General features: G+C 43.5%; 4 protein-coding genes and 1 long non-coding RNA gene across 10 annotated transcripts; 4 read left to right on the top strand and 1 right to left on the bottom strand.

The window, feature by feature from the left end:
* The first annotated feature begins 26072 nt into the window (after positions 1-26072).
* On the top strand, positions 26073-29596 carry LOC119290698. Of its 3 annotated transcripts, XR_005141975.1 has the most exons (3): positions 26073-26601; positions 26786-28413; positions 29040-29596. XR_005141975.1 is itself a non-coding variant. In XM_037569333.1 (2 exons), exons 1-2 carry the CDS (start codon positions 26593-26595, stop codon positions 29565-29567), a joined length of 537 nt encoding a protein of 178 aa, XP_037425230.1. In that variant the 5' UTR covers positions 26089-26592; the 3' UTR covers positions 29568-29596. The 3 variants fall into 3 exon arrangements, 1 of the variants encoding a protein (XP_037425230.1); XR_005141974.1 differs by having other exon boundaries at positions 26075-28413; XM_037569333.1 differs by lacking the exon at positions 26786-28413 and having other exon boundaries at positions 26089-26601.
* Positions 29597-39065: 9469 nt separating this feature from the next.
* LOC119290699 lies at positions 39066-46000 on the top strand. 4 transcript variants are annotated; one of them, XR_005141978.1, is made up of 11 exons: positions 39066-40230; positions 40326-40604; positions 40714-40767; positions 40980-41033; positions 41978-42040; positions 42523-42645; positions 42727-42905; positions 42992-43611; positions 43705-43939; positions 44435-45147; positions 45250-46000. It is a non-coding gene; the product is annotated as an uncharacterized LOC119290699 (long non-coding RNA). The 4 variants fall into 4 exon arrangements; XR_005141979.1 differs by lacking the exon at positions 44435-45147 and having other exon boundaries at positions 39069-39999; positions 40117-40230; positions 40329-40604; XR_005141977.1 differs by lacking the exon at positions 44435-45147 and having other exon boundaries at positions 39070-39999; positions 40117-40230.
* A 1157-nt stretch (positions 46001-47157) lies between these two features.
* LOC119290697 (eukaryotic translation initiation factor 2 subunit 3-like) lies at positions 47158-56257 on the bottom strand. Its single transcript, XM_037569332.1, has 11 exons — positions 56139-56257; positions 54461-54505; positions 54242-54298; positions 54100-54161; positions 53925-53998; positions 53743-53845; positions 53437-53661; positions 50733-50939; positions 49068-49340; positions 48666-48960; positions 47158-47481 (listed from the first exon to the last, which is right to left on the bottom strand). The coding sequence occupies exons 3-11, from the start codon at positions 54264-54266 to the stop codon at positions 47477-47479; spliced, it is 1269 nt and encodes a 422-aa protein (XP_037425229.1). The 5' UTR covers positions 54267-54298; positions 54461-54505; positions 56139-56257; the 3' UTR covers positions 47158-47476.
* Positions 56258-56489: 232 nt separating this feature from the next.
* LOC119290695 (phosphoinositide phospholipase C 2-like) lies at positions 56490-60012 on the top strand. Its single transcript, XM_037569330.1, has 9 exons — positions 56490-56999; positions 57647-57843; positions 57971-58106; positions 58181-58432; positions 58517-58740; positions 58881-58998; positions 59213-59365; positions 59442-59528; positions 59689-60012. Exons 1-9 carry the CDS (start codon positions 56556-56558, stop codon positions 59977-59979), a joined length of 1902 nt encoding a protein of 633 aa, XP_037425227.1. The 5' UTR covers positions 56490-56555; the 3' UTR covers positions 59980-60012.
* Positions 60013-60316: 304 nt separating this feature from the next.
* LOC119290696 (rhodanese-like domain-containing protein 10) lies at positions 60317-61339 on the top strand. The gene is made up of 2 exons (XM_037569331.1): positions 60317-60793; positions 60915-61339. The coding sequence occupies exons 1-2, from the start codon at positions 60354-60356 to the stop codon at positions 61105-61107; spliced, it is 633 nt and encodes a 210-aa protein (XP_037425228.1). The 5' UTR covers positions 60317-60353; the 3' UTR covers positions 61108-61339.
* The last annotated feature ends 10283 nt before the right edge of the window (positions 61340-71622 follow it).

Below are 71622 nucleotides of genomic sequence, written 5' to 3'. Positions count from 1 at the left end.
GGGTGCAAAACAGTTGCACACGCGGAATACTCAGGTTAAACTTGACGAGCCTAGCATATACAGATATGGCCTCGGAACACGGAGACCGAAAGGTCGAACATGAATAATATAGTAGATATGATCAACATACTGATGTTCACCATTGAAAACTACTCCATCTCACATGATGATCGGACATGGTTTAGTTGATTTGGATCACGTGATCACTTAGATGACTAGAGAGATGTCTATCTAAGTGGGAGTTCTTTAGTAATATGATTAATTGAACTTAAATTTATCATGAACTTAGTACCTGATAGTATTTTGCTTGTCTACTGTTTGTTGTAGATAGATGGCTCGTGATGTTGTTCCGTTGAATTTTAATGCATTCCTTGAGAAAGCTAAGTTGAAAGATGATGGTAGCAATTACATGGACTGGGTCCTTAACTTGAGGATTATCCTCATTGCTGCACGAAAGAATTGCGTCCTGGAAGCACCGCTGGGTGCTAGGCCTACTGCAGATGCAACTGACGATGTTAAGAACGTCTGGCAGAGCAAAGCTGATGACTACTCGATAGTTCAGTGTGCCATGCTTTACGACTTAGAACCGGGACTTCAACGATGTTTTGAACATCATGGAGCATATGAGATGTTCCAGGAGTTGAAGTTAATATTTCAAGCAAATGCCCGGATTGAGAGATATGAAGTCTCCAATAAGTTCTATAGCTGTAGGATGGAGGAGAATAGTTCTGTCAGTGAACATATACTCAAAATGTCTGGGTATAATAATCACTTGATTCAACTGGGAGTTAATCTTCCTGATGATAGTGTCATTGACAGAATTCTTCAATCACTGCCACTAAGCTACAAGAGCTTCGTGATGAACTATAATATGCAAGGGATGGACAAGACTATTCCCGAGCTCTTCGCAATGCTAAAGCCTGTGGAGGTAGAAATCAAGAAGGAGCATCAAGTGTTGATGGTCAATAAGACCACCAGTTTCAAGAAAAAGGGTAAACGAAAGAAGAAGGGGAACTTCAAGAAGAACAACAAGCAAGTTGCTGCTCAAGAGAAGAAACCCAAATCTGGACCTAAGCCTGAGACTTAGTGCTTCTACTGCAAGCAAACTGGACACTGGAAGCGGAACTGCCCCAAGTATTTGGCGGATAAGAAGGATGGCAAGGTGAACAAAGGTATATGTGATATACATGTTATTGATGTGTACCTTACTAATGCTCGCAGTAGCACCTGGGTATTTGATACTGGTTCTGTTGCTAATATTTGCAACTCGAAACAGGGACTACGGATTAAGCAAAGATTGGCTAAGGACGAGGTGACGATGCGCGTGGGAAATGGTTCCAAAGTCGATGTGATCGCGGTCGGCACGCTACCTCTACATCTACCATATAGACCTGAATAATTGTTATTTGGTGCTAGCATTGAGCATGAACATTATATATGGATCTTGTTTGATGCGAGACGGTTATTCATTTAAATCAGAGAATAATGGCTGTTCTATTTATATGAGTAATATCTTTTATGGTCATGCACCCTTGAAGAGTGGTCTATTTTTCTTAAATCTCGATAGTAGTGATACACATATTCATAATGTTGAAGCCAAAAGATGCAGAGTTGATAATGATAGTGCAACTTATTTGTGGCACTGCCGTTTGGGTCATATTGGTGTAAAGCGCATGAAGAAACTCCATACTGATGGACTTCTGGAATCACTTGATTATGAATCACTTGGTACTTGCGAACCGTGCTTCATGGGCAAGATGACTAAAACGCCGTTCTCCGGAACTATGAAGCGAGCAACTGATTTGTTGGAAATCATACATACTGATGTATGTGGTCCAATGAATATTGAGGCTCGCGACGGGTATCATTATTTTCTCACCTTCACAGATGATTCAAGAAGATATGGGTATATCTACTTGATGAAACACAAGTCTGAAACATTTTAAAAGTTCAAAGATTTTCAGAGTGAAGTGGAAAATCATCATAACAAGAAAATAAAATTCTACGATCTGATCATGGAGGAGAATATTTGAGTTACGAGTTTGGTTTACATTTGAAGCAATGCAGAATTGTTTCGCAACTCACGCCACCCGGAACACCACAACGAAATGGTGTGTCCAAACGTCGTAATCGTACTTTACTAGATATGGTGTGATCTATGATGTCTCTTACTGATTTACCGCTATTGTTTTGGGGTTATGCTTTAGAGACGGTCGCATTCACGTTAAATAGGGCACCATCAAAATCCGTTGAGACGACGCCTTATGAACTGTGGTTTGGCAAGAAACCAAAGTTGTTGTTTCTTAAAGTTTGGGGCTGCGATGCTTATGTGAAGAAACTTCAACCAGATAAGCTCGAACCCAAATTAGAGAAATGTGTCTTCATAGGATACCCAAAAGAGATAATTGGGTACACCTTCTATCACAGATCTGAGGGCAAGATTTTTGTTGCGAAATTCGGATCCTTTCTAGAGAAGGAGTTTCTCTCGAAAGAAGTGAGTGGGAGGAAAGTAGAACTTGATGAGGTAACTGTACCTGCTCCCTTATTGGAAAGTAGTTCATCACAAGAACCGGTTCCTGTGACAACTATACCAATCAGTCAGGAAGCTAACGATATTGATCATGAAACTTCAGATCAAGTTACTACCGAACCTCGTAGGTCAACCAGAGTAAGATCCGCACCAGAGTGGTACGGTAATCCTATTCTGGAAGTCATGTTACTTGACCATGGCGAACCTACGAACTATGAGGAAGCGATGATGAGCCCATATTCCGCAAAATGGCTTGAGGCCATCAAATCTGAGATGGGATCCAAGTATGAGAACAAAGTATGGACTTTGGTTGACTTGCCCGATGATCGGCAAGCCATCGAGAATAAATGGATCTTCAAGAAGAAGACTGACGCTGATGGTAATGTAACTATCTACAAAGCTTGACTTGTTGCGAAAGGTTTTCGACAAGTTGAAGGGGTTGACTATGATGAGACTTTCTCACCTGTAGCGATGCTTAAGTCTGTCCGAATCATGTTAGCAATTGCCGCATTTTATGATTATGAAATTTGGCAAATGGATGTCAAAACTGCATTCCTGAATTGATTTCTGGAAGAAGAGTTGTATATGATGCAGCCGGAAGGTTTTGTCGATCCAAAAGGTGCTAACAAAGTGTGCAAGCTCCAGCGATCCATTTATGGACTGGTGCAAGCCTCTCGGAGTTGGAATAAACGCTTTGATAGTGTGATCAAAGCATATGGTTTTATACAGACTTTTGGAGAAGCCTGTATTTACAAGAAAGTGAGTGGGAGCTCTGTAGCATTTCTAATATTATATGTAGATGACATATTGTTGATTGGGAATGATATAGAACTTCTGGATAGCATAAAGGGATACTTGAATAAAAGTTTTTCGATGAAAGACCTCGGTGAAGCTGCTTACATATTGGGCATCAAGATCTATAGAGATAGATTAAGACGCTTAATTGGACTTTCACAAAGCACATACTTTGATAAAGTTTTGAAAAGGTTCAAAATGGATCAGGCAAAGAAAGGGTTCTTGCCTGTATTACAAGGTGTGAAGTTGAGTCAGACTCAACGTCCGACCACAGCAGAAGATTGAGAGAAAATGAAAGATGTTCCCTATGCTTCAGCCGTAGGCTCTATCATGTATGCAATGTTGTGTACCAGACCTGATGTATGCTTAGCAATAAGTTTGGCAGGGAGGTACCAAAGTAATCCATGAGTGGATCACTGGACAGCGGTCAAGAACATCCTGAAATACCTGAAAAGGACTAAGGATATGTTTCTCGTTTATGGAGGTGACAAAGAGCTAGTCGTAAATAGTTACGTCGATGCCAGCTTTGACACTGATCCGGACGATTCTAAATCACATACCGAATACGTGTCTATATTGAACGGTGGAGCTATCAGTTGGTGCAGTTATAAACAAAGTGTCGTGGCGGGATCTACATGCGAAGCGGAGTACATAGTTGCTTCGGAAGCAGCAAATGAATGAGTCTGGATGAAAGAGTTCATTTCCGATCTAGGTGTCATACCTAGTGCATCGGGACCAATGAAGATCTTCTGTGACAATACTAGTGCAATTGCCTTGGCAAAGGAATCCAGATTTCACAAGAGGACCAAGCACATCAAGAGACGCTTCAATTCCATCCGGGACCAAGTCTAGGTGGGAGACATAGAGATTTTCAAGATACATATGGATCTGAATGTTGCAGACCTGTTGACTAAGCCTCTTCCACGAGCAAAACATGATCAGCACCAAGACTCCATGGTTGTTAGAACCATTACTGTGTAATCTAGATTATTGACTCTAGTGCAAGTGGGAGACTGAAGGAAATATGCCCTAGAGCCAATAATATAGTTATTATTTATTTCCTCATATCATGATAAATATTTATTATTCATGCTAGAATTGTATTAACCGGAAACATGATACATGTGTGAATACATAGACGAACTTAATGTCACTAGTATGCCTCTACTTGACTAGCTCATTAATCAAAGATGGTTATGTTTCCTAACCATAGACATGTGTTGTCATTTGATTAACAGGATCACATCATTAGGAGAATGATGTGATTGACTTGACCCATTCCGTTAGCTTAGCACTTGATCGTTTAGTATGTTGCTATTGCTTTCTTCATGACTTATACAAGTTCCTACAACTATGAGATTATGCAACTCCCGTTTACCGGAGAAACACTTTGTGTGCTACCAAACGTCACAACATAACTGGGTGATTATAAAGGAGCTCTGCAGGTGTCTCCAAAGGTACATGTTGAGTTGGCGTATTTCGGGATTAGGTTTTGTCACTCTGATTGTCGGAGAGGTATCTCTGGGCCCTCTCGGTAATGCACATCACTATAAGCCTTGCAAGCAATGTAGCTAATGAGTTAGTTACAAAATGATGCATTATGTAACGAGTAAAGAGACTTGCCAGTAACGAGATTGAACTAGGTATTAAGATACTGACGATCGAATCTCGGGCAAGTAACATACCGATGACAAAGGGAACAATGTATGTTGTTGTGCGGTTTGACCGATAAAGATCCTCGTAGAATATGTAGGAGCCAATATGAGCATCCAGGTTCCGCTATTGGTTATTGACCGGAAATGGTTCTCGGTCATGTCTACATAGTTCTCGAACACGTAGGGTCCGCACGCTTAAGGTTTCGATGACAGTTATATTATGAGTTTATGAGTTTTGATATACCGAAGTTTGTTCGTAGTCCCGGATGTGATTACGGACATGACGAGGAGTCTCGAAATGGTTGAGACATGAAGATTGATATATTGGAAGCCTATATTTGGATGTCGGAAGTGTTCCGGGTGAAATCGGGATTTTACCGGAGTACCAGGAGGTTACCGGAACCCCCCGGGGGCTTAATGGGCCTACATGGGCCTTAGTGGAGAAGAGGAGAGGAGGCAAGGTCTGGGCCGCGCGCCCCTCCCCCTAGTCCGAATAGGACAAGGAGAGGGGGGGCGGCGCCCCCCCTTTCCTTCCTCTCTCTCCCTCCTCTTCCCCCCTTCTCCTAGTCCAACAAGGAAGGAGGGAGTCCTACTCCCGGTGGGAGTAGGACTCCCCTTGGCGCGCCCCCTCCTAGGCCGGCCGCCCCTCCCCCTTTCTCCATTATATACGGGGGCAGGGGGGCACCTCTAGACACAACAATTGATCTCTTGATCTCTTAGCCGTGTGCGGTGCCCCCCTCCACCATAGTCCTCCTCGATAATATTGTAGTGGTGCTTAGGCGAAGCCCTGCGACGGTAGAACATCAAGATCGTCACCACGCCGTCGTGCTGACGGAACTCTTCCCCGACATTCTGCTGGATCGGAGTACGGGGAACGTCATCGAGCTGAACGTGTGCTAGAACTCGGAGGTGCCATAGTTTCGGTGCTTGATCGGTCGGGCCGTGAAGACGTACGACTACATCAACCGCGTTGTTCTAACGCTTCTGCTTTCGATCTACGAGGGTACGTGGACAACACTCTCCCCTCTCGTTGCTATGCATCACCATGATCTTGCGTGTGCGTAGGAAATTTTTGAAATTACTACGTTCCCCAACACCTGGTTCATGAGATTCATCAGATCAAGGTCTTCGATCAACTACAAGGCTGACATTCTCAATCATCACAGCTACTTGCCCCCAATCGAGGTCCTCAAATGGCATGTTTCCCAGCTGATGAGAAGGGCAAGGTTGCTGTTATTGATGAAGGCACTCATCCATTGGATGGATAGTTTCGCAAAGTTGCATCCCACTCCACCAATGATGACTCTGCCACTCATGACACCGCCGCAAATGCTTCAAAGCAAAATCCTCAAACCACTGCTCCAAGGGTGATGAGTGATCGTGAGCTTCTCCTAAGTCTTCATCAGTAGGTCGATCGCAACGACAAATAGGTCAAGCGATAGTTTGGTTCAATTCTTGAGAATATGACAATCACACAAAACACTGTGAAGAAGAACCATTACTATCTGCATGAATTTTTTGATCGCGCCTGGGCTGTATTGTCTCACCTCTATGCTGATGAAGATCTCAAGCAAATGGGTTTCAAGCGGGACTTTGACTGGTCTCAGCCACCTTCGAAGTAATTCAAGAAGGTCAAAGTTCCTCACTTAGTGGCCAGCTCATATTCTTCATCGCACGAGACTGATGAACATGAAGATTTGAACGACACTGCGGCAGACCCTACATCAACGGATGACCCCAACAATGCTGGCCCTCCTCCATCGACATCTTGATGATATTCTTCAGGGGCGTTAGTCCTCATTTTTCGTCCCTTTTGGTCATTCGATGACAAAGGGGGAGAAATTTGAGTTAGTCGTCAAGTGGGTCTATATATGGGCATTTTTTGTTAAGTTACAACTCCCGTTCTTCTGAAGTGTTTGTTGGATCGAGTTGTAAACTTAAGTCCTATGGTGGTCTGATACTTTTGCTCTGTTTTCCTGCATGCTATTTCCTCATATATGTTAATGCACGCATGCTGAATTACATCAGACACCATATTTCATCATGCATTTCGAATTCTTCATATCATAAGTTAAATGTGTATATGAATTACAAGATATAGGGGGAGATCTCCATGATTCTACTCTACAATGTGCATTGCTATTCAAAGAAAATTCTTCACATATGCACATCTTCAGGAGGAGTTCTTCTATATCTTGCAATCAAATTCCTCAATATCAGTATTTACACTTCATATGTTTATCACCTTTGAAAACTTAACCTATATTGTCATCAATCACCAAAAAGGGGGAGATTGTAAGTGCTTCTAGTGCCCCTTAGTGATTTTGGTGTATTGAAGACTTATAGGTTAAGGGACTAATGCATTTGTGAGTGTACACAGGTCTATAAGTCTATGAGGAGTTTGATATTTATAGAGAAAGTCGACCCCTAAAAATGAATGTCTTCAACTGAAGACTTTGGCTTTCTAAAGACTTTGAAAGTGAAGAATTTGGTGTGACCGTGAAGACTTAATATTCATGCGAGGAATATGAAGCATGAAGACTTTTGTTTTCGTAGTTTCGTTTTTCCTTTCTTGAGTCATAGGAAACACCGTACTGTTAAAGGGGGTCGAGGTAAAACTAAGGAAAAGTTTCCAAGTGATGCTCATCTCAAAATCCTACACCTACCCAATCCTTTCGAGTGAAGCCATTGGAAATCTCATACAGTTCAGTCAATTTCTTCAGTGACAGAGACGAAGATCTTCTGGTCTCTGAGAAATTTGTTCTAACTGAGGAGTTAGGAATTCACCAGTGCGGATTGCCTGCAAGTGAGGAACATGATAGCCCTGAGGAATTTGATACTCAAATATCCAACCGTTGTTGTGCTACGCACCAGCTGTCCCAAAATATCTACCCACCTAACGGTCATATCATTGAAGGGCATTTATGTCTTATCATGTTGGGCTGCTCCCTAGGCTATAAATAGCCACCCCCTACAACCACTAGCTGGTTGGCTGCACCGAGAGAAACTGACACTTGTCATTGAGAGCATTCCACCCTCTAAGGACTTTAAGAAGAAATCATCAAGTGAGGAAAAACCCAAACCCAAACACCTACAAACCCAAAGTGATTGAGAATCACTAAAGAGATTGTTCCTGTGTGGAAACGATGCTTGTTACCTTTGAGGACTGTGCATCCTCCAGACGGTTAGGCGTCATGGTCTAGAGCATTCAAGAAGAAATTGTGGATCGCTGAGTGACCGAGTCTGTGAAGGTTTGGAAGTCACCTGAAGACTTACCACGAGTGATTGGGCAAGGTATGTGTGACCTTAGCTCAAGGAGAATACGGTGAGGACTGTGTGTCCTTGGGTTTAAATATCGAGCCGCTCCAACCAGACGTACGACTGTCACAAAAGTTGGAACTAGTCTACCAAATCACTGTCTTTACCGAGCTATTGGTTCTATTTCCTAAACCCTTCCATTTCCTCATTCATATACTATTGTACTTGATCGTTACTGTTTGAAGACATTGACTGAAGACTTTCTCAATCTCCTCAATCCTATTTCTTCAGTTAGTTTGTCTTCTGCCTGCCTATCATGTGTTTACGCTACTTGTACTTTGTGCTTGTTTTCATTTCATCATGATGACTGTGCTACTGCTCTGTTATGCTTGCATCTGAGTACTTATTCCACTGCTAGTCATTCGTGACTTAGGAATTTCCTCACCATGAAATTCCTCAGTGACGAATTTGTAAAAATCGCCTATTCACCCTCCCCTCCCTCTAGTCAATATAACACACTTTCACCCTTTAAGGCGGCTAGCCAGCTCAGTCATGCTCTCTGGCGGTATGTCCAGCGGCCATAATGTCTTAACCATGTCTTTCATGGCCGTCCGGGCTCTCTCGTGTGTTTTGGTCAGTTCCTTCAAAAGGTTCCCACTAAAGGAACTGGCCTCCTCTTTCGGTCGTCCTATCAGGAGACCTACCAAACTGGGGCAGCATGTTTTTTCTAAATATTGTGATCATCCACATACATGTAATATTGAGTTTGCGACTTATAAAATATGTCACCTTTTAGCTTCTGGTTCTCCTCCAAGGCTTGCGCGAACTGAGATTTTAAGTTCTTGATTTCTTTGGCTTTCCTTTGATTTTCTGCCTTTAGCTCATTCTTCTCCTCATGACTTCATGTCAGCACTCGTTTGCCAGACTCCAGGTCCTTCCGCAATTGATTCATGGATTCGGTGGCTACAGGGACAGCATGGTATCAACATGGAGGAAACATCATACAGTTTTTAAGTACTCTATAGCTTTTCCACTTACTAGGAATTTCACTGGTAGCTTTCTTGGCCGCTTCCAGTCTGACTTTAGTATCGGCCAACTGTGTTCAGCTCAGCTCGAGGTCTTCGGATAACTTGTTATTTTGTTCCCTCGCGGCCTGCAAAATCAAGATAATACAGATCCTTAACTCAGTCGTCCCACCCAAATTAAGGCTTGGGGGCTACTAGGTTAGGGATTATGATCTGCTCTTAAGCTATTTAAATCTCGCACCTGCATTTTGGCAAAAAAAGACTGATGATCCCTTCAAGCCCTGTTCGGGCCGCTCCAAGGTACGCGTCCACCAAATTAAATGCATTGAATTCCTGGTTGGTGAAGGCAGCATGACATAAGGATTCCCTCCGGTGGTGGTGATTCATCATACTCTCAACTTCAGAATTGGTAACCAAGACATCGTCTAGATCCTCTGGAGGTGCCCTTGGCGATGCATGCTCCGCATGGCCCCAGCCTGCGTCGAAGACTCGGGATTGGAACTGTGCCTCGGTACACCTGGGGTATCTTCAGATTGACATGGCGGTGTTTTTCTTCAGCAAAACCAAGCAAATGTCAAAAATGGCAAGAATGACTCTCTCGATGGCTCCGAACGTAGTATCTTTGAGCTGAGGGTGCGGTCGCCCCCATCCCGATAGTTGCTTTTCGCTTGGATGCCCCATTATGAGCCAAGGCTGGCATGCCCCGCACCCCTTCTTTCGATCTGTGTATAGTGCAATGGCCCTTGGGAGTGGAAGTCAGCACACTTGGGACGATGCGAGGCGAGCGCCCGATGGGGGGAGGTCCTATGGTTACTTATTGTGGAGGAAGGAAGGACCCCGGGGTGATCGGCCGTCAGGTTGACCTTGGTGCCGTCAAGACTTTCTTGGTAAAAGACCCCGTCTTCAAAATCAATCGATGTCTCCGGATCATCGTGATACCCCGGATCATCCTCGCGGGAATGATTCTCCGGTTGAGGAGAGGGGCAGCCGATGGATTCGATCTGACACTTCCAACTCTGTTTAAGGCGGAAAAGCACCTGGTCAATGTTCTGACATAATCTTTGTGTCATACTACGAAGGGATAAAGCTTACCCATTCTGTCTAATTGTAGCCGGAATAACCCTCTCGGGTTCCCGATCGCGTGAAATCTTCTTCCTCTCCATTGAAGAAGTCGGCTAGTATTCTGGCTAGGGCCGCCTAATTGTCCGACCCTTGTCGCTTGTAACTGGTGGCGTCGCTAGTGCCATTGTAACACCACAAAGGGTGCATCCTCTGCTGAAGGGGCTGCACACACCGAGTTATGGCGACGGCCATTACATCAGCCATAGTTAGTTGACCATGGGCCAGCAGCCGAACCTTGGTGGCCAGGAGGCGCACCTCCTCGCTATCTCCTTGGGAAGGACTCTTACGCCTCCAGTTGCACTGCTTCTTCAATGGGGCGGCTGAATATTCTGGTAGCCCCCTCCGGACTGGTTCAGATAGTGGGACGTCCTCGATATAGAACCATTCCGAAGTCAACTCTTTGGAATCCTTCTTCGGGGGTCCCAACAGGATACCCTGTCCCAGCTATGAGCCACACCTCAGCTCCACCTACTTCAAATATGGAGCCTCTCCGGGTACGAGGTACGAGGCAGAAATATTTCCTCCATAGATCAAAATGGGCCTTGCAACTCAAGAATATCTCGCAAAATGCCACGAAGCAAGAAATATGCAATATGGATCCTGGGGTGAGGTTGTGGAGCTGGATCTCGTTTAACTCCAATAAACCCCGTAGGAAAGGGTGAATGGGAAAGCCTAGGCCTCGTAGAAGGAAAGGCACGAAACATACCCTCTCTTCCTTGCTTGGAGCAGGGGAGCTCTTGGCGAGTGCTTGGTCATCGACAGAGATTAATCTGACATAAACGGGAACAAGATCCGCCGCGAGAAGATTGCCTTGCGTCTGCAGATTGCTCGGCTGGAGGCGTGAGACTGAGCAGCTCGTCCAATCACCAGAAAGAGGACCATGAGGGCGTGAAGATGAGCCTGGGATATCTCGGCCATGGTGCCTACAATTTCTCAAGTGTCATTTTTTGTGGAGAGGATGGGTCGGCCATCCCCTGCACCTTTGGATCTATAAATAAGCCTTTGGTCCTAAAGCTGAAAGGACATGCCTGCAGAAAAGGTGGCATTGGGTCCTTCGCCTTCTAAAAAGGTGCACGACAGTCAAAGTTGGCCCTTCCCCGAGGTGAGCATTAAATTCCGATGGCCCCACCATGATCTGATGAGGTCCTCCGACTCTGGATTGTTGAAACCAGCAAGGCACAGGTGCGGAGTTAACACGGATCACGATGGGCGGCGAACCTCTAGCGTTGGTCCGGATTCTGGATAGTATTCGGCAAGAGAGCACTACTCCAAACAATACAAGGAAGGGTGAAGAACTCACCTCGCAAGCCGAAGATTTGAAAAATGCCAGATGGCAATCCCTGCTGATGGAGGCCAGTTCGGGGGCTACTGAGGGATTCCTGGATTAAGGGGTCCTCGGGGTGCCGGCCCATGGCTTATGGGCTGGACTGATGGGATGCTATGGAGCCAAGCTAGAGCGTGGACCCATGGCTTATTTTAAGCAGATGGCAAAAGACCTCTTTGCCGTCAGCCATCGGGCGGTAAAGAGCTGGCTGATGGAAAATCTCCTGTTTCCAATAGTGATAGAAGATCTTCAGAGCTGTGGTGTGCCCTCCAAGTCAAGATTAGGCATGATCTTTCCTTCATTATAACCGACCATATGTAACCCTAACCCTGTGAGTGTCTATATAAATTGAAGGGTTTTAGTCTTTAGGGCTAGAGCAACATCCAACACCCCATCAACCTAGGGTTTAGCTCGCCTGATCTCGAGGTAGATCGACTCTGTAATCATACCATACACATCAAATACAATCAAGCAGGACATAGGGTTTTACCTCTTAGAGAGGGCCCAAACCTGGCTAAACACCGTGTTCTTCATCCCTTGTTCCCCATTGATCTTAGACCCGCAGCTCGGGACCCCCTATCCGAGAGCCACCGATTTTGACAGCGACAACGAGCATGCACTCTGCCTACTGGCTTGAGGAGGAAGATGACATGGGCTAGAGTGGTGGGCTGGGCCGGAACAATAATAGGACAACGGTGCCAGGTAAGTTGTTTTCCTATTTTATTTTTGTTTTTCTATTTTCTGCAGTATATTTTGACTTAGTTGTTAAACCAAATCATTTTATAAAAATCTGAAACTTTGTGTGGGCACTAAAGGAATTATTCTAGAGGCCCTCACCAAGTTTCAACATTATTGGAGCTATAAAATATTTATAGGATTTTAAAGCTCCAATCCAAATACTTATTGGATTAATTCAAAGCCCAACTATGACCTAAAAAAACGTGCACCATTTTTGGGTTAGGTTTTCACCTTGTGACATAAATTATGAATATTTTTTAAGGTCATTTGGGTTCATTGAAAATATTTTGTGTTGAACTAGTTGATTTGAGTTGGTGCTAGGGTTTGATCAATCCCCATTTCAAATTTCAATGAAATTTAAACATGGTGCATGGATGATTATGCAATGAAAGGCAATGACTAAGCTAGGGCTGTGACATACCTATTATACCATGCTCTATCAAAATTAATTATGTCAGAATTGCTTTGTGTGATTTAGGAGTTGGTGCTACTTGACTTGAATAAGTTGACACCTATTAAAATCTCTTTGAAAATGGATGATAAATCAACTGCAATACCCATCGGTATTTGTGAGGATGTTCCCTTTGTTGTTGCTAATGTCATTATCTTAACTGACTTTCTTATTCTTGAGTTATGCCCTAGGACGAAAATATGTCGGCTATCCTTGGTAGACCCTTTTTGAATACTGCAGGGGCTGTTATTGATTGCAACAAAAGCAAGGTCACTTTCCATGTAAACAATAATGAGCATATGGTATATTTTCCGAAGAAACAAAACAAAGTGAATAGTATCAATTCTATTGAAAAGGTTATGACAATTACTATTGGAGGTTTTGAATTCCCTCTTCTGAATACAGATAAGAAATATGAAACTCTTATTATTGGGACAATGCATATCCCGGTCGAGGTAACCTAGTGCTATACAAAACTTCTTCGGTTTCACGTTACTCGGAATAGTTAGTTAATAAGACTTGATCAACCTTATTAATGGATTCTTTTTAAGGGGCATATGGTTACTGAATTTTGTAAGCACAACCTACTGTAATTCTAGTTTACTCTTTGTTATTTATAGTCTAGTAAAGTAAAATGCCATCATTATCCTATTTTGTACATTTTCCATGCAATAAAAATGACCAGAAATAGAAGTGCTGGGAATATCGTAAAATTTTGACACGATTTTTTATTGAATTAAGAATTTTTGGCACTAGACAGACCCCAGGGGGTGCACCTGTTGTCCAGAAGACCACATGGCACACCTACCCCTCTAGGCACGCCATGTTGTCTTGTGGGGCCCATAGGACCCCACTCACTTAGTCCACCTACCCACTTCTTCTCCTTCCTCCAGAAAAAATCATGGTGGGTCTTGTTCTCGTGTTGTTGCTCCAAAAACTGAGATTTTTTTATTTCTTTGCTCGAATCTTCGTTTCCGAAACAGTTTTGGGGGATTGCTCCTTGATATTTTTACGAAATAAAGATGTTCAGGAGGAGATCCTCAGGGAGTTCTTCGAGCCAAGGATCGGCATTTTAGACATATCATGAGCCACAGGTGCCGGCATCAAGCAAGAATTTGATCAATATATTTAGAATGTCAAGCTTACTGCATTCCTCGTAGCTAAGTGCACACAACATTACCACCTTACCAATTCGTTCACACAGAAATTTAAGTATCATTCTTCCAGTTCCAGATTTTTTTTATCTCTATGAGAACTCTTATAGTATGTCTCTAGAAGAATTTTGTGATGCATGCAAGATTCCGTATTGGGGTTCGCTCGCTGAACAACAGAAATCTGATTATGAGGCATTCCTTAGTGTTTTTTGCAATGGTGAGGATAGGGGTGTGACACAAGCTAGAATTTAGAAGTATTCAGTTTCCCGCTATTCGTTACTTTGCAAATTTTAGTGGGAGGTGTATTGTTGGCAAACATGATTGTAGTGCACTCTGTGCTCCTGATTTGAGCATCATTCATGCTGCTGTACATGGCAGTAGACATTCCAACTTTTGGGCCATTATTGCACATTGGTTAAGCCGAAACGTGGAGGATGGTGATTTATATGGAGGAATTTATGCCTCTCGCATAGCTAAGAAACTTGGGGTCTCCATTAGACTCGATGATCCTATACTGCCTGATAAATACTTGGATTATGAGGCTATGCAATGCCACCAGTTTATTAAGTATAAGACTCATAAATATGGTTACAACCTGACATTTAATGGATTCCATGATGTCTCTGTTATTTTTCCTGTGCCTATTCTCTTTGACTTTTAGAACAAAGAAAGGAATTTTTTTCTATGAGGATGAGGCCCGTGAGGACAACTGTTGGGGAACGTAGTAATTTCAAAAAAAATCTACACACACGCAAGATGATGGTGATGCATAGCAACAAGAGGGGAGAGTGTTGTCCATGTACGCTCGTAGACCGTAAGCGGAAGCGTTATGACAACGCGGTTGATGTAGTCGTACGTCTTCACGATCCGACTGATCCAAGGACCGAACACACGACACCTCCGAGTTCAGCACACGTTCAGCTTGGTGACATCCCACGAACTCACGATCTAGCAGAGCTTTGAGGGAGAGTTCCGTCAGCACGACAGCGTGATGACGGTGATTATGATGCTACCGACGCAGGGCTTTGCCTAAGCACCTCTACGATATGATCGAGGTGGATTATGGTGGAGGGGGGCTCCGCACCCGGCTAAAAGATCAATGATCAACTTGTGTGTCTATGGGGTGCCCCCTTGGCCACGTATATAAAGGAGTGGAGGAAAGGGGAGGGCCGGCCCTCTATGGCGCGCCCTGGAGGAGTCCTACTCCCACCGGGAGTAGGATTCCCCCCCCCTCCCTAGTTGGACTAGGAGAGAAGGAAGGGGGAGAGAGGGAGGAAGGAAAGGCCCCCCTCCTAGTCCAATTAGGACCAGAGGGAGAGGGGGCGCGCGGCCTACCCTGGTCTCCTCTCTCTCTCTGTCCACTATGGCCCAATAAGGCCCATACACTTGCCGGGAGGTTCTGGTAACCTCCCAGTACTCCGGTAAAATCCCGATTTCACCCAGAACTATTCTGATGTCCAAATATAGGCTTCCAATATATCGATCTTTATGTCTCGACCATGTCGATACTCCTCGTCATGTCCGTGATCATATCCGGAACTCCGAACTACCTTCGGTACATCAAAACACATAAACTCATAATACCGATCATCACCGATCGTTAAGCGTGCGGACCCTACGGGTTCAAGAACTATGTAGACATGACCGAGACACGTCTCTGGTCAATAACCAATAGTGGAACCTGGATGCTCATATTGGCTCCTACATATTCTACCAAGATCTTTATCGGTGAAACCGCATAACAACATACGTTGTTCCCTTTGTCATCGGTATGTTACTTGCCCGAGATTCGATCGTAGGTATCTCAATACCTAGTTCAATCTTGTTACCGGCAAGTCTCTTTACTCGTTCTGTAATACATCATCCCGCAACTAACTCATTAGTTGCATTGCTTGCAAGGCTTATAGTGATGTGCATTACCGAGAGGGCCTAGAGATACCTCTCCGACAATTGGAGTGACAAATCCTAATCTTGATTTATGCCAACTCAACAAGTACCATCGGAGACACCTGTAGAGCACCTTTATAATCACCCAGTTACGTTGTGACGTTTGGTAGCACACAAAGTGTTCCTCCGGTATTCGGGAGTTGAATAATCTCATAGTCATACGAACATGTATAAGTCATGAAGAAAGCAATAGCAATATACTAAACGATCAAATGATATGCTAACGGAATGGGTCAAGTCAATCACATCATTCTCTAATGATGTGATCCCGTTAATCAAATGACAACTCATGTCTATGGCTAGGAAACTTAACCATCTTTGATTCAACGAGCTAGTCAAGTAGAGGCATACTAGTGACACTTTGTTTGTCTATGTATTCACACATGTACTAAGTTTCCGGTTAATACAATTCTAGCATGAATAATAAACATTTATCATGATATAAGGAAATATAAATAACAACTTTATTGTTGACTCTAGGGCATATTTCCTTCAGTCTCCCACTTGCACTAGAGTCAATAATCTAGATCACATCGCCATGTGATTTAACATCAATAGTTCACATCACCATGTGATTAACACCCATAGTTCACATCGTCATGTGACCAACACCTAAAGGGTTTACTAGAGTCAATAATCTAGTTTACATTGCTATGTGATTAACACCCAAAGAGTACTAAGTTGTGATCATGTTTTGCTTGTGAGAGAAATTTAGTCAACGGGTCTGCCACATTCAAACCCGTATGTATTTTGCAAATTTCTATGTCTACAATGCTCTGCACGGAGCTACTCTAGCTAATTGCTCCCACTTTCAATATGTGTTCAGATTGTGACTTAGAGTCATCCAGATCGATGTCAAAGCTTGGATCGATGTAACTCTTTACAACGAACTCTTTATCACCTCCATAACCGAGAAATATTTCCTAAGTCTTCTAAGGATAATTTTGACCTCTGTCCAGTGATCTACTCCTAGATCAAAATTGTACTCACTTGCCAAAATCAGGGTAGGGTATACAATAGGTCTGGTACACAGCATGGCATACTTTATAGAACCTATGGCTGAGGCATAGGGAATGACTTCAATTCTCTCTCTATCTTCTACTATGGTCGGGGTTGGAGTCTTACTCAACTTCACACCTTGGAACACAGGCAAGAACTCTTTTTTTGACTGTTCCATTTTGGACTACTTCAAAAACTTGTCAAGGTATGTACTCATTGAAAAAACTTATCAAGCATCTTGATCTATCTCTATGGATCTTGATGCTCAATATGTAAGCAGCTTCACCGAGGTCTTTCTTTGAAAAACTCCTTTCAAGCACTCCTTTATGTTTTCCAGAAAATTCTACATTATTTCCGATCAACAATATGTCATTCACATATACTTATCAGAAAGGTTGTAGTGCTCCCACTCACTTTCTTGTAAATACAAGCTTCACCGCAAGTCTGTATAAAACTATATGTTTTGATCACACTATCAAAGCGTACATTCCAACTCCGAGATGCTTGCACCAGTCCATAAATGGATCACTGGTTCTTACACACTTTGTTAGCATCTTTTCGATTGAAAAAACCTTCTGGTTGCATCATATATATACAACTCTTCTTTAAGAAATCCATTAAGGAATGCAGTTTCGACATCCATTTGCCAAATTTCATAAAATGCAGCAATTGCTAACATGATTCGGATAGACTTTAAGCATAGATACGAGTGAGAAACTCTCATCATAGTCAACACCTTGAACTTGTCGAAAACCTTTTGCAACAATTCTAGCTTTGTAGATAGTAACATTAGTGTCCGTTTTCCTCTTGAAGATCCATTTAATCTCAATGGCTCGCCGATCATCGGGCAAGTCAACAAAGTCCACACTTTGTTCTTATACATGGATCCCATCTCAGATTTCATGGCCTCAAGCCATTTCGCGGAATCTGGGCTCATCATTGCTTCCTCATAGTTCGTAGGTTCGTCATGGTCAAGTAACATGACCTCCAGAACAGGATTACCGTACCACTTTGGTATGGACCTTACTTTGGCTGACCTACGAGGTTCGATAGTAACTTGATCTGAAGTTTCATGATCATCATCATTAACTTCCTCGCTAATTGGTGTAGGCATCACTAGAACTGATTCCTGTAATGAACTTCTTTCCAATTCGGGAGCAGGTACAATTACCTCATCAAGTTCTACTTTCCTCCCACTCACTTCTTTCAAGAGAAACTCCTTCTCTAGAAAGGATCCATTCTTAGCAACAAATGTCTTGCCTTCGGATCTGTGATAGAAGGTGTACCCAATATTTTCTTTTTGGGTATCCTATGAAGATGTACTTCTCCGATTTGGGTTCGAGCTTATCAGGTTGAAACTTTTTCACATAAGCATCGCAACCCCAAACTTTAAGAAACGGTAGCTTAGGTTTCTTGCCAAACCACAGTTCATACGGCATCGTCTCAATGGATTTAGATGGTGCCCTATTTAACGTGAATGTAGCTGTCTCTAATGCATAACCCCAAAACGATAGTGGTAAATCGGTAAGGGACATCATAGATCGCACCATGTCTAATAAAGTACGATTATGACGTTCGGACACACCATTATGTTGTGGTGTTTTAGGTGGTGTGAGTTGTGAAACTATTCCACATTGTTTCAAATGAAGACCAAACTCGTAACTCAAATATTCGTCTCCACGATCAGATCGTAGAAACTTTATTTTCTTGGTACGATGATTTTCCACTTCACTCTGAAATTCTTTGAACTTTTGAAATGTTTCAGACTTATGTTTCATCAAGTAGATATACCCATATCTGCTCAAATCATCTATGAAGGTCAGAAAATAATGGTACCCGCCGCGAGCCTCAACACTCATTGGACCGTATACATCAGTATGTACTATTTCCAATAAGTTAGTTGCTCGCTCCATTGTTCTGGAGAATGGAGTTTTAGTCATCTTGCCCATGAGGCATGGTTCACAAGCATCAAGTGATTCATAATCAAGTGATTCCAAAAGCCCATCAGCATGGATTTTCTTCATGTGCTTTACACCAATATGACCTAAACAGCAGTGCCACAAATAAGTTGCACTATCATTATTAACTTTGCATCTTTTGGCTTCAATATTATGAATATGTGTATCACTATGATCGAGATTCAATAAACCATTCACCTTAGGTGTATGACCATTGAAGGTTTTATTCATGTAAACAGAACAACAATTATTATTTGACTTTAAATGAATAATGGTATTTCAATAAACATGATCAAATCATATTCATGCTTAATGCAAACACCAAACAACATTTATTTAGGTTCAACACTAATCCCGAAAGTATAGGGAGTGTGCGATGATGATCATATCAATCTTGGAACCACTTCCAACACACATCGTCAGTTCACCCTTAACTAGTCTCTGTTCATTCTGCAACTCCCATTTCGAGTTATTAATCTTAGCAACCGAACTAGTATCAAATATCGAGGGGTTGCTATAAACACTAGTAAAGTACACATCAATAACATGTATATCCAATATACGTTTGTTCACTTTGCCATCCTTCTTATCCGCCAAGTATCTAGGGCAGCTCCACTTCTAGTGACCATTTCCATTTGCAGTAGAAGCACTCAGTTTCAGGCTTGGGTCCAGCTTTGGGTTTCTTCATGGGAGTGGTAACTTGCTTGCCATTCTTCTTGAAGCTCCCTTTCTTTCCCTTTGCTCTTTTCTTGAAACTAGTGGTCTTGACAACCATAACACTTGATGCTTTTCTTGATTTCTACCTTTGTCAATTTCAGCATCACGAAGAGCTTGGGAATCATTTCCGTTATCCCTTGCATATTATAGTTCATCACGAAGTTCTAGTAACTTGGTGACGGTGACTAGAGAACTCTGTCAATCACTATCTTATCTGGAAGATTAACTCCCACTTGATTCAAGTGATTGTAGTACTCAGACATTCTGAGCACATGCTTACTAGCTGAGCAATTCTCCTCCATCTTGTAGGCAAAGTGCTTGTCAAAGGTCTCATACCTTTCGACATGGGCATGAGTCTGAAATACTAATTTCAACTCTTGGAACATCTCATATGCTCTGTGGTGTTCAAAACGTCTTTGAAGCCCCGATTCTAAGCCGTAAAGCATGGTGCACTAAACTATCAAGTAGTCATCATATCGAGCTTGCCAAAATGTTCATAACGTCTGCATCTGCTCCTGCAATTGGTCTGTCACCTAGCGGTGCATCAAGGACATAATTCTTCTGTGCAGCAATGATGATAATCCTCAGATCACGGATCCAATCCGCATCATTGCTACTAACATCTTTCAACTTAGTTTTCTCTAGGAACAAATCAAAAACAAAACAGGGGAGCTAAAAGCGAGCTATTGATCTACAACATAGATATGATAATACTATCAGGACTAAGTTCATGATAAATTAAAGTTCAATTAATCATATTACTTAAGAACTCCCACTTAGATAGACATCCCTCTAATCATCTAAGTGATCACGTGATCCAAATAAACTAAACCATGTCCGATCATCACGTGAGATGGAGTAGTTTTCAGCGGTGAACATCATTATGTTGATCATATCTACTATATGATTCACGCTCGACCTTTCGGTCTCCAGTGTTCCGAGGCCATATCTACATATGCTAGGCTCGTCAAGTTTAATCCGAGTATTCCGCGTTTGCAAAACTGGCTTGCACCCGTTGTATGTGAACATAGAGCTTATCACACCCGATCATCACGTGGTGTCTCGGCACGATGAACTTTCGCAACGGTGCATACTCAGGGAGAACACTTATACCTTGAAATTTAGTGAGAGATCATCTTATAATGCTACCGTCGATCTAAGCAAAATAAGATGCATAGAGGATAAACATCACATGCAATCAATATAAGTGATATGATATGGCCATCATCATCTTGTGCCTTTGATCTCCATCTCCAAAGCACCATCATGATCACCATCATCACCGGTGCAACACCTTGATCTCCATCGTAGCATCGTTGTCGTCAACTATTGCTTCTACGACTATTGCTACCGCTTAGTGATAAAGTAAAGTAATTACATAGCGATTGCATTTCATACAATAAAGCGACAACCATATGGCTCCTGCCAGTTGCCGATAACTCTGTTACAAAACATGATCATCTCATACAATAAAATTTAGCATCATGTCTTGACCATATCACATCACAACATGCCCTGCAAAAACAAGTTAGACGTCCTCTACTTTGTTGTTGCAAGTTTTACGTGGCTGCTACGGGTTGAGCAAGAACCGTTCTTACCTACGCATCAAAACCACAACGATATGTTGTCAAGTATGTGTTGTTTTAACCTTCACAAGGACCGGGCGTAGCCACACTCAATTCAACTAAAGTTGGAGAAACTGACACCCGCCAGCCACCTGTGTGTGAAGCACGTCGGTAGAACTAGTCTCACGTAAGCATACGCGTAATGTCGGTCTGGGCCGCTTCATCCAACAATACCGCCGAATCAAAGTATGACATGCTCGTAAGCAGTATGACTAGTATCGCCCACAACTCACTTGTGTTCTACTCGTGCATATAACATCTACGCATAAACCTGGCTCGGATGCCACTGTTGGGGAATGTAGTAATTTCAAAAAAATTCCTACGCACACGCAAGATCATGGTGATGCATAGCAACGAGAGGGAAGAGTGTCGTCCACGTACCCTCGTAGACCATAAGAGGAAGCGTTATGACAACGCGGTTGATGTAGTCGTACGTCTTCACGATCCGACCGATCCAAGTACCGAACACATGGCACCTCCGAGTTCAGCACACGTTCAGCTTGGTGACGTCCCACGAACTCACGATCCAGCAGAGCTTCGAGGGAGAGTTCCGTCAGCATGACGATGTGATGACGGTGATGATGATGCTACCTACGCAGGGCTTCGCCTAAGCACTGCTACGATATGACCGAGGTGGATTATGATGGAGGGGGGGGGGGCTCCGCACACGGCTAAAGGATCAATGATCAACTTGTGTGTCTATGGGGTGCCCCTTGGGCACATATATAAAGGAGTGGAGGAGGGGAAGGGCTGGCGCTCTATGGCGAGCCCTGGAGGAGTCCTACTCCCACCGGGAGTAGGATCCCCCCTTTCCTAGTTGGACCAGGAGAGAAGGAAGGGGGAGAGAGAGAGGAAGGAAAGGGGGGCGCCCCCCTCCTAGTCCAATTCGTACCAGAGGGAGAGGGGGCGCGGCCTGCCCTGGTCTCCTCTCTCTCTCTCCACTATGGCCCAATAAGGCCCATACACTTGCTGGGGGGTTCCAGTAACCTCCCGGTACTCCGGTAAAATCCCGATTTCACCCGGAACTATTCCGATGTCCAAATATAGGCTTCCAATATATCGATCTTTATGTCTCGACCATTTCGAGACTCCTCGTCATGTCCGTGATCATATCCGGAACTCCGAACTACCTTCGGTACATCAAAACACATAAACTCATAATACCGATCGTCACCGAACGTTAAGCGTGTGGACCCTACGGGTTCGAGAACTATGTAGACATGACCGAGACACGTCTCCGGTCAATAACCAATAGTGGAACCTGGATGCTCATATTGTCTCCTACATATTCTACAAAGATCTTTATCGGTCAAACCGCATAACAACATACGTTGTTCCCTTTGTCATCGGTATGTTACTTGCCCGAGATTCAATCGTCGGTATCGCAATACCTAGTTCAATCTCGCTACCGGCAAGTCTCTTTACTCATTCCGTAATACATCATCCCGCAACTAACTCATTAGTTGCATTGCTTGCAAGGCTTATAGTGATGTGCATTACCGAGAGTGCCCAGAGATACCTCTCCGACAATTGGAGTGACAAATCCTAATCTTGATCCATGCCAACTCAACAAGTACCATCGGAGACACCTGTAGAGCACCTTTATAATCGCCCACTTACGTTGTGACGTTTGGTAGCACACAAAGTGTTCCTTCGGTATTCGGGAGTTGCATAATCTCATAGTCATAGGAACATGTATAAGTCATGAAGAAAGCAATAGCAATATACTAAACGATCAAATGCTAAGCTAACGGAATGGGTCAAGTCAATCACATCATTCTCTAATGATGTGATCCTGTTAATCAAATGACAACTCATGTCTATGGCTAGGAAACTTAACCATCTTTGATTCAACGAGCTAGTCAAGTAGAGGCATGCTAGTGACACTTTGTTTGTCTATGTATTCACACATGTCCTAAGTTTCCGGTTAATACAATTCTAGCATGAATAATAAACATTTATCATGATATAAGGAAATATAAATAACAATTTTATTATTGACTCTAGGGCATATTTCCTTCGACAACGCGGTAGTAGAGGATGCTCTCCTCGTTGAGGAGGCGGCATAGAACACCGCCCCAAGTTAACATTATGATTACTATCTTGATCAGGAGTGGTGATTACCAAGTAAGGCCAAAAGCCTAAGCTTCGGGGGTACATATTCTCCCCGACATTACGTTTATGTTTACACATTCATTACAGTTGTCGGTGTTCGCATTTTTATTGTATATCCATGTTTCACTTTATTTTGCTTTTCTTTTATGTGTTTGAAAAACTTTGAAAATCCAAAAAAAATATTTCTCGCTTCTTTTCGTTTTTTCTTTCTTGTTTAGTTAGTTAATAACAGTAAAAGAAAACCCAAAAATATTTCTCGTTTCTTCTCTCGTTGTTTTTTGGAAGATCTTCATTGTAAATAGTTTCTATCGCTCTTTGGTTTTCTTCTTTAATTTGCTTTCCTCAAAAAAACTAAAAGCTCCAAAAATATTTCAGTGTGCTTCTTTGAATTTATTTTCGTTTCTTTGAGTTGTCGTACAGAGAAGACTTCATAAGAATTGTTGAGTGGCTCTTATATGCTTTGTTGTTGATCTAATGAAGAGCCAATATTTCCTTGTCTTCTCCTTTGAATAAAGTGTTTGCAGATTTCAGCTTAGTCCATGACACCCTTGAACTATTATTACTTTCTTCATATCATTCAGTCGTGCAAGTGAAAGGCGATAATGACAATAATTTCATGAAGTGACCGTGGCAAAGAAAGGCTGGTATGGACTTTTTTTTTTGCAAATATGTTCAACTCAGTAGCCCCGATTCAGCATATTATGAGTAAACATGTTTGTGATGACAATTAGAGATTATGGTTGCTCATGCCATGCTTAAGTAGCTAGGCGTGGATAATGATTTATCTTGAGTGTAAACATGCATTAAAATGATTGTGATGTAGTATGTCAGGTTGATATCCTCCTATGAAGAACTCAAGTGGCTTGAATTGGAACATGTTTACACATGTAGTTGATTCAAAACCAATGCAACCTTTATGATATTTATGTTTAGAGTGTTTATATTCGCATGCCCATGTCCAATGTTAAATATTCGCAATGCATGATTATGACCTTTGTCACTCTCTAGTTGGTCGTTTCTCAATCTATTTGTTAGCCTTCGTCTGTACTAAGCGGGAATACTACTTGTGCATCCAAATTCATGAAACCCAAAGTTATGCCGAAAGAGTCCATCATATCTTCCTATATATTGTATTACCCTGCTGTTTCAAAGTAAATTTGCATGTGCCATCTCTGATCATTCAAATAAACATATGTTTTGTGTGCCCGTGCCGCTCATGGAGCGACGGGGCAGTCAATATCTTCCATGCTAAGTAGGTTATTCTCATGACAAGAATTTATTCACTCGTCCTTGCACGGAGAGGCTGGTAATTGGGATGCTCAATCCCGTCAAACAAAACAAATAAAAAAATTCCCCCTGAAAAAGATGATTGTTTGGAGGGCACCCATGGATTCGGCTAGCCATGGCTTCTGTTTGTTTGGTTGTGTGTGTGTGTGGGGGGGGGGTTAAAATTTTCATTTCTGCATGGGAACCGCCAATAACATGTTTAGCATGGAAGATGTTGAAATCCTTTGTCGTGACGTTGACAGGAAAAGCACACCACCCAAAAATGTATTCATCTCTGTTTTATGCTCTGAGTTGTGGCACTGCTGTCAATCTCTGCTTCCCTCTGCGAAGGGTCTTTCTATTTACTTTCTTGTTATTTACTTTCATTATTGAGTCATCACCTTCTCATTCAAGCACCAACTTAGAGAGCGCGATTCTCATTCTTAGTTTAAACATGCATTGAGTCTAGTTAATGTTGGATGTGAGCATGACTGAATCTCCTCTATTCTGAATTACAATGTTTATTTGATGCTTGAACTTCGAAGGTGCTCTGCATTTATGTTTTGCAGTCTCAGAAAGGGCTAGCAAGATACCATGCTATCATATTATATCATTATTATTTTGACAAATTGTTGATATTTGAGATATGTTATTATTGCTCGCTAGTTGATTATGCAATTGATATGAGTAAATGTGAGTTCTAAGCATTATCATTCACATGGTTACTTCATGACCTTTGCTAAAAACTTGCTTACTAGTAAGCTTATATATGCATACAAAAACAAAAGAGTTTCAAAAAGTTTTCCTTTATCACTTTCAGTTTATCGACTAAATTGCTTGATGGAAGTGTAACTAATCCCCAAACGGTCTTGGTAATTAATAATAACATATATGTCATTGATCTAATGAACATTGATGATAGATTTCAAAAAAGATCAATGATTGACATGACAAGAACCAATGGATGTGGACCCCTCAAAATATCAAGGACAAGAATTGGCTACTCCAAAGCTCTAATGCTCACAAAGTATGCCTACAACCCCTAAAAAGTCAGATCACAAATCTAGCATGAATAGTGTCACAAAAAGACCAGCAAAATTGGCACTATTCACATTTGGATACTTTTTTGTTTCTCAATGTGGATTTCAAATTTGAATCTGATTTTTTAGGGGTCATAGACACATTCCTTGTGAAAACACATTTTTTTCAGAATTTTTTGAAACATTTAATATTAAAATCGATTTTGTTGAAATGGTAGCACGGGAGCATGTGGTACTTGGTATCACGAGATTTTCTCCCAGGGTGCATGCATCACGAGTTGAACATATAAAATATGAAGGAGTCGCTAGACACAACGGTAGCTCAAACGCACCGCACCACGCGAGGGGATAAAAACACCGCACCGCGCTGCGCTTGGGAAAGAAAAATGGCGAGGGCGCACCGCACCACGCGAGGAAAAAACTACCGCACCATGCGAGGGACGCGCTCGATGTGCAGGCCATCGTGAGCCCTGCGCCTGTTAGCTTGCTCCTCCATCCCCGTTCCCTCATCTCAACCGGCCTCCACTCCATCTCCATCCCCTCCCCTCTCTCGCTGCCGCCCCGCTCCCGCTCCCGCTCTCCCTCCCCGCCGCCCGCTTCGCCTACTCCTGAGGAGGCGGGCCCCGCAGAGGAGGACAGCCGCCGCCTCTTCCCTGCCTCCCCATCTCGCCCGAAACATCGCTCCTGGAGCCCTTCCCAGTCCATGGTGGAGCCCCCATCCCAGCTCCGCATCCGAGATCCGCGACAAGGGAGGGGTGGATCGATGATGTTGCAGCAAAGAGGAACGAGGTTGGGCAGTGGTGAGGCATCGGCACCAGAGACGCAGATCTGCGGCGGAGCGGGATAGGTGACGAGGATGACCTGTGACTCCTCATGGCAAAGGTAATTTCTGACATCCCCTTCCTGGCTCCCTTCCTCTGCTTCCCTGCTGTCGTAATCCCACCATCCGGCTTGTGGCGAAGTCTCAGTTGAGGAGAGGGTGCTGCTGCCGTAACCCCACCTGCTTGATTTGATCTTCGCCAATGCACATTGTATAGATTGATTTGCATCATGACTCGGATTGCAGAAGTGCATTTTGTAAAGCAAAAAACTTTTGATGCAAAGGATCAGGGAACGGAGCTGAATTATCCCTTTCAGATATCAGCATTGTACTTGCGGAATTGCATGGCATGCAAAGCCTGAAAGCAACAACTCCCCCTGGACTGGACCGACGAATTGAACTTGCAGCTACAAGGTGGACATCAGAATATTGGAGATTAGGCACGCACCGGGCTGTGGACATCAGAATATTGGAGATTAGGCACGCACCGGGCTGCTGTTAGCACACACACATCGGTCGCTGATCACTGTCATTTTGAGCAGTTTTCCGGTAAGCCTGAGCTTTAATCTCGGGTCAACTGTGAGCCTCATTGTCAGAGGTAGGATACAAAGGACACACTGTGCATATGTTGCAACCTTGACTTCTCTCGTCTATGAATAATATAGCTGCAGACACATTTAGGACCTCTCATTTCTGAAATGGACAAGAAAAAAGGGCAAAAACAAATTTGTCAAGTTGCTGCACACAATTCCTTTGCTGTGATCTGTGGATGACCCTTCAAGCAGGGATTAGGTATAGATGTAGAGTAATTTACACGGAAGGATTACACATGTAACACACGGCAACCTAATTCATTTGACCGAGTCAGAGTTGAGGTCCCTGATGATGAAAACTGCTAACTGTTCTACTGAGAATCTTATCACTCCAGACTGGTTCAGTAATGGTTGTAATGTAGTTGTATAGTTATTTTGGTTGTTTGGCCTCTTCTTCGTTGGTTTCCATTTTCTGCCATGGTTTCTGTTTTTTCCCCTGTCTTTTGCTAATCATTTTTTTCTTCTAACCAAGATTTTGCACCCTTAGGTGTCTATATTCTATATCAAAATAAACATATATACGAAAGAGGGAGGTGGCCCTTCCTCTAACCAACTCAGATGACCTAAATCTCACGCTTAATTTATTTATGATTTGATAGGCACCTACAAAGAGCAACTTTGCTTATGATCCAGGGCAACGGCTATCTGTCTTAAGCACTCAATGAGCACTTTCTACCAGATTAATTGAATGTTAATTATATAGATGAAGCTTAAAGCATCCACCTACTGTTTCTGACCTGCACATTGGTTTCAAGCTACAAACTAAATTGGACTCAGACTAATGAGTACAGAGTTACAATATTTTAAGGTTACAATGGCAACGTAAAATAATGGAAGCTTTTCACCATTACCTCCACTCCTGTTTCTATTCATTTTGGTCGCTCTAGGAATTTCTAGCTCATTTGTACGTACCTCTGGTTAGTGTTATTGTTGAAAATTGAATTAGTAAAATAGCTTGTGGTAAAAATAAGAAAGATATATTGGCCACCTGTGTGTTAATTATTGTTTCAAACCTGAAAATGGAAGTCTATAAATAAATCCCTAAATGTTTTCCCCTCGAGACAGAGTTGTTTTTTTTGAGGAGCAAGGTACATGATATATATGTAGGGCCTCTTTGGTCAACGTCTCAATGGATATGAAGTAAACTCACGTTGACTCCGCGGCCCCATGTCTATCGAGCCCCACCTGCCATCCTCTCCAGAATCAGGAACAAAAGTGAAAAAAGCGGACAGCTGACCCGATCGGGTGGTAAAAACCGACGTGCGCCAGTGATGCCTCCAGGTGAGCGGGTAGTCTAGGATGGTTTATATGTTCGATGTCCTGCTTGGCCATGGCAATTGGTAACATTGTCACCTCGTCTAGATAGCATCCTTATTATGTGCTTTAGTAGAGTGAGGTTTCTCTGTGATGCTACTGAGCTCGCGATTAACATGACACCCTGCCTAGGTCCTAAGGGTTGGTTAGAAACCTGAAGATACATTATGCTCGAATGACATTAGCACCCGAGTGATTAATCAACCCGATATTACTTGCATGATAGTTACTATTTGGAGGTATGTTATTTTGCTGAAAATGGTACCTATGCTCTAACCTTTTGTAAAGTCAACCAAATCAACTTAATCCAAATTAGGACACTTTTTTATAATCTGGAATTGTGCTTATGATATTTTTTACTTTAAAACTACACTACTGAATATAAGATCTCACAAATATGTTCTAGAAATGAACACCATTAAAAAGCCAATCATGATTTGTCTCCTTATTTACAGACTGATTTCAGTTTCTACTATGCATTGCTTTTTTGTTAGCTTGCAATATTATTTAATATATTTATCTTAGAAATACAAGTAAAATACACACTTTTGAAAGCTCACAATGTAACAGCTTGATGGATTTATGCCTTTTAGAGGGAGGCATGGCGCCTCAGCTCCGCCACCGATGACAGCCTCGACGGCAGCAGCACGCGCAGTGTCGGCAGGGTCAAGGTGCAGCAGTATGGGAAGACGTGCAAGGAGCTCACCGGTATGTTCATGACACGGGAGTTGGCCACGCACTCTGGCTCTGAATGGTGCATTAACTTCAGCTTGGCTGGACGGTACCTTGCGAGCGCCGGCGAGGACCGTGTGATCCATGTCTGGGAGGTCTCCGAGGGTGAGAGAAAGGGGGAGCTGCTCGGGGAAGGTGTGGTTTCAAAGGAGAGTGGTGGCGGAGGCAGTCTGTTTGTGGCAGTTGCTGGAAATGGATCGCGGTGGTGGCAATGTTGCCGCTCAGCAGTGCAGACAAGGGATATGTGGAGAAGAGGAGGAGGCCACGGGTGCAGAGCAGCCGCAAGTCTGTCGGTTCTGATCATCTGGTTGTGCCCGAGTGCGTGTTTGGGTTCAGAGTGTAGGAGATATGCCCTAGAGGCAATAATAAATGATATTATTTATCTCTGAGTTCATAATTATGTTTATGTTCCATGCTATAACTGCAATGATTCTCGAGTCTGCAATATCCACGAGGCTCGAAGGAGGACTCATATGCACGTGTGGAATAATAAACGGTAAGAAGTATTCCTAGTTTGGCCTCTAAGACTAGCTCAAGTGTTGCATGATGGTTCTGTTTTTTTCATCATGGGCATGTCTATGCCAGCAACTTTGAGGGCACAATGTTAAGAGAACATTTGTGTTGAATCGACCCAGTTTGATGTTATGCTATGAGATTCATTCGTCACAAGTTAATGGTAAATAACACAGAGATGGTTAACGTTTGCATGATTCCCTAGACCATGAGAGTATCGAGTTTCTTCATGCTTTCTTCATGAACTTTGGGGTTTGTTAAACGTCATCCGTAAATGGGTGGCTATTACGGTGGCTTACGGGTTCATGGAAAAGTGTGTCAAGTAACTTGATAGCTCAAGATTGGGATTTTCTCCTCCGACAATGGAGAGATATTCTCGGGCCCTCTCGGTGTTACCGTATCCATCATCGTCTGGCCAGACACAGTGTGATTTGATCACAGGGATACCGGAACACGGAAACGAGAAAAGAGAACAAAACCAGTAACGAGGTAACTAGCATAGTGGACAAATTGTTGATCCACGGGGATGCAAGTAAATCTCACCTCGGGTCTTTGTAACATATGGCGAAGCAACAGGAATAGCACACGACAACTAGAGGTTCACTCGAATATTCATTCGTGTGGGTATAGGGGTCAATATGGGTGTCCACGGCTCCGATGTTGATCATTGATCGGAAGGGGTTCCGGGTCATGTCTATACTTCACCGAACCTATAGGGTCACACGCTTAAGGGTCATCTATCTGCTGAATACTAGACAGGGAGTGAGAGAAAATCACCGAAAAAGTTTCGGACACTGGAAAAGTTTCGGACAGTGGAATCGTACCGCAGAGAGAGGTCATCGGATGAGTTTCGATGATACCGAAAAGTTGTTTCGGAATATACCATTAAGTCAAATTGGTTTTGGCAAATGCCTGATAATTCTTGGAGGGTGCCAGAATCATTCTGGAAGCTTTTTGGAATTTTCTGAGATAAAAACCGGAAATGTTCCGGAGCTGCCGGAGCCACTTCAGATGCGTTTCGCAGATGAAAATCACTAAAACCGGAATTGTTTCGGAACGCGTTGAAAATTATTATGGTGGGTACTGGAAATGTTCTAAGCCCACATAAATATTTTCAGTTCGAACGGACGCTGAAAAATGTTGTCATGAATAGTGAAAGTGCTTTTTGGAATATTTTATGGAAAGCCACCTTTTGGGGCTTTTCCCAAAAGGCTTCTAGAAGGACTTGGGGATCAAGGAACCCCCTTTGGGGCCCCCATGAAGGTGGGACGTTGGAGGGTGAAGCTCCTCCATGGGGCTCCACTTGTCATCCCTTTATGCCTTTTATACCCTTTGTGTGTGACATAAAGTGGGGGCACTTTTGGTATTTCAGAATACCCATCCTACCCCTTGGTTTCCCTATAAATAGGAGGTCAGGGGGCTGACCAAACATCATCCCTTGCTCTCATACACATGCCATGCATTATCTGGCTTCTTCTCTCCCACCCACGAAAAGAGTTTCGTAGAGCCGTAAGGCTGTCTGGGTTTCGGCAGGAACTAGTTCTAGACGGCGAAGCCCTGCCGGATAGATGACACCGTATGTGTGCAACTCTGTAGAGAGATCATAGTTTCAGTCTTAGTTCGTGAGTGCCTCCCGAAGGGCTGTCCATGTGATCGTTCGAGTTTCGAAGGTCCTCCCGAAGGGCTGTCCGAGTGACCGTTCGAGTTTCGAAGGTCCTCCCGAAGGGCTGTCCGCGACACCGTCCAGGGGGCCGTTCAACCGCCTCCCGGAGGGTTGTCTGAGGAGCAGATGAGGGTATACATCCTCGCGGTTGGGAGGTTGTAAATCCTAGCTGCGGGGATCTGCACCGCCGTTCGTCATCGACTCTACTTCCCGCTGCGCTACGAGTCGGTAACGAAAAAGATCAAACCATGTATGCAGTCTCCATAGTGGTCCTGGGCTGGTGCGTAGGTTGGATTTTTTTTTGTTTTCTGCTGCGTTCCCCTACAGTGGCATCTAGAGTCGTGCTATGCGTAGATGCAGGTTACGATCTAGAATACATGGAGATGTATGGGTATTGCATAATATAATTTTGGAGTACATGAGATCTATTGCTGAAAATTATTTGTGCGGGTGACAGATGAAATCTGTTACCCGACGTTCTTATTGCTTCCCTAGAATTTGTGTTTGCTCAATCTCGAGACAGCATGGTGGAATTTGACAAAGTTCTGGCAATCCGTGATCCTGATTGGTCATGGAAGTGCTATCAGTTCTTTGGGTTCTGCCGTAGTCAAAAGAAAGATGAAATTCGCAGATGAAAGGGCATTGCAGATATGATCTGCACGGGGGTCATGCGTATGACGAAATTTAGTATGGGGTTCGAGATTTTATTATCTCGTGCTTCATACATCCCGAGATGTTAATCTAGCGACTTGAATTATCATAGTTGATGATGGACGTAGGTAGCTTTGGTTTGTTTCGAACCCTTAGAAGCCACGTAAAACCTTTTCTGTATGAACCAATTAGAGGCGTCTAACTTGGTTTTGCAGGATGGTTTGCATGTGATGTGGTATAGCAGTGCTCATAATAATTTGATTATGTATGAGATGACTATATAATGTAATTAACATGACCTACGTGTCATGATTCGGCATGATGGCTGGAGCCATATGATTGTCACTTTAGCGACCTGCGTGTCAACCTTAAGTAATGCACTTATTTTATTAGCTATAGAGATAGCAATATTATATGGTGCATCGACAAGGTGGTGGCAATCTTCACGAAGGTGAACACCGACGCGAATGCCGAAGACGAAGAAATGAAAGACTTCTCCGTCAGAAAGGGCTATACCATATCATGCTATTATGAATTGACTGAGATGTTTATCCCTTATGATGCACCCTTCTTGATTGCATTGTAGTCACTTTTTATTAGGGTGATCTCTCACTAAAATATCAAGTAGTTAGTGTTCTCCCAAGTGTAGCACCGTCATGGCACCTATATTTTCGGGGTGCGCCATGGATGCATGGGTACGAACAATTAGAGAAGTGTGAGGCGGGTGAGGTCAGACCTTGAAGCAAGATCACTTGGTTGTCTTGACGTTCATGGCAGGATCGTCCTGAGCTCGGAACACACGCATCAAAAGATGAGCAAGAGTCACATAGAGATGTGATCGGCAAGTTGGCCTACCGATTAAAATTCCCGTTATGAGATGATGATTCTATGGCGATGAGTTGAAGTCTGGATCTTGTATCACTCAAAATTAATTATGAGAGATATTGATTTGAGTGGGAGCGCACTGTTGAATTAACATGTTTAATTCTCAGTGCAATTAATTATGAACATTGTCTAAGTGTTTCTTGCAAAATAGTTGTAGAATAATGGCTCGCGTTTCCACCTTCCCTGTTAAAATTGAATAGCTGTTAAATATCTGGTTAAAACTTTATGATTAGTAACGTAATGTGAGGATTGTCCTCAAAAGTGCCGAGAAGGACTTTGTCCTATCGCATGCTTTCCGTATACTCCCGGTAAAAGCAATGGATGATGAGACTCTCGTCCTTCGATCCAGAAGCTAGAATTCCCTTGCGGTCAAGTGCAATATGTTTCCTTCCATGAAACTCGAACTTCGAAAGTTTGGGATAGTTATGTGATATTCATGGAACTGAAAATTAATTTTCAGATAGAAACAAAGGCTGAAAGATATGAAATATCCAAGGCAATGTTTGATTGCAGATTATTAGTAAAGTGTTTACTATGCATTAGACTGATAAGAGAGGGATCCAGAAGAACGCCTGTCATATGATGAAAGGTGAATAAAACAACAACTTAAAGAGAAAGGACGTGTCCAAAGGGTGTTAGTGTGACTTACACGCCTAGGAAGTCCGGGGCTAACGCCACTCTTAAGTTGGGTGCTTCTTTTGCGAGTAGGAGAAATACTAAAAGTTAAACTGTTAGAAGTATAAAGGCAGAAAGAAAGATGACTGGAATATCCAGCTCATGTATGAATGTCATACAAGTTTTTGATGTATAAGTAGGCTGGTCAAATATATAGTTCTTGGGAATTATGGTTAAACATGTTAATCACTAATTCTTGGGTATTGTGAGTTAATCACAAAGATACCCGCTTAATTGCATTCTGTTGCGAATCAATGTAAGAGCTACTATGGCCTAAAAAGACTAGCCAGAAATGAGGTTAAGGTATACACAGGGAACATAGTAAATGTTACTATACCTTCCATCGGTGTATTGTCGTCTATATTTATTTTCATAATTCATTTAGAGTTTTACAAACTCTAGCCCATTGCATCAGGTATCTTGCAAGAAGGTTGTTCATAAGAGAACTTTTTATGTTCGATGTTATGAATAACACAAGGGCCATACTTTCATTATGAATGAGATGTATGTTATGAATATTGATAATAATAAAATACCTCTGGGTTTACTTTCATAATTCATTTTAGAGTTTCATACACTCTAGCCCATTGCACAATGTTTGTTGCAAAAGAGTTGTTCATAAAACCAACAATTGTTGTTAAGTATTATGAATAACATGAAGGGTCATGCTTCCATCCAAGATGGGATGTATGTTATGAATATTGATGGTAATATGATACATCCATAACACTGACGCTAAATGTCGCGAGACTATGAGAATACTACACATGTGTGGCACTACATTTGGTCACATTGGAGAAACCCGCATGGAAAAATTCCATTATGATGGATTTTGAAGTCGTTTGATTTTGAATCATCTGACACTTGCAACTTTCCTCCAAAAAGTGAAGTGACTGAAATACCGTTCACAGGCCATAAGGAGCGAGCAACAAACTTATTGGTGATCATACATTTTGATGTGTGTAGTTCAATAAATATTGTTGCAAGTGGTGGATTTATTTATCTTCTGAAATGACTCAAGTAGATATATGGATATTTACTTGATGAGACGTAAGTCTGGATCTTTTGAAATCATTCGAAAGGTTTTCAAAAATGAAGTAGAAGTTATTGTAACAAGAAAATTATGTTTCTGCAATTTGATTGCACAAAGGAATATTTGAGTTACATGTTTAGCGAATGTCTGATGAGTTGTGAAAAGAGTTTCATAACTTACACCTCCCGGAACACCACTATGAGTGGAATCTCTGTGAAGATGTAATCAAACCATTTATGAGATGGTAAGATCAAAGATGACATAAATAAATTTGCCATTATCACTTTTAAAGAGTAATGCTTTAGAGACTGCAGCTTTTACACTGAAAAGAGCTCCATCGGGTCTGTTGAAATGATGGCATGGTATGGTACGCCCAACCATGTTATATCTTTTCTTAACATTTGGAATATTGGGCTTGTGTAAAAGGTTACAAACTTATTCCAAATCAGACAAGTGCTACTTTGTAGGTTATCTAAATTATTGGGTATTCCCTCACCACAATACCGAGGCAAAAAGTTTTGCCATAAAGAACAATGTGCTTTTAAAGGGAATAGTTCTTTCAAAAAGGTGAGTGGGAGAATAGTGCAACTCGACGAGATAAATACTATCTTTGTCATCAGGTCAAAGGAAAGAGACCTTCGAAGTAATTCCAGAGTTTCGTACCGTGACTGATACGGAAGTCTCTACAATAAAATGTATGAACTTCGGTCGAACTTGCAGCTGAACCATGTAGGCAAGGCTCGTGCAAACCTCTCAGGTGCGCAAATGAGATATTGTTGTTAGACAACATTATACCTACGATACACAAGGAAGCGTTGATGGACCCTGACTCCGGAATTGGCTAAATGCCAATACAACCCGAGTTAGTTTCCATATATGTGATTCAAGATTAAAACCTTGATACACCTTTTGGAAGACTTAGAGTCTAACGAATATTTAGAACTTAAAACTGATATGGATAAAAATGTTTTATCCATAAAGCTCGACTTCTTGAATTAACAAGTTCAAGAGTTGACTATGATGAGGTTGTTTTCATCGTAGCGATGCTTAAAGTCGGTTCGGGTTGAACTAGCAATTAATACATATTTCAATCATGAGATATGAAACATGGATGACAATAGGATTTCCATCTGATGGAAATGAAACCAAGGACTTGCATGTGATATAGTCCAAGGCATTTTTTCTATCCAGAGGGTACTAGTAAGGGTGCAAACTTCAGAGTTCCAGCGATGGACAGAAGAGAGCAAAATGGAGTTGGAATCTTTGTGTTTTGATGAAATGGTCAAAGGGGTTTGACTTCATCAATAGGTAACGAAGATGCTTGTAATTCAAGAAAGTAAGTGGGAGCCTAATAATATTTCTAAAAACCTTGTGTGCTTGACACATTGTTAATTGGAAATAAATTTCTTGACACGAATTAGGACTTCATTTGAAAATAGTTTTTTGATGAAATGCTTAGGCTAAATAGCCTCAATATTAGGCATAATGATCTATGGAGATAGATTTACCTAATAGGCTAAGCAATAAATACATATTGACAAGATGCTAAAACCGTTTAGCACTAAGAACGACAAGGAGTGATTCTTGCCGAAGTCACCTGGAAAGAGTTTTTGCAAGAATCAATGTCCCAAAACACTGATGAGCAAAATACATGATGCAGATTCCACACACTTTTATGTTTGGATTAATCATGTATTCCATGGTATGTAAAAAACCAGATATGTCCAATACTCCCACGATGTTGCGAGTATGGATACTAAAGTGATCAAAGTACTGATCATGGGGCAACAGTGAAAGATGTCATTGAGTACTAGAGTAAGTACTGATGATATGTTTTCTCGCAAGCGGAGATCATGAAGAGTTCGTTGTAAAATGTTACATCGATACAGTCTTCATCGTTTCTCCATGCGATTTTCGATTTAAGTTAAAGGTTTTGTGTAATACACAATATGGTGGCACGGTAGTTGGAAATTGTTCCCAACAACATAATGTGGTGAATTCTATAACAAATGACTAAGTATGTTGACGCTTTAGAAGCGAAAAACAAGATGTTGAATCATATAGTTCATTCATGAACTTAGTATGGTTCCAAGATGGCTTTTGTCAATGGGACACTACTGTAGGTAGTTTCTCCATAACTCAGTCTGAGGAATCCAGGTTCAACCTGTGATTAACATTTATACAAAGCCAAGTCCGCAGAAAATATGAATTTTGTGAAAGCGTGAAAACGCGAGGATATGCAGAGATAGACACGGAGCTGAAGTTGTCAGATCTGATGGACATCAGGCTATACCACATGCGAAGCATTTTTTACACCGTCATGCCATAGGTGTAAAGTGCATTAGCATTAACTAGATTATTGACTCTAGTGCAAGTGGGAGTCTGTAGGAGATATGCCCTAGAGGCAATAATAAATGATATTATTTATCTCTGAGTTCATAATTATGTTTATGTTCCATGCTATAACTGCAATGATTCTCGAGTCTGCAATATCCACGAGGCTCGAAGGAGGACTCATATGCACGTGTGGAATAATAAACGGTAAGAAGTATTCCTAGTTTGGCCTCTAAGACTAGCTCAAGTGTTGCATGATGGTTCCGTTTTCCTGATCATGGGCATGTCTATGCCAGCAACTTTGAGGGCACAATGTTAAGAGAACATTTGTGTTGAATCGACCCAGTTTGATGTTATGCTATGAGATTCATTCGTCACAAGTTAATGGTAAATAACACAGAGATGGTTAACGTTTGCATGATTCCTTAGACCATGAGAGTATCGAGTTTCTTCATGCTTGCTTCATGAACTTTGGGGTTTGTTAAACGTCATCCGTAAATGGGTGGCTATTACGGCGGCTTATGGGTTCATGGAAAAGTGTGTCAAGTAACTTGATAGCTCAAGATTGGGATTTGCTCCTCCGACAATGGAGAGATATTCTCGGGCCCTCTCGGTGTTACGGTATCCATCATCGTCTGGCCAGACACAGTGTGATTTGATCACAGGGATGCCGGAACACGGAAACGAGAAAAGAGAACAAAACCAGTAACGAGGTAACTAGCATAGTGGACAAATTGTTGATCCACGGGGATGCAAGTAAATCTCACCTCGGGTCTTTGTAACATATGGCGAAGCAACAGGAATAGCACACGACAACTGGAGGTTCACTCCAATATTCATTCGTGTGGGTATAGGGGTCAATATGGGTGTCCACGGCTCCGATGTTGATCATTGATCGGAAGGGGTTCCGGGTCATGTCTATACTTCACCGAACCTATAGGGTCACACGCTTAAGGGTCATCTATCTGCTGAATACTACATAGGGAGTCTGAGAGAAAATCACCGAAAAAGTTTCGGACACCGGAAAAGTTTCGGACAGCGGAATCGTACCGCAGAGAGAGGTCATCGGATGACTTTCGATGATACCGAAAATTTGTTTCGGGATATACCATTAAGTCAAATTGGTTTTGGCAAATGCCTGATAATTCTTGGAGGGTGCCAGAATCATTCTGGAAGCTTTTTGGAATTTTCTGAGATAAAAACCGGAAATGTTCCGGAGCTGCCGGAGCCACTTCAGATGTGTTTCGCAGATGAAAATCACTAAAACTGGAATTGTTTCGGAACGCGTTGAAAATTATTATGTTGGGTACTGGAAATGTTCTAAGCCCACATAAATATTTTCAGTTCGAACGGACGCTAAAAAATGTCGTCATGAATAGTGAAAGTGCTTTTTGCGATATTTGATGGAAAGCCACCTTTTGGGGCTTTTCCCAAAAGGCTTCTAGAAGGACTTGGGGATCAAGGAACCCCCTTTGGGGCCCCCCATGAAGGTGGGACGTTGGAGGGTGCAGCTCCTCCATGGGGCTCCACTTGTCATCCCTTTATGCCTTTTATACCCTTTGTGTGTGACATAAAGTGGGGGCACTTTTGGTATTTCAGAATACCCATCCTACCCCTTGGTTTCCCTATAAATAGGAGGTGAGGGGGCTGACCAAACATCATCCCTTGCTCTCATACACATGCCATGCATTATCTGCCTTCTTCTCTTCCTCCCACGAAAAGAGTTTCATAGAGCCGTAAGGCTGTCTGGGTTCCGGCAGGAACTAGTTCTGGACGGCGAAGCCCTGCCGGATAGATGACACCGTATGTGTGCAACTCTGTAGAGAGATCGTAGTTTCGGTCTTAGTTCGTGAGTGCCTCCCGAAGGGCTGTCCATGTGACCGTCCGAGTTTCAAAGGTCCTCCCGAAGGGCTGTCCGAGTGACCGTTCGAGTTTCGAAGGTCCTCCCGAAGGGCTGTCCGCGACACCGTCCGAGGGGCCGTTCAACCGCCTCCCGGAGGGTTGTCTGAGGAGTAGATGAGGGTATACATCCTCGCGGTTGGGAGGTTGTAAATCCTAGCTGCGGGGATCTGCACCGCCGTTCGTCATCGACTCTACTTCCCACTGCGCTACGAGTTGGTAACGAAAAAGATCAAACCATGTATGAAGTCTCCATAGTGGTCCTAGGCTGGTGCGTAGGTTGGAAATTTTTTGTTTTCTGCTGCGTTCCCCTACACAGAGATAAGCCATTTTGCTCGCCCCTGGGGCACGCCGCTGATGTTCTTGATCTATCATGGTCCAAATCTCAGATACAGACTCTCTCCGACATTTAATGAATAAAATAGCCAACTGCTTAATCTTACTTTTTTGGCACTTTTGTTAGACATTCTAAAAAAATTAGAATCAATAGTTGCACTGCAATCTTCTTCAGAACAAAACCGAATGGTAATTTTCAGTTTTAATGGTGTATAATACGGCTGTAAGGACCGTGATCATCAAAACTCTCATGTACTATAGGGAAAACATGACACTTCCAAGTTCTAACTTTTATCACTTGGCTGCACTAATTGGGCAATAGGCCTGATCTATGTAAGAAATTAGTTTTATTTGCCCATGATACTGCTGAAAAACCTGTTCACTTCAAATAGTAAATCATAGCCTGTCATTATTCAAGAGGTAAACTGAGGAAAAGAAAGTATCAAGAAAGCAACCATCGTGTATATATCTTAGTATATATTTGCCCATCGTTCTACAAGATGCTAATCGCTTCAGCTTTGGGTTAACTTGTTGGCTGGCTCCTGAAACTGAGCACATGTTGGTATTTCATTGTTGTACTGGTGTATGCAAGGGTTATTTTCGTGCAGAGGTTTTGAACTGTGATTTCCTTCTCTTTCAAGCCTAAAGCATTCAACTGATAATTTCAGGCAGGCATTTCAATTTTCTGTCATGCTTCTAGATATCAAACGTGGTTGAGAAAGTTCCATTTTTAAAAGGGGCTGGAGCTCCATGGCTTACAGATCTAACGACCCCTGATGCTCTTTGCATATTTCCCATGATAACATCACTCTTCGTCATGCTTCCCTTTGAGGTGTGTGTTCAATTCTTTTTACCTAAATGTATGTTTGTTCTTGGGCTACAAAATTTGAGATGCCATTTATTGCATCCTTCAACTATTTTTCCTGCTGAACCTGCCGGCTCGACCCAGGAGCGGCAGGTGCAGATGCGTGTGCGAGGAGCGCCATCAGTCGACCGGCGTTCTTTCTTCGTTAGGAAGGGTGCAGCCTGCTACTCAAGCCCCTCTCCTTCGCTCCTTGAAGAGGTACATCGACCTTCTCCTTCCCCGTTCATCTTACCACGTTGTGCTCTTGCCATAGCTGCTCCTAACCCAGGCTTTCGCCGCTCCTCAACTCTCAGCAGGAGAGGCATGGGCACCACCACACTGGAGAGATGGACGAGGACATGAAGCTTTCATGGAGAGGACGAGGTGGCCGCCGCTGCACCCACACGCCACGGACGCCGAGATTCCCATCATCTCTGCCCTTGATAACCACTTCGGCGGCGCCATGAACGGCACCAATCGCCTCTTCTCGGCAGGCGCAGACCGCATGGTCGTCTTCCTCTCCAGCTTCTTCTACACCATCAGACTCAGACCCTCTCCTGCTCCCTCTCCCTCTGCATCTCTGTAAAAATATGGTAAGCATTTATTCAGAGTATCTCTATTGACTGATTTGGTTCCTTCGGTATTGACCTGTGCAAAATAGGGTCAATGAAATCAGAGTATTGACCTGTATTGCATTTGTAGCTTAGGTCAACTAGGAGATGATGCAAGCCAAGGCGCTCACACCGATTTAAGATGGTATATTCTGAACTTCCTTTGGTTTATGAGACAAAAAGGATGTTATATCTGCATGCTACTACAGTTTAGGCATTGATATTATTTGAGCATCTTTTGGTCCTGATGCCATATTTATTGCAGTTACAAAATTATTAACATTAATTTTCATTTATCATTTGTTGATTTAATTTTTTAGACCGAAATGAGAAGCCATCCTTTTATTTTCATTTCAGGTGTGGGTGATCAATAGAAGACAAATGAATACACTGATGGAAGGCCATGTCAAAGTACCTTTCTATTTTGTATTTTCTTTTTGTTTAGGATCTACTATAATTTCCCAGAAAGTTTTTATTCCATACATGATATTTGGTTTTATTGTACATTTTTTTCCTTTGCAAAGATAGATATTATAAGAGATAAATAGCACGTACAGGTTAACCTTATATAGCCTTTTTTATGAGCGATAATCTAACACTTACAAGATCATCTTAGTATTTCCTAATGGATACTGTACACATTCCACCAAGGATTATTTTAGATGCTATGCTGAAAGACACTATAGCTCCCAAAATCTGTATACTACACCCAACCTACAGGAAGCGTTGGTATAGAGTAGAGACTGTGACTGGGTTTTATCCATTTCTGCAGCACTTGTCAGAGAGCACTGTCAAGAGATTTGTTTTTCGGTCTAAGTCATCTTGCTACTTTTTCAGGTTTATTTACATATGAAATCACCATAATTTTTGCCATGGCTTTGGTTCTTGATATAGTGCTTAAAAGCACTATCCCATCCTGATTATTCCCATACAGTTTTTTGTCTCACTGAATATCGTCTTCGAGAACTGGGCAATCTTCAAGTCCATGAAGAGCACTCGCACGGTCAAGCACCATGAGACCTTCATCCGCAACGCCGAGTGCGTTGTGCTCTTCACAGACCTTGAAGATGAGGCCAGAGAGATCCGCCGCCTACTGGGTTCGATTGGATGCCATCGATTTCACCCACCGCCAATGACGGCAAGGCCGGTGGCTCTCGCATTGAGCGATATACTTCACCTCTCACGTGAAGAAATAAGATTTTTTGAGGATTATGATTATTTATGAAATATAATGAGCATCTTTTACCACCAATGGCCTATGAAGTCTCACCGTATTAAAACACATGCATCACTGTTAATCATCCCAGTTAAAACCACAGTAGATAAATCAACTTAATTATTCTACTACTTTCCAGATGACAGCTGTTAAACAAGAGGTAGACACAGCCAGTGATACCAGCGGTGGCCAATTACCCATGGTAATTCTGAAAAACATACTTATGATTGATTGTACATCGCAAAAAATGTTTCTTCTTCTTCACTAATGCATGCTATTCGATCAGTCTTTTTTATCACTTATGCATGCAAGTTGATCAAGTATGTAATAAAACAAACTTCTTTCAAGTCCAGTAGGTGTTCTGTTTGCTATTCATTAATGCTCTGATTTATTTGCTGTTACATGTACAAGTTGTTTGCTATTCATTAATGCTCTGATTTATTTGCTGTTACATGTACAAGCACTGCTTACTGCTTGCCACTAACCATATACAATAGATAATCTTTCTACCTTTCATGAGTACACACAAGCTAATTAGCCCCTGCTTCCCACTGACCATATACAATAGATAATCTTTCTACCTTTCACGAGTACACACAAGCTAATTAGCCCCTCTGTTTGTTTATGTTGCCCTCTATTTGCTATTGCAAACTCTTACCATGATCTCCTTATCTACCAACACAGACGAACCACTGTGTCAGAAGCACAATAAGCCGAGTATATTCATTGCCCATGCAAAGCAAACTCGAATCCAAAAGTTCAAAGGCAAGAAAATCCATGTAAAGCCTAGAAAGTATATTCTCCGTGGTAAGAGCTACATTACTCTTCTCATTCCATCAACTCTCGCAACAACTGCTAAAAGATATAACTTTGTACAACTTAACATAGGTGAGCCTTGCATCCACTACTTAGATGAGTTTAGTCACCACATTGCGTGGGGCAACACAGTTAAGCTCTATAACCATAATGTTCGTACACTGTGAAAGATCATCTGCAGCACCACCACGCCTGATAACTACTATGTGTGCCACATGACAGAAACATTTACAACAGAAGGCAAAAGCATGGTAATCCTTTGCAATTACTCTGTCCGGTTTCATATAATAGCATGGTAGAAAATGTTATAGTGACTAACCTTTACTGTTATTTTCAGTACTTTAGCGTTCCCTTTCTACGGGTTCCTTTTTCCCACACATGGATGCTGACCATGGTGAACTGTCAATCACTATTGAAGACGAAACTACGCTGTCACGACCCCCTTTATCAAGGGTGTTGACAAAAGGGCCACCATCACTAAAGGCTGGAGCGACTTCTTCCGTCAGGCACACATGAACGAAGGGCAAGTATATGCTTTCGCCTTCAAATGCACTTCCAAGGGACTCTGCGTGATCGTCTACTCAATATAAGCAAGTTGCAAGAGGGACACGGACTAATTGTGCTCGAGCACAAATGGACTCGTTATCTGGGCGGTTCATTATAGCGTTGGGATGCGATGGGATTCACTTCGTGGGCCATGTCACGTGGGCCGTGAACCCTGGACGGTGGGCCATGTTTGTGACGGAGCTAGAACGCCGTGGACACCTCGAAGCCGAGTCGTGGCCCATGACGTCATGTCCTTTCCGATCCGTGGCCCGGGAAACTTGCTTTCCGGTTACCTCCGCCGCCGCCTGGATTAGTCACTTGCGGAAGCGGCGGAGCTCAGCGGCGATTCTCGTGCGCGAGGAGGGCTGAGCGGAACCGGCGAAAGATGGAGTTCCTTATGCAGATTAAGAGGTGAGCAATCTGTCCACTTGTTGTATTTTGTGGTGAGTGATTTTGGGGGTTGCTCGCTAAGATAAATCTTCTGTTTCCAATCTGGGTGCCCAGGGCCACCGTGCTGGAACCTGGAAGAGGTGAACGACAGCGATATTCAGTTGGAGCCGCTGCACTACTCGGTGGCGCGGCCGATTGAGGAGCCGCTGGCGCCTATGGTGGAGGTGAATGCGGACGGCCAGATCTGTGCGGCGGAAGGGGCGACGGATGTAGTCCGAGAAGGGTCGCCGAGAGCGTTGGAGCACTCCATTGGACAGATCGACCCTAGAGCTCCTGGGTGGAAAAGAAGGTATGTCAGTTCAGCAGAACCACAAAATTTGTGCGACGAATTATTATGGCATGATTTGAAATAAGCTGAGCATGCAAAATGTGACAGGGAGGGGTCCCTATGAGTTGGTACTGCCTGAACTACTAGGTGTGTGGCCATGTAAATATAGATGCAGGGCTGACTGATCTGTTAGTACATGCTTCTGAAATTCAGAAGAAGAATAGACTGGGCATTGCGTGATTTATGGTTTGAAGTAATTACCATGTTTCTCGAATATGAAGTAATTACCATGTTACCGCTAGTGTGTGAAATCAGGAAATTGTTATTAACAAAGTTGTGAAATCGGTGATTGTGCAGCTAAACCAAAAGTAGAAGAGCAGGGGCAAGAAATGTTATTATTCGAGCACTATTACACTGCAAAAAGTGATGTGTCGGGTGCTTGCAAATGTTTGCTAGTGTTTTCTATAAAACTATCCATGAAATTCGTATCAGTTTGTGGGATTTGCTTGGTTGCAGAGTGAGGGTAGGTGCTGCTCCGCCGGGAAAGACGCCATGTCCTAATCGGACTACTGCTCTGGAGAAGACTATCTGTGGTTTTGCCAACAATGCTGGGCAGTGGCGGAGCTACACAAAAATAGTTGGGCGGGCGAGGCAAACAAGTGCACGTTTTTTTTCAAAATTACGATGAATCGTGCTACTTCATTAGACATGAGTCAGTTCTCAATAATTTTTTAACTAGATCAGCAAATATATACGCACGGCAAGACCGTCGTCGCTTGGGTGTGCGAATGTGCGGTGGATGATGTTGGCCAGCTAGTGGCCGCTGATGCTTGCTGTGCCGCCGCTGCTTGGCTGCTCCTTGTGGCCAATAATTACTGCTCCATTCCTGGCGTCGTGCGAATCTCTCACTAAATGGAGCGTAATGGGGATTAGGGGCCTAGGTGGTGTCTGCCAGTAGACCAGGCTTATGAGCTACCAATGCGTATGAAAGAAAAAACATACAGATCCTGGGCAGGCCACGGCCACTTTGGCCTTGCCGTAGCTCCGCCACTGATCCTGGGGATAATGTCATAGTGGCAACTTTGGGTGCAAGCTTTGATTCTCTTGGTGAAGCCTACGATTCCTACGACTTGTATTCGTGGGAGAAAGGATCTGACATAAGATACGGCAAGAGTAGGCTAAATGTGGAGAGGACAAAATGCATGCAGGAGATTGTTTGTGGTTGTGCGGTATGGTAGTATGGATTTATAAATTGTTAGTATTTGAAAATATTTCATCCAGCAGTTGTCTCTGAAAAAGTGTTCTCTCTTTGTGGCTGTTTGTTTACACAGGGGAAGGCGGGGGTTGAGAACACATGGCCGTGCCGTTGTGAATGCCCTGCTCTCATCAGGTTGTTGTGGTCCAAGGCCAATGGCTAGTACATAGCAGAACACTCTGAGGAGCACAACCGCTTGGACCGGAAGACATGATTGCCGAAAATGGTGATGTCATGAACCAAATTCAGACTGAATGGGCACTTGTTGTTACTGGGGACAGATGAAAAAATAGCCTTCACAACGATGATGTTAATTCAGCAGATGACTCTGGGAACAGATTGGCAGGACTATTGACACAGGCAAAAAGGAATGAGATGGGCAGGCCTACGACCAGCAGAGAGAAAGCGACTTACGATGGGTTGAGCAAGAGGACCAGGTTCTGCACCATTTGCTGGCAACAGGGGCACAAAAGGACTACGTGCCCAGACCGCGGAGATGTACCAAAGCAGGTTAGAAGTCCTGCTCGATGCAAGAACTGTGGAGTCAAAGGTCACACTCACCGGCGGAACAATTGCAACGAAGCAGCAGAGCTACGTCTGAAAGTGAGACTGAAAAAATAGGGATGTACCTGAGACAGTACTTGCATGGTTAGGATATATGGTGTATGCGTATGACAATTTCCAGATAGTGCGGACTGATTTGTTGTAGCCTGTGTCTCGTGGTAAAGATTTAAAATTTCCTTTGCATGTGTAGATCGACAAGTGTGTCTCAATGTATTCCTTGAACTTCCTGTGCGGAACTTGTCTGAATAAATAGTTTGTGGTCCGAATAACTGTACTGGATGTGTTGTGAATAGGGCTGTGTTTTGATCTTGAGAATTATGATGTGGGTGGGCGGTGATGGTTATACCTCCAGAATTATGATGTTGGTATTTGAGTTTGTTGGGTAAATTGGAAGACAGTACCTGTAGTGGAAAGGTACAAAAAGTTTAATGCATGCTGCGTTCATATCTGTCTGCAGACATGTGTCTACAAAATTCTGGTGCGGCAGACAAAGGCAGATCTACGAGTTCAAATTTTGAACGACATGAGCAGAAAAAATGGATGCCTATCCATAGATAAGCATTGGGAGAGGGAGGCCTGTATTCAGCAGTGTAGATCGAGCGAGCATCCTGTGCATCGCTTGGCGAGAAGTGGGGCTTGGCGCCGTCAGAGATCTCCGCATTTTTGGGGGCAGAGGAAGCTTTTTTTTAGCAACGGGCGGGAGATTGGTAAGTGCAACGGTGGAGCGCGATATATGGGGCCCAGCGTCTCCGTTCGTCTCGGTTTTGACGGTCCGTATCGTGTGCTTCCGTTAGAAACGTGACTGACGGCGTTGTCTGTGATGTGGGCCATCGGTCCTGAACAAAATAAGAATTCTTGGGCCCTCACGTGCTGGGTCCATGATCTCGGGGACATTGAACGGGGACGATACCGGGAGCACATGTGCTCGAGCACAGAAAAGGACTTTCGGTTGCAAGAGCCCCTTTTTATATAACTTAGTATTAGTACAGATGCCTATTAAGACTTCCGTGTTTATCATCCTGTTGGATCTTATGTAATCCCCTAAGACCATCCTGTGCATTTAGCTATCGGTTATTTGCCGCTTAGACTGCTATGTGGTATGCTTTTGAAACAACCTTGATGGAAGAAATATATGCTTTCACCTTTAAGTGCACATCCAAAGGCCTCTGCATGATTGTCTATCCAATCTAAACAGATCAAAAGAGTTCTTTCCTACATGACTTATTGCATCATTTTCAATCTTATGTACTTACTGCGTATAGAATGAGCTATTCTTTTTGAATAACAATATGTTAATGCATGCTCTTACAATAATTAGCTTACACTCGGCCTTTGCGCCATTGGCACAACGGGTCATCTAGTGGTACTAAGCAGCAGAGTCCCTTTCATCACGACCACAACAATTTTATAAGCCCGTGAGTTAGTCAAATACAAACTGCCAATGCTTATATACTCGAAAAAAGAATCAGCAGAGTCCCTTTCATCACGGTTACATATAAGGTCAATAACACTACAAAACTGAGTCCAGGCTAACTGCCTTTTATCAAAAGCTAATGTTGCTACAGCCAACTAAAGACAAAGCATGACTAGAATCAACGTGCTGCACAAAAGAATCAGCCATTAGTTCTTCCTGCAACCGTCAACGTGCTACACCATATCACAAAGTCAAAAGATGCAATTTCAAAATTCTGTAGGATTGTCTTCAAGGGCCTTCCTCGGATTTCATAATTGATATGAAATTAACCTGAAATGAATAGGGTCAAATGAGCAATGCTGCTACTATAAAAAAAAAAGGGCAACCTGGTGTATATTACTTAGCCAACATAAGATGGCTACTGGAAGTTGGCCATGCCTGTTCTATAGAAACATTAGTCAGCTCCTAATTAAATAGTTTTGTGAACTCAAAAAAAATATTAAATAGCTTCGTTTGGTTGGGTTATCCCACATGTACATGTATGTATACCTACAGATGGACTCATGGAAATAAAAGTTGTATATTTCCACACAGCATATACACATGTTAAACCAATCCGTACTAAGATACTAAAGTTGAGGATTGTCACGTTGTGTTTTTGCTTTAATCTCAGAAATTAGTTGGCACGATAATTACTTTAGAACAGCTACCGCTAATGTTTCCGTTATCATGGAAATTAAATCAAAGTGCAGAGAATAAAAGTTGTGGTAACTATGTAAATATGCGACCTATATTTTTTTCATGACTGTAACACTCTGTTATAATGCATGTGACTGTCACCAACTCACCATTACTAGACATCTACTCGGCTAGGATGTGAAAGACAATGCAGCAGACGTTATGTTGAGGCAGGCAGAGCAGTGGAAGTTGGCAGCTGCCAAAGGGTTGATGAAGCTCCCACAGCATTCAAGATATTCAAGCAGCTGGTCTAGCTTAGCCTAGGTTTTCATCTTCTTTTCTATAGGCTTTCGTATGTTAGTTTAGTTTGGGTTGTTCTAGGCTAGCTCTGGATTTGTTTTGTTCTGCGCTTTTTGTAACCTTTCCGCCTTCTTGGCATATCCTTCTTCTAATACTCCCTCTTTTTCATAATGAAGTGCATATAGGTTTTTCAAAAAGTCAAACCCCACAAACTTTGACCAAGTTTATGGAGAAAAAAATTTACATCTAGAATGCCAAATTCATCTTAAGATGTAGTTTCACATTTTATATATTTGGTATTGTAGATATAAATAGTTGGCTTTTCAAAAAATATATGCGCATTACATTAAGTCAAAGTGAGAACCAAATATTTTGCTAACCACAACCTAAACACTAGAAGCGTTCTTTCAGACAAACAAAGTGCAAAAGGTTGGTCAAACATTAAACATTAGGTCGGTTCTGTGGAGAAATGGAGTCCATGAGTTCAATAGAAAGTTCAACTATTCAAGAGAAATTCATTGCAACATGTCACTTACCATGAATAGCTTTGCCAATTTTGATAACAGTAGCATCCTCTATTTGGCCATGGCCTATTAAACGCCAACACACATTAGCAGATCTGAGAAGAAGCACTTTGTCTTCTTTCCTTGCACAGATGGGTGATTTGAGAGTAACAACAACAGTAGTCTCATCCACGACTTTACGTACTTCTGCCGCTGCTGATAACATTCCAACGGTCACCAACAGTACCTCACCTTTCTCAATAATTGAGACCTCCTTAAAATCTTCCGTGTACGAGTCAAACATCAGTGGCAGAAGAATAACTTTAAGCTGCAAGACAGTCCAAATTATGTACTTGTAAAAAAAAAGTAGACTCCCAAACATACAAAACAAAATGCTAGAAACAGTTCATAACTAAAAGTTTTAGTTTCTCTAACCTTCAGTGCTGAGAGTACATCAGGCAAACTATCCACATGACCAATAACAAAGCCACTCATGTCTGCAACAATACCACCGATTTGCTCATAATCAATATTACTCCTGACTGTAATCATATCACCAGCGGCTGCTTGCTCCAACTGATCATTACCACCAATTGAATCTAGAGTTGCTACATTGATAATGACCGGATTGCACATGATTTGACCATTGTCATCGTGACTAAATGATCCAGGACGAATTTCTAGCTGCTGTTTTTTCTTGAGAACCCCCTGAAATTAAGGATAAAAACAGAAAGCTTCTATTTAATGGATATCAGATTGAGGTTAGCATCTGGATATCAGATACCAAACAATGTGCAGTTATATTGGGAAAAGTTATTCACATTTTTTAGTTATTTGTGAACATATGATGACATTCCACTACAAATATGATACAGAATAACCGCCTTTTAGCATAATATGCCAAGACCAGTACCAGATCTCAGGTAATAGCTGTGGTAAATAGGCAGCTTCAGCCGGCCTCACCGCTAACTGTGGTAGGGCGCAGTTGTGTCAAGAATAGCATGTGCATAAAGGAGAGGCGCTGTGGTAGGAAAGAAGCACGAGGTAGGAGACATATTGATATCTACTATATCTTGCCCTTTCATTGATCAAGATCCTCTCAGTGACAACCGTTAGACAGACTTGGGCTAGACCACCACCATCAAATAAAAAGCGACTCGGACTACACCTCTCATTGATTTCCTAATTAGAATCTTATCCTAAGACAACTCAGACTCCTAACATAAGATCCAAGACTGACTAATTAATTTCTGCAGAAGCTTGCTGCTATCCTGGACACGGAGCGAAGGCCCTGCTCCCGAAGTTTGGCCTACTCAGAACCGGAGGTTGTTATTTGTTGCTGAAGCTCGACGAAGAGGGTGAAGTGAGGTATTGACAGTGTGCATGCCAACGCCGGTGATATTTTCTGCCTTGAATTACGCTGAGCGAGTGCATCCGCGACTGCGTTTGCTGATAGTTTTTTAGCCGTCGATCTTATGATCGTGCTAAGGATCATGTAGAAATTGCAAACGAAGGTATCAGGACCCATAGGAATCTCTTTGAATCCAAAGACACGGGTTTCACCCAGGTTCACACCCTAAGTAGCGTAATAACCCTACATCCTGCTATAGTGTATTGATCTTGAAAAAAGTTTATAAGGATTACAAGAGCATAATCTAGATTGGATCTGGTCCTAGATATGTCTTGAGGTCGATCTCCTTGAGGACGCTTCTCGGCTAGAGTTTTGTTTGTGCTGTAAGACGGGATGTCACTCGGCAGGGGCTTCTGGGTCTTAGGCTTGCAGCATGATTGGTAAGTGTTGTGAACTCGTGATGAACGAGCAGCTTAGGCTTGCAGCGTCGCCATCAACTAGCCGTGGTAGCAATGGCATCTACGATAGCATGCGCATAGGAGAGGGGCACTAAGGTAGGAGAGAAAGGCCAACAGACAGATTGATAACTCTTGCTTGCCCTTTCATCTCCTAGACACCTACTGTAAGGGCCAAGAGTACCAAATTCAGGTCTGTGCTGGACGGACAAGTTTTCAGTGCAATCCTTTAGAATTAATAAAAATAATAGTTATTAATTGATACTGAGACTGAATATTAGATAAATTGCAAACCTTTAGAACACGTCCTTGTATAGTTAAAACGGTTTTTTCTGTACCCTGATCTTCATGGATACAGCTATCCATAATTATCATTTCAGCAGGAGCATGATACTCATATACTGCAGTACACATATTACTGATCCTGGTGGATAATGCTCCGATGTTACTGTTTGCAGACGTTGATGGTAGAATGGTTAAAGCTTCATCCAAACCCATTCCCTGCAAACAAAAATTGACCTTGGTAAGTACAGCGATAAACATATATGAAAGCTAAGAAATACAAAAAATGTTGCCGCTCGTTCAGTCGTTTGCTACTTGTGGAAAAATTATTTTCTTCTATCTTGTACAAAATTACAACATGCAAGAAAGACAGCTACTATGTTACTATCACAAAAAAAAACTGCCTTCTTAGTCTAGTAAATGAACTAACGGATAAGTAGATATTTAAAGAGAAAAGCACATACTTCAACAGTATTATTCTATTTTAAGCAGTAGAGAAAAAGAATGATGTAACAGAGGGAGTACAAGTCATAGCTGCATGAAGAAACACCTCCCCAGCGTAATGCATCAATGGGAAGGGCACCCTCCACCCTCATGTCCTTGTCATAACAATTCTGCTTCAGTTTTGTTCGTTCCTTAATCACTGCATGGATACTTATTCCAAGTTCTAAGCACGCTTACGTCAGTTTTGTGAGCGCCGTACATCTTTTGCCACCTCTAAATTAGTATCCACTAACAATTTAAGAGCTAAATTAGTTCCATTAAGCATTTGAGAGAAAAATATCCATTAGCATTGATGGAGCTCATACACCGCTTGATTTAGTGGTGAAAAAAGAAGACGGCTTAGATACATTGAGTGGAGGGTTCAAAAACAAAGCCCAACAGGCCAACACCAGCAAAACCCTAAGTCTCCTCTCACTCTCCTACGCCTCTTCCTACGGAGTCACTAGCACCGCTGCACACTCTCCGCTTGCTCCTTTCACCCCACAGATCTCCTCACCCCTCCACTCCAGAGTCCAGACGAAGGAAAGAGGGTGACAAGAAGACCCCTCATGCCGCCGCTTCCACAGCCTCCCTCCTCCCGTGCTGCTCACTCTTTGCTCAGTGGCATCGACAGCGACAACAAGAGATCGAGATGAGGACACACTAGAGTAGGGTGTGTTGTATCTGGTGTCAGAGATATGCCATGGCACTGCCATGGCTCCCACCTCCTCTCCGGTGTCCTATGCTTCGCCTCTCGTTGTCAGGATAGGAGGCAGTTGCAGTCAGAGGTGGTGACGTGAAGGTCGGAAGAAGTGGTGCATGGGGAGGTACTGCCGCTGGACCGATTCAGTCCAGCCACAAGATGTGCTTATGTTGTTTATTTTTCATTAGTAGGAATTTCAGGTAGACTAGGAAGCAAAAGACGGTTCATCAATAAATCAGATGATGATACCAAGTGCTAACACGCCAATTTGTAACTAAGGTTCCAAGCATTTTAACTTTCTCCTTCTATAAAATGTTAGAGCTGTAAAGTTGCTGGGTCTGTTTCCTTCTAGGTTCTTTTTCACACAGGTCTCTTGGGAGAACAAAAGTGACAAGGGTTCCATCCTCCTTCCCTCATGTTCTTATCATAACAATTTCTGCTTCAGTTGCGTTACATTCTTTAATCACTCCATGGTTCCTTAATCCAATTTCTAAGAGTTTTTAGTTCAGTTTTGTGAGTGTGGTACTCTGTAAAGAAATATAAGATCGTTTAGATCACTAAAGTAGTGATCTAAACGATCTTCTATTTCTTTACAGAGGGAGTACATCTTTAATTGCTTAATTAATTAGTATACACTAAGCATTTAAGATACATATATGTTCAACATAACTATTGTGCTGAGAATTATTTAGTTTGGTAGATCTATGATGAAGATAAGAATGCTAAATGGCATCGATCAAATGAACTTTCTAAACTACTTTTTAGTTTTCACGTATGAAGATTCTAGAGAAAAAGCCTCCTGTTGGAAATGCTCCATTTTCTACATATAGGTGCTTGATAGATTTACTAGGAGCAGCACATCGTCCATTCACTTAAGATAATTGTTAGGTTTCACCCACTACTGGTTAAAGCAAGCAAAATTTTCAGGCAAAGGAAGGAAGATATGTTACAGGTCTAACCGTGAATATGGTTTATTACTTTCATTCCTATCTAGAAAAGATATTTTGTAGCAGGGCCCAATATTTTCGTAGCCATCCTTCTTTTTGTTCTTCAGATTATTACACAAGAATGCTGCAATCGTATCTGATATCTACAATATACAACTTTGTCATGCGTTATTTTATATCATGGTACCATCAATTTGATTTTAGATCAATAATGTTGCCGCTATCAGTTTGAAGCTAAAAGTGAGGAAGGGGTGAGATGGCATATTTACATGATCTAACAATGGCCAACTCCTGCAATAATTCTATGGTAGGATATGCATCTAGAATTGTTAGGTTATATAGGTAATTCATTGTGTCTGCTATCCTTGACAGAAGAAAGTCCACGTTGATTGATAGATAATATATTATATTGTGGGAAAAATGCTTAGAGCTTGAATTAGGATGCTGGCCACAATGATGCGTATGAAAGTAAATAGTGTTGTGATGGACTTATTTGGCATAAGAGTTGCACTTGGTGATAATTCTACAACCAGCTAAAAAACTGCATTTACGGAAGGATAGTTTAAGGGAAAAAAGAACTCACTGTAAGTAATTGTGTGATCTCGTGGTGATGCTCTAAAATTCTGGTATCATCTATTGGATCTTTCATGCTTTGGACGAGAACAACATTCTTATTCAGTACACTTGCAGCAGCAATAAGTTCAACTGTTGGCAGTCTAGCAAAGGGCAATTTGGCATCTGAAAGAATCAAAACTCCATCCAAGATGAACATTCCCCCTAGTATTGTACTTGCATACACAGTCTTATCCTGTATTATAGATGATACAATTTTCACACAGAAAATGTGTATCAAAAAGTTACTATACAAGTATGTGATTTGAAATTTTACCGGAAAATCTAAGAGAGATACATCCTTTGAAAGGACAACTCTATCAGATTCATGACCAGGATGTGCACAAAATGCTGACCCAACATGTCCACGCTTTCTTGATCTAAAAAAATATTAATATATTAAAGATAAATAATCAACAAACTTTGTGAAATTATAGGTGATTAATCAAAGTGCAATACATGTAGCATGCTGCATCAGGAGAGGCACATTTGAATATCTGTGCTTCATTGCTACAGAATGCTAAGGCATGTTCCTTCCTTTTCATGAGATGAGTTTGCAACACATGAAAAACAGTTAAAACAGAAAAACTATACAGAATGGACTAAAGAAGTTGTAGATGAGGTACATGTTTACCTCATCATTTAGAAATGCACGCAACAACTTTGATTTGTAACCGTTTTGATATCCAACCAGACCTGTAATTTAGATTCGCATGAGTGACATGAGAAAGTAAGAATTATGTTGGAAAGGTAAAATGATAGGAAATGAGTAATACCAATTGCAATGTGCTCTGCTGACATTTTAATGTGGTAATGTGGACAAGCCCTTTGATCTGATTTTGAACACAAACGATTTAGTTATTAATCAATAGCACTATACAAACATTTCAAACAAGATTCATTCCAATGTGTCACAAAGACATGGTCCAAACTGAATAAACACCGATTTTTTTACAAGTGCAGAAAATAATAAAAGAGAGTTAGATTAAAATTACCAACATAGTAGACCCAGCAGTCGTCAAACAACACTCCAAGCAGACCTGAACGACCTAAGCAATCAGTATAGCGGCTACTAGCACCAAGAAACCCCCGCAGACAAAGCCAGGGCACGGGATTGATCATTTGAAGATCCATTAGCCGTGAAAAAATCACTCCATGAAAAATCAACTTCAGGTAAATAACAGTTGCATTTGGATCATCTAGTCGTTTTTTTTCTTCTAAAAGCATGCCTGATGTGTGTGCTCCAGACGCTCAAGAAGTCCAAACCACAGCTACCAAACCCAGCTAAAATCCAAAATTATTTCAGGGCCTTGGATGTAGCTCTCACGCCTTAAGCGACAAGCATCGGACTAGATGTGTTGTGCCAGCCCACTATTATTTTTTACTTTTTCCTTTTTTGTGCATTTTGTAAAATGGAAAATATTCTTATGTGGTCTGACATGGCACTTCTTCCAATAGATCACAAAAAGCAATTGTGTTTATCAAAGCAAATGTTCATAGGCCACGTAAGAGTTGTTCCGGTACATCACAAACAATATCCCATATAAAGAAACATGTTTCACCCTCCATGCAAGCTTTGCATGTATTCCAAAAACAATATCCACCTAACTAGTACTCCCTCCGTCCCATAATATAAGATCGTTTTTCAAACTAACATAGCTTGAAAAACGATCTTATATTATGGGACGGAGGCAGTACAAATTATGTCTGTCGTGTACAGAGCAGGACCAAAGGTGGTCAGCCTCAACACTCTGTGTACAGTCGATTAATGTTTATCAGAACATAGTCGATTATGTCAATCATTTGATTCATATCATACGGTGGCTGTGTAATTTCTGGCTCAAAGACCTGGGCCATGCGAATGGTCTGTGATCAAAGACCTTGCCCACCTGCAGCGGTTGCACATGCCCAGCTGGCCACACAAGACACAACACACGACCATGCAAGAGATGGGCCAAGCAGCAAGAGTTTAATCCTAGCCAGACTACTCCTGTGGGTAACTACGTCCATGATTATTGACCTAGAAGAGACAAGTGCACATTACGTCCCTCGACTGCAGCCAAGTTCAATTATTTACCCTAAACTTCAGAGACAGCACATGTCTTGAGTACATGACCAAGTCCATGGACTACCCAACCAGGGTCGTTTTGGTTGACATGGCAGATAGGTGTCAATCTTGTTGGTGAGATGGTATCACATGAGTACATGACCAAAATAGCCAATTCATCAGCATTGGAAAAATACCAGAAAATGTTAATAAAATGTAAATTTGATTAAAATTTTACAGCAATCTGAGAACTTAGAGATTGTGTAGAAAAACAAAATTAGGATTCAGATAACACAGAAAAGTAACACTCAGTTGAACTTCATTTTCTTCCATTTCATTATTATTTTCTACATCCGCTGAATATTTTCCCTATTGGAATTTATTTATATTATTTTATTTCCCATTTCAAGTTCTCCCTGACTTTTTTAGGTATTCATACATTGTTCCGCAAAGTTCCCCTATAATTTGATTTTGTGAAAGTTTGCCCATGGCCGAGAACCAGGCAAAAGGCAAGCGCCCGGAAGGCAAAAAAAAAAAAAAGATGAAATCGAGGGAACATTAGCCGCGGAAGGATGGGGGCAAAGGGTACCGTGAAGGTGGCCAAGTGGGAGAGAAGAAATGCTTACCCGGAATCGGACGATTCTCCGACGATCGCCGCCGACAAACCCTACCAGCGCCTCCCTCCGCCCGCCCTAAGCGCTCGAGGGTGGAGGCGGCCTGGGACTGGGTGCGAGCGAAACCGAGGTCTGGGAACTGGTTAGGTTGCGCCCAATGACCATCCGTTGGCTCTGCTGTGGTGGCCAGATTGACTTAAGTCAACTGAGTTCGCCTCTCTGACATGTAGGCCCAGGAACACGCTGGCCTATATGTCAGCCACCAAGTGCTGGCTGCGGTCCATTTGGTGTGTCCGTCGTTGCCCGCCGTGTGTCGTGGGCTCGTGGCGACCCGGCTCCTCGTCCTCTCGTCTCGTCCTCTCCCTCTAGTCCCCACCCCACCTTCGAATCGCCCTCAAAACTCGCAATGCGGGGGCGAGAAATCCCAAAATGGAGAGGGAAATTTCTCCTGAGGCGCCTCCCACCCCCACACGTCTCCTCCCCCGGGGACCAAACGAGGAGAGAAAACCGGCCGATCCAGGGGGAGCGGGCGCCGAGGCTGAGGCGGCGGAGATGGGGACGTACAAGTGCTGCATCTTCTTCACGCGCAGGTTCGCGCTGCCCGACGCGACCACGCCGGAGGATGTGCGCACGCTCTTCTCCCGCTTCTCCGGCGGCACGCCGTACATGAGCGTCGACGAGCTCCGCCGCTACCTAGCCGCCACCGGGGAGGTCGACGGTGACGGCGGAATGGACGTGGTGGAGCGGATCGTGGACCGGGTCCTCCAGGGCCGCAGCCGCACCCCGCGTTTCGGAAGGCCGGCCCTCACCGTGGATGACTTCCACAACTTCCTCTTCTCCGAGGACCTCAACCCGCCCATCCGTCAGTCAAAGGTAGCAATCAGCATTCCTGTGCAGGTTACACGACGAGGTGAATTGGTGACATTTAAGGCCTTACTGATCATCACAGTTTAGAAGGGGACCTGTGCTTGGCAAACCGCTTCGTGGTGAACATGTTATTTGAATATTACCAGCCATTGTCGCTATCACAGGATCATGTGACTATGTCTTGGTATTTCTCAAACCGTAATGCAGATTGCTCTTTTGTAGTTGGATGTGGCAGCCACACTAGTGCCAAATACTACTTAGATGCTGCATTAAGTTATTTATCATAACTGCTACAAAACTTAAAGACATACAAACTCTTTGTGGGATGTGAAGGCATTAGGCATTGCCTTGCCTAAGTGTTCGAATGTAGTGTCATTATCATGATGCATCATGCCCAGCAAGCTGATGGTTGATATATGGAATTAGTATTACACATACACTTTAGTATAAAGTATAACTAAATCTCTACAAAACTCTGATGACTAGCTGTATCTGAATGTTCTGTTAGCCATTATCTGCTTTATTTATTTAAGTTTTGGTGTCAACTATCTGCTGTGGATTAGCATGACAAGCTCCGTTTTGAATTTTGATGTAACGTAGAGTGTGGTATTTGGTTTGAGATGTCCGTTGACTGTAAATCTCATGGTTTCCAGGTCCATCATGACATGAATGCACCTTTGTCCCACTACTTCATATACACCGGACACAACTCATATCTTACTGGCAATCAACTTAGCAGTGACTGTAGTGATGCTCCCATAATCAAGGCACTGCAAATAGGTGTTCGTGTAATTGAATTAGACATGTGGCCAAATTCTTCTAAAGATGACATAGATATTCTCCATGGAAGGTACATATGACAAATCCTTCCTTCAAGAAACTTTCTATAACATTTATTTGTTGCAAGATAACTGTACTGCAAATACAAAGTGCATTCCATATGTATGACTTCATTCTAATTCTTTGACTCTTTGTAGGACACTTACTGCCCCAGTGTCACTTTTCAAATGTTTGGCATCCATCAAAAAATATGCCTTTGTCGCATCTCCCTACCCTGTTATTATAACATTAGAAGATCACCTTACATCTGATCTTCAGGCAAAAGTAGCTAAGGTACTGTATTTTCTTTATATGATTTATATCTCGTCCGGATGATTCTCTCGAATGTAGTTCTGAATTCTATTTAGATGGTCCTTGAAGTATTTGGAGATATCCTGTACTATCCTGAATCAAAACATCTTCAAGAATTTCCTTCACCGGAAGCACTAAAGGGGCGTGTAATCCTCTCAACAAAACCCCCAAAGGAGTACCTTGAAGCAAAGGGTGGTACTATGAAAGATAGAGACATTGAGCCAAAGTTTAGCAAAGGAGAAAATGAAGAATCAGCATGGGGTATAGAAGTCCCCGATATTCAGGATGAGTTGCAAGATGCCAACAAGGTAATTGGTTCAAAGTTAAGCAAATCGTTTCTACCTTTTCTTTCGTACATCATCTTTATGTCGAGATTTACAAATCACCATCAGGACGATATGTCATACCACGAAAGAGGTGTAGATGAAGATGATGAACAGAAAGTGTGCAAGAATGCACCACTGGAGTATAAACACCTTATTACTATTAAAGCAGGAAAGCCGAAGGGTTCTCTTGTTGACGCCTTGAAGAGTGACCCGGAAAAAGTTAGGCGCCTCAGTTTGAGTGAGCAAGAACTTGCAAAAGTGGCGGCAGGTCATGGTCCGAAGATAGTGAGGTTCGCTTAGTAAATTTATTGAATTGCCCAGGAAACTATGTAGGGACACAGTTATATCATTTCCTTTTCTGTGAATCAAAACTGTTAGGATCCACTTCTCTTTGTCTTACTGAAGTGTTCATCCTGTTTGTTACAAGCAGCTTTACACAAAGAAATCTACTGAGAATATACCCAAAGGGGACCCGCTTCAATTCATCCAACTACAACCCATTTCTTGGCTGGGTGCATGGTGCTCAAATGGTGGCATTCAATATGCAGGTGCAGTTGTGATTTTAGCAAGATATTTTATTGTGTTTGGATACCTACTGTTTAAAGATCTCCAGTTACAGGATGTGAATTACCTTGATTAGTTGTGTTATGGTGCATATTTTTTTTTGGTTGACAATTTATCTCTGCTACTGGTTGTGCTATGTTCGTTATCCATGTGCTCTTCAGTTGTTGCTAATATAAGGCCTGCCATTTATTTTTGCAGGGATACGGCAGAGCCCTTTGGTTAATGAATGGATTTTACAAAGCCAATGGAGGCTGTGGTTATGTGAAGAAACCAGATTTTTTAATGCAAACTTGTCCGGATGGAAAGGTTTTCGATCCGACAGCAGACTTACCTGTGAAGAAAACACTGAAGGTGCATAACGCATTCCTTCGTTTCCTTTCCCTTTCTGAAATTCAGAAACGGGTTTCACGTGGCTACTGGTTCTCAGGTCAAAGTGTACATGGGCGATGGTTGGCAGCACGATTTTAAGCAGACGCATTTCGATTCATATTCCCCTCCAGATTTTTATGCAAAGGTATTGCCAGAACCACTGTTCATCATCAAAATGATAAGTAGAATCCGAAAAGAAGTGACCAAAAACATTGGAAATCAGCGTGCAATGTATACAAGTGAAAAATAATAATCCAACGCCAACTAAAGCAAGAACTGAAATTTGAATGCCGCCCAACGAGCAGGTGGGCATAGCCGGAGTTCCATCGGACTCGGTGATGAGGAAGACTAGAGTCGTGGAGGATAGCTGGGTCCCGATGTGGGAAGATGGGTTCACCTTCCCGTTGACCGTGCCGGAGATCGCTCTGCTGCGTGTGGAGGTGCACGAGTATGATGTGAACGAGGACGACTTCGGCGGGCAGACCGTCCTTCCTGTGTCGGAGCTGTGGCCGGGGATCCGCACCGTGCCGCTCTTCGACCACAAGGGGATGAAGTTCAAGAGCGTGAAGCTTCTCATGAGCTTCGAGTTTGTCTAGTCACCTTTTGGCCGGCAGACTAGGAGTGCGTGTGTTGCGTTGCACATGTGTTGTAGTATATCATGCGTGTCATATGATAGCTAGCTGGAGTAGATTAGATTGATTTGTCGCAGATGTAAGAACTTTTGGCGGCTGGTAGAACCGCGAAAAAACTTGAGTTGCTTCCCGTCACCGCCTGATCTGTTTGGAGTGATCGTGCGATCAGGAATGTAAGAGGCCCGCTGTGTCGACGGTGCTGATTGAACCTAGAAAATCATAGTGGATAAGAGACCTGGAAACGTATCCTTCCATGGTTCCCTGGCAAGGGCAAGGGGACAACAAGACAATCGCCAGAGCACGGAGCTGAAGAAACTAAGCACGAGCAGGCGGAATCCATGTCCATGGGTGCTGCGGCGACCGCGGCCGCCTGTTTCTCCTCCGCATCCTCAGGCGTGTCACGGTGCCGCGTCAAGGCGCAGGCGACGTCATGGGCAGGAGGGGCGGAGGAGCTGGTGCGGTCGGGCGCGGTGAAGGCCGTCCGGCCGAGGGACGCGGCGGAGGTCATGGGCTCCGAGGGGTTCCAGCTGCTGGACGTCCGGCCGGCCTGGGAGCACGACCGCGCCGCCGTTCGGGGGTCCGTGCACGTGCCGCTGTTCATGGCCGACGACGACATGGGCCCAGTGACGCTGCTCAAGAAGTGGGTCCACCTGGGCTACATCGGGCTCTGGACCGGGCAGTCCTTCACCAAGATGAACGACCGCTTCCTCGACGACGTCGCCGCCGCCGTCGCCGGGAAGGACGCCAAGCTGCTCGTCGCATGCGGCGAAGGCCTCAGGTAATTAGTAGACTATATATCATTCGCTGCTGTGACAAACGGATGATTAAGTGGCATGCATGTGCTGTCCAAGTTGACTGATGTGGATAAAGCTTTTGGTTGGGCTGTTAATCAATTCAAGGTCGCTGATTGCGACGAGGATGCTGCACGACGACGGGTACAAGAACGTGGCATGGCTCGCCGGGGGGTTTAGCAAGTCCGTCGACGGTGACTTCGCCGAGCTGGAGGGGGAGAGCAAGCTCCGGTATGCCACCATCGGGGGAGTATCCTACATCTTCCTTCAGATCTTGCTGCTGCTGCGGGTGGTACAGTGAAATCGAACGGAAATACGGAATGCAATGGTAGTATAGAGTGGCGCGCCCTATGCTCCAAGTTAGCTTCTCAATCCAGTTCTGCTCTCCGCCTTTTCATTTGCTTAATTTTGCTTCAGCGAAGTGTTGTATGATAGATCGAATGATAGTTGCAAAGTAATTCAGATTCAGCCGCGCTCCCCTTGTCAACATCTTGTACTACATCTTGATCTATTATAAAACCATGTTCCATATCTTCCTGCTGAGCCCCCTTTCTCCTCGGTCCACAAAAAAATATGTAAGACCGGTGCCCACAATTCATCACGGAAGAAAGAATCACAGAACTGGGATCGATAACTAATAGTACTACTAACTACTTCGGAATTACTTGTAACAGATGGATATATCTAGACATATTTTAGTTCTAGATACATCCATTTCCGAGACAAGTAATTCCGAACGGAGGGAGTAATACGGATCGATAACTAATAGTACTACTACTAACTAATACTAATGTATAAATTGTCAAAAAAACTAATACTAATATATAGAAATGGATATCTAGAAATAGAAACAAACTAATATTTAGATATTGACATATTCACGTATAAATGTAGGACGCCGATAACGCCCACACGTGTGGGCCCACACACATCCTTTTTTTCTCGCGGTCCCTCTTACACGCCTACGTGTAGGCAAAATGGATAACGCCCACACGACCTCTCTCAGCCACCTACCTCACGGTCCCGCACGCCCCGCGTGACAGTCACCATGCGTCCCCGCAGTTGCCATTGTCCGGACCCTCTTCAATGTCCGTTTAACTGCAGTTGACATGTCGCTGAACTACAGTTGCCATGTTGGACAACTACAGTTGCCATGGTTGCTCAACTGCAGTTGCCATATATGGTCTGGTCTACTGCAGTTGCCATGATTTCAAAACTTTAGGAGTTGGCACCTACTAACACTAGGCAGTTGCCATGTATGGTCTGGTCTACTGAAGTTGCCATGATTTCAAAACTTTAGGAGTTGCCACCTACTAACACTAGGCAGTTGCCATGTAGCACTACAAAAAAGGCATGGCAAAAAAACATATTCGGATAAAAGAGAGAGCTGTCATGTGCTCACAAGCACGCTAGGGCAGTTGCCATGTAAAAGAAAGAGTTGCCATCTGCTTATGTGCATGCTAGGGCAGTTGTCATGTACCATGCAAAAACACATGGCAACTCGGGTAAAAGAGAGTTGCCATCTGCTTACAAGCAAAGCTAGGGCAGTTGCCATGTACCCTGCAGAAACACATGGCAACTGACAGCTTTGGGTGTGGGCGAGGAGACGGGCGTGTGGGCGAAGTGATAAACGCCCACACACCAGCCCCTCTGCGTGCGTGAAAACTGGTGTGTGGGCGAATTGCTAAACGCCCACACACCAGCCCCCCGTGTAGTGAAAAAGGACATGTGGGCGACCGGATGAATGCCCACACACCAGCCCAGTCCTACGCGACACACAAAAACTGCTAGAACGCGCCAAGTTTCGTGCATAATTTGTTGGACGAGGATCCATGCGTGTGGGCGAGTTGCCAGACGCCCACACGTGTAGGCGTTAGTCTTTCCGTTATTGTCTAATCTCTTCTATCAAATCGGTTTTTTGGTTGCATTGCCTAGAGTATGCATTTCTACATGATATCAGAGCCAAGCAGTTTTGGAGCTACACCCCAGGCCCGGGGGGCCTGGGCCCGGGTCATGGCTGGAGTATCCTTCGTTGACTATAGTGGTATTGTTACTGTTGGTCACTGTACATTACTGTAGTAACGAAGGAGGCCCGGGGCCTAGGGCTAGCCTGGCTCCGCCCCTGGAGCCAAGAGGTCGTGAGTTCAAGACCTGACTGGCGCAATTAAATTGCACCCCACTTTTGAACTATGTTTAGTCCCAAGGGAGCCACATGTGAGGGTGAGTGTTGACATATAAATATATTGCCTAGTCTTTTCCATCAGATCAGTCTTTTGGTTGCATTGGCTAGAGCATACACTTCTACAAGCATTGGCTAGAGCATACATGTAACACCCACGATGCCGCTATATCTCCCACGTGTCGAAGCACGACTTAGAGGCATAACCGCATGGTGGTTTTGTCGCAAGAAGGGTCATCTTCACACAATCCCATGTAATGAACAAGAATGGGATAAAGAGAGTTGGCTTACAATCGCCACTTCACACAATACAAAATTAAGATCATACATCATTCAAAATACACTCATAGACCGGCTACGGTCAAATTCAAATGAAAAGAAGACAACCCCAAATGCTAGATCCCTGATCGTCCCGACTGGGCTCCTCTACTGATCATCTGGAAATGATACATAGTAACGACCAAGGACCTCATCAAATTCCCACTTCAGCTCAGTTGCACCATCTGCGCTGGTATCCTCGGCACCTGCATCTGTTTTGGTAGAATCTGTGAGCCACGGGGACTCAGCAATCTCACACCCGCGAGATCAAGACTATTTAAGCTCATAGGTAGGTAAAGGGGTAATATGGTGGAGCTGCAGCAAGCACTAAGCATATATGGTGGCTAACATACGCAAGTGAGAGCGAGAAGAGAAGCAACGCAACGGTCGAGAAGCTAGAAGTGATCAAGAAGTGATCCTGAAACTACTTACGTCAAGCATAACTCAAACCGTGTTCACTTTCCGGACTCCGCCGAGAAGAGACCATCATGGCTACACACACAGTTGATGCATTTTAATGAAGTCAAGTGTCAAGTTATCTACAACCGGACATTAACAAATTCCCATCTGCCTCATAACCGCGGGTACGGCTTTCGAAAGATAATATACCCTGCAGGGCTGTCCCAACTTAGCCCATCACAAGCTCTCACGGTCAACGAAGGATATACCTTCTCCCGGGAAGACCCGATCAATCTCGGAATCCCGGTTCGCAAGACATTTCGACAATGGTAAAAGAAGACCAGCAAGACCACCCGCTGTGCCGACAAATCCCGATAGGAGCTGCACATATCTCGTTCTCAGGGCACACCGGATAAGCTAAGCGTACAGGTACCCACGTAATCCAAGTTGCCAAGGAATGGTCCCGCACGGTGCTCTAGTTTGGACCAACACTCGGAGGAGCACTGGCCCGGGGGGGTAAATAAAGATGACCCTTGGGCTCGCGAAAACCCAAGGGGAAAAAGGCTTAGGTGGCAAATGGTAAAACCAAGGTTGGGCCTTGTTGGAGGAGTTTTATTCAAAGCAAACTGTCAAGGGGGTCCCATAAATCACCCAACCGTGTAAGGAACGCAAAATCAAGGAACATAACACCGGTATGACGGAAACTAGGGCGGCAAGAGTGGAACAAGACACCAGGCATAAGGCCGAGCCTTCCACCCTTTACCAAGCATATAAGGTGCATTAATTTAACAAGAGATATTGTGATATCCCAAAATATCCATGTTCTGACCAGGAACAAACTTCATCTTCACCTGCAACTAGCAACGCTATAAGAGGGGCTGAGCAAAAGTGGTGACATAGCCAAACAACGGTTTGCTAGGACATGATGGTTAGAGGTTTGACATGGCAATAGGGAGGCATGATAAACAATGGCAGGTAGAGCTATCATAGCGATAGAGCGAGTACTAGCAAGCAAAGATAGAAGTGATATCGAAGGTATGGTCATCTTGCCTGCAAGGTTCTCAGAGTTGTCGAAGGCTTGATCCTCGTTAGTGTACTCAACAGGTTCCTCGTGCACGTACTCGTCTCCCGGCTCTACCCAAAGCAAGAACACAAGCAAAGGAACCACAATAAATCACGGTGCAATGCACAAGCAACATGATGCAATACATGTCATGATATGCAAGATGTGATATGCAATGCGTATGCGTGCTCCGGGAGGAAAAATGATGAACAAAGCATCAACTTGGCAAACCAAGTATGCCGCTGGAAAGATGAGATGATTTTGGTTGAAATCGATTTAAAGATCACCGGAAACGGATGCACGGTTTGCAAATGGCAAGCAAAACAAGAATGGCACAAAGCTGCGATTAACAGCACGATGCTACTTAGCATGCAACAAGAAACTATGCTACAGCACCCCAACATAATAACAAAGCATATGGTAGTGATCTACAGGAGATGCTTAACAAAAGAGTAACACTGAGCTACGGCTAAATCACATCATAACAGGTTCAAACAAGCATGACGAAAGTGCAAAAAATATCAGGTTGGGCATGGCATAAACAGCATCACGAAGCAATGTTCAGAGCAAGTTATCAACATGCTACATGAACTTATAATATCAAAGCAAGACATGGCATGATTCTACTCAAAGCATAGATCAAAAGTCCCTTAATGACCTTGAGCCAAAAAGGACCAGAAGATATGATGGCACCCATGTAAACATAGCAAGTTCCGTTAACAGATTCAGCAAACAAAGCATGGCATTGACAGAATTACGAAGGCATCTTCGCGAGCTCGATGGACTCACTACAGAGCATTTCATGATAAACTAAGAATACATCCATCAAGAAGACATGGCATAGAAGCTATACATGGCAAGAACAACATCATAGCATACACGGATCAACTACAACAACCTTGGCAAAATTGAATAACATGTAAACAATCTGCCAGGAAACTATTTGAAGCAAAAGTAGAGCACGAAAATGACATGCTAGACTACTCCATAATTGCAACCAGGGGCATGGATGGATAGAGCATAACCATATGTTCAAAACACCCTTAATGAAGTATCTTAAAATATGCATGGATCTCTTTGTAGCATCATGTTTACATGGCATGAAAATAACAGCAGAACAGGGACTAAAATCAGCAATATCACGAAGCCTAGTTCACATGCTTGTGCTAGTCACCACATTGATCACAAAAATACATGGCAAGTACCTCTGTAAAGAAGACATGGCATAGTTCAAAACACATGTAGGGCTCAAGTACATAAGATGCACACATCAATCATGGCAAAAATGACAAAAGTGCATGTTCTGATAAGAATTTGAAACTAACATTATGAAGCACTCTTCCAACAGCATTTCGGGCATCAAGATGAGCTCAGATGAAAATGATTCAATGAGATGAAATGATGTACTCTTCGAGAAGAACAATTCGGTATGCTACACGCCCAAAATGGAGCCACGGGTGCAATGTTGTGGTGCGATGAACATGCAACAAAATTACTGACAGAAAAGACTTAGTGGATTTCGGGGGAGAAGAAAGTCAACCCTAGGGTGGATCTGGATCCGGGCGCGCGGATCGAGGACGGCTGGTGCGAGTTCGTCCAAGGGCGCGGGCGGACGCGTCCGGCGCGGTCCGGACGTGTCCGGTGCGCGGAGGAAGGGGAAAACTAGGGTTCGATTCGGAATTTCGGAGGGGGAGGTGTTTTTATAGGTAGAAGGAGTTAGGAGTGTCCAAATGAGGTGTAGTTTTCGCCCACACGATCGTGATCCGACGACGGAGAGCATGGAAGTGACTTAGATGGGTTATTTGGCTGTTTTGGAGGGGTGTAGGGCTGCAACTCAAAAGAGGCCTTTGCGGTTGTGCGGTTAACCGTTGGAGTACCAAACGAGCTCCAAATGACCCGAAACTTGACACACGGTCTATCGGTGCTATACCAGGGCCACTTGGCAAGGCTCGGTCTATTCCAAGAACGTTTAACACCCGCACACGAAAAGAGACAAGAGGGGTGCGCCGGTGCATGTGGGAGTGCCGGATTGTGAAACAGACAACGGGGAAAATGCTCGGATGCATGAGACGAACACGTATGCAAATGAGATGCACATGATGACATGATATGAGATGCATGACATGAATAAAATGCAAAAACAAAAGACAAAACCCAACCACGGAGGGAATAACATATCACATAGCCAAAAATGGCAAGAGTTGGAGATACAAAGATGGAAAGTTACATCCGGGGTGTTACAACACTCCACCACTACAAGAGGATCTCGTCCCGAGATCTAGGACTGAAAGAACTCCGGATATTCGGAACGGAGGTGATCCTCGCGCTCCCAGGTGGCTTCTCGGTCGGAATGGTGTGACCACTTCACTTTCAGGAATTTGATTGACTTGTTGTGAGTCTTGCGCTCGGTTTCTTCAAGAATAGCAACGGGGTGCTCATGATAAGAGAGATCTTCTTGGAGGTCAATCTCTTCGAAATTGATAGTGCGCTTAGGAGTCTTGGAGCACTTGCGAAGCTGTGACACGTGAAACACATCGTGCACGTTCGCAAAATTGGACGGAAGCTCAAGTTGATAGGCGAGGTTGCCTCTTTTGCCAATGATCTTGAAAGGACCCACGTATCTAGGGGCAAGCTTCCCTTTGATACCGAAGCGACGAGTGCCTTTCATTGGAGAGACGCGGAGGTAGACATGGTCTTCGATTTCAAAAGCCAAGTCACGGTGCTTGCTATCATAGTAACTCTTTTGGCGCGATTGCGCGGCTTTGAGATTCTCACGAATGACTTTGCACATTTCTTCAGCTTCTGTGATCAAGTCGTTGCCAAGAAGTTGGCGTTCACCTGTCTCGGACCAATTGAGAGGAGTACGGCACTTTCTGCCATAGAGAATCTCGAATGGGGCCTTGCCCGAACTCGCTTGGAAGCTGTTGTTGTAGGAGAACTCGGCATATGGAAGACAATCTTCCCACTTTATACCGAAAGAGATGACACAAGCCCTGAGCATGTCTTCAAGGATTTGATTGACTCGCTCGACTTGGTCACTTGTTTGAGGATGGAAAGCTGTGCTGAAACGAATGTTGGTGCCCATGGCCTTCTGAAAGGAGTCCCATAACTTAGAAGTGAAGATGCTTCCACGATCTGAAGATATCAATTGTGGAATGCCGTGCAAGGAGACAATTCTGGAGGTGTATAGCTCTGCCAGCTGAGCTGCTGTGATAGATTCTTTGATAGGAAGAAAATGAGCCACTTTAGTAAGCTTGTCAATAACAACGAAGATAGCATCATTTCCACGCTTGGACTTAGGAAAACCAGTCACGAAGTCCATCTTGATATGGTCAAACTTCCATTCTAGAATAGCAAGAGGTTGGAGGAGACCAGCTGGTCGTTGGTGTTCTGCTTTCACCCTTCTGCAGACATCACATTCATTCACGAATTGAGCAATCTCTCGCTTCATTCGAGTCCACCAATATGACTGCTTGAGGTCATGGTACATCTTTGTACTTCCAGGATGAATGGATAGGAGGGAATTGTGTGCCTCATTCATGATGACTTTTCTCAAATCACCTTTTGGAACCACAATTCGATCCTAGAAGAAAAGAGTATCTTTGTCATCCAAGCGATAACACTTGTATTTGGGAATGCCCTTGTCAATACCACGTTTCACCTTTTTCACCATGGTATTTAGGAGTTGTGCCTCACGAATTTGATCTTCCAAAGTAGGAGAGACTATGAGGTTGGCAAGAAAGCCTTGAGGAACAACTTGAAGATTCAGCTTGCGGAAGGCTTCACAAAGATCCGGTTGAAATGGCTTGAGAATTAGACTGTTGCAATAAGCCTTTCTGCTCAGAGCATCTGCAATCACATTTGCCTTGCCAGGAGTATATTCAATACTCGGATTGTACTCTTGAATCATTTCGACCCATCGAGTTTGCCTGAGGTTGAGGTTGGGTTGAGTGAAGATATACTTGAGTGAAGATATACTTTGCGAACATGCACGATGTGTTTCACGTGTCACAGCTTCGCAAGTGCTTCAAGACTCCTGAGCGCACTATTAATTTCGAAGAGATTGACCTCCAAGAAGATCTCTCTTATCATGAGCATCCCGTTGCTATTCTTGAAGAAACCGAGCGCAAGACTCGCAACAAGTCAATCAAATCCCCGAAAGTGAAGTGGTCACACCATTCCGACCGAGACGCCACCTGGGAGCGCGAGGATCACCTCCGTTCCGAATATCCGGAGTTCTTTTAGTCCTAGATCTCGGGACGAGATCCTCTTGTAGTGGTGGAGTGTTGTAACACCCCGGATGTAACTTTCCATCTTTGTATCTCCAACTCTTGCCATTTTCGGCTATGTGATATGTTATTCCCTCCGTGGTTGGGTTTTGTCTTTTGTTTTTGCATTTTATTCATGTCATGCATCTCATATCATGTCATCATGTGCATCTCATTAGCATACGTGTTCGTCTCATGCATCCGAGCATTTTCCCCGTTGTCCGTTTCACAATCCGACACTCCCACATGCACCGGCGCACCCCTCTTGTCTCTTTTCGTGTGCGGGTGTTAAACGTTCTCGGAATGGACCAAGCCTTGCCAAGTGGCCCTGGTATAGCACCGGTAGACCGCCTGTCAAGTTTCGGGTCATTTGGAGCTCGTTTGGTACTCCAACGGTTAACCGCACAACCGCAAAGGCCTCTTTTGAGTTGCAGCCCAACACCCCTCCAAAACAGCCCAATAACTCATTAAGTCACTTCCATGCTCTCCGTCGTAGGATCACGATCGTGTGGGCGAAAACCGCACCTCATTTGGACACTCCTAGCTCCTTCTACCTATAAAAACACCTCCCCCTCTGAAATTCCGGATCAAACCCTAGTTTTCCCCTTCCTCCGCGCACCGGACACGTCCGGACCGCGTCGGACTCGTCCGCCCGCCGCCGCCGACGAACCACGCGCTGCCACGTGGCCCGCTCCGCCGCCCCGCGTCGCCGGCCCGCCTGGCCCGCTCCCGGCCCCCGCGGCCCACGTCGCGCCGCCCCGCGCTCCGCCGCCTCCACCGCCGGCCGCCGTCCAGCGCCTCCGGCGCCGCGCCCCGCCGCCCATCGCCGTCGCACCTTCCCCCGCGGCCGCGCCCGTCCGCCCGGTCACCGCCGACCGCGCCTCGGTCGCCGCAGCCGCTGCCGGCGCCAGATCCGGCGCCCCCACGCCGGAGACGCCCCGGATCCGCCTCCCCCGTCCAACTCCGGCGACCACCGCGCCCTTCGACGAACTCGCACCGGCCGTCCTCGATCCGCGCGCCCGGATCCAGATCCACCCTAGGGTTGACTTTCTTCTCCCCCGAAATCCACTGTCTTTTCTGTCAGTAATTTTGTTACATGTTCATTGCACCACAACTTTGCACCTGTGGCTCCGTTTTGGGCGTGTAGCATACCGATTTGTTCGTCTCGAAGAGTACATCATTTCATCTCATTGCATCATTTTCATTTGAGCTCATCTTGATGCCCGAAATGCTGTTGGAAGAGGGCTATGTGATGTTAGTTTCAGATTCTTATCAGAACATGCACTTTTGTCATTTTTGCCATGATTGATGTGTGCATCTTATGTACTTGAGCCCTACATGTGAGTTGAACTATGCCATGTTTTCTTTGCACAGATACTTGCCATGTATTTTTGTGATCAATGTGGTGACTAGCACAAGCATGCAAACTAGGCTCCGTGATATTACTGATTTTAGTCCCTGTTCTGCTGTTATTTTGATGCCATGTAAACATGATGCTACAGAGAGATCCATGCATATTTTGAGATACTTCTGTAAGGGTGTTTTTAACATATGGTTAAGCTCTATCCATCCATGCCCCTGGTTGCAATTATGGAGTAGTCTAGCATGTCATTTTCGTGCTCTACGTTTGCTTCAAAATGTTTCCTGGCAGATTGTTTACATGTTATTCAATTTTGCCAAGGTTGTTGTAGTTGATCCGTGTATGCTATGATGTTGTTCTTGCCATGTATAGCTTCTATGCCATGTCTTATTGATGGATGTATGCTTATTTTATCATGAAATGCTCTATAGTGAGTGCATCGAGCTCGCGAAGATGCCTTCGTAATTCTGTCAATGCCATGCTTTGTTTGCTGAATCTGTTAACGAAACTTGCTATGTTTACATGGGTGCCATCATATCTTCTGGTCCTTTTTGGCTCAAGGTCATTAAGGGATTTTTAATCTATGCTTTGAGTAGAATCATGCCATGTCTTGTTTTGCTATTATAAGTTCCTGTAGCATGTTGATAACTTGCTCTGAACATTGCTTCGTGATGCTGTTTATGCCATGCTCAACCTGATATTTTTTGCACTTTCGTCATGCTTGTTTGAATCTGTTATGATGTGATTTAGCCGTAGCTCAGTGTTCCTCTTTTGTTAAGCATCTCCTGTAGATCACTGCCATATGCTTTGTTATTATGTTGGGGTGCTGTAGCCTAGTTTCTTGTTGCATTCTAAGTAGCATCGTGTTGTTAATCGCAGCTTTGTGCCATTCTTATTTTGCTTGCCATTTGCAAACCGTGCATCCGTTCCCGGTGATCCTTATATCGATTTCAACCAAAATCATCTCATCTTTCTAGCGGCATACTTGGTTTGCCAAGTTGATGCCTTGTTCATCATTTTTCCTCCCGGAGCACGCATACGCATTGCATATCACATCTCGCATATCATGACATGTATTGCATCATGTTGCTTGTGCATTGCACCGTGATTTATTGTGGTTCCTTTGTTTGTGTTCTTGCTTTGGGTAGAGTCGGGAGACAAGTACATGCACGAGGAACCTGTTGAGTACGCTAACGAGGATCAAGCCTTCGACAACTCTGAGAACCTTG

This window comes from Triticum dicoccoides, chromosome 4B (genome assembly GCF_002162155.2).
Source record: "Triticum dicoccoides isolate Atlit2015 ecotype Zavitan chromosome 4B, WEW_v2.0, whole genome shotgun sequence".
Lineage (NCBI taxonomy): Eukaryota > Viridiplantae > Streptophyta > Magnoliopsida > Poales > Poaceae > Triticum > Triticum dicoccoides.
Note: the sequence above shows the minus strand (reverse complement) of the source record. Positions and strands in the feature narration are given on the sequence as shown.

What these genes read in the sequence shown, in the direction of transcription:
- LOC119290697 (XM_037569332.1), bottom strand. Translation starts at nt 54,266, where the DNA reads ATGTCAGCAGAGCACATTGCAATTG. An exon ending in AGCAGAGCACATTGCAATTG is followed by an intron (nt 54,162 to 54,241) that starts GTATTACTCATT and finishes TCTAAATTACAG; the next exon opens with GTCTGGTTGGATATCAAAAC. An exon ending in TATCTCTCTTAGATTTTCCG is followed by an intron (nt 53,662 to 53,742) that starts GTAAAATTTCAA and finishes TCTATAATACAG; the next exon opens with GATAAGACTGTGTATGCAAG.
- LOC119290695 (XM_037569330.1), top strand. Translation starts at nt 56,556, where the DNA reads ATGGAGAGGGAAATTTCTCCTGAGGCGCCTCCCACCCCCACACGTCTC. An exon ending in CGCCCATCCGTCAGTCAAAG is followed by an intron (nt 57,000 to 57,646) that starts GTAGCAATCAGC and finishes CATGGTTTCCAG; the next exon opens with GTCCATCATGACATGAATGC. An exon ending in CTGTGAAGAAAACACTGAAG is followed by an intron (nt 59,366 to 59,441) that starts GTGCATAACGCA and finishes ACTGGTTCTCAG; the next exon opens with GTCAAAGTGTACATGGGCGA.
- LOC119290696 (XM_037569331.1), top strand. Translation starts at nt 60,354, where the DNA reads ATGTCCATGGGTGCTGCGGCGACCGCGGCCGCCTGTTTCTCCTCCGCA. An exon ending in GCATGCGGCGAAGGCCTCAG is followed by an intron (nt 60,794 to 60,914) that starts GTAATTAGTAGA and finishes AATCAATTCAAG; the next exon opens with GTCGCTGATTGCGACGAGGA.